At 35.1% G+C, this 72,089-nt stretch overlaps 1 protein-coding gene and 1 long non-coding RNA gene across 2 annotated transcripts; both read right to left on the bottom strand.

Annotated features, from left to right (window-relative positions):
- Nucleotides 1-22,521: 22,521 nt before the first annotated feature.
- LOC148788664 (uncharacterized) lies at nt 22,522-25,973 on the bottom strand. Its single transcript, XM_088878082.1, has 4 exons — nt 25,211-25,973; nt 23,680-24,554; nt 23,233-23,307; nt 22,522-23,151 (listed from the first exon to the last, which is right to left on the bottom strand). Exons 1-4 carry the CDS (start codon nt 25,971-25,973, stop codon nt 22,522-22,524), a joined length of 2,343 nt encoding a protein of 780 aa, XP_088734208.1.
- Nucleotides 25,974-26,198: 225 nt separating this feature from the next.
- On the bottom strand, nt 26,199-27,826 carry LOC148788665 (uncharacterized). Its single transcript, XR_016064957.1, has 3 exons — nt 27,785-27,826; nt 27,209-27,275; nt 26,199-26,415 (listed from the first exon to the last, which is right to left on the bottom strand). It is a non-coding gene; the product is annotated as an uncharacterized LOC148788665 (long non-coding RNA).
- Nucleotides 27,827-72,089: the final 44,263 nt, after the last annotated feature.

The raw sequence follows: 72,089 nt of genomic DNA on the forward strand, positions 1-72,089 counted from the left end.
AACCAGCCTAATTTAGCATTAAAAGATCTCAAATTGAACACTCTAAAAGAAATATTTTGTGTTTCCTTCAAGTGTTTTTGTTGATTCGTCAAATGTTTACTATGTGAATTAATTTGTTACATCAAGAAGAAACATGAAAATTTCTAGTTTATTATAAAAACATAAACGTTCTTTTATTTTTTTTTATGTCACTAAAGTGTATACTAATATTACTTATTATGTACATAAATTAATTAATTGTGTCATATAAATTTAAAATTTTGATGTTTGATATATTACTTTGAGTTAATAAAATTACTCTGAGATCAAATTACCTAAATTTTATTATCCAGTAATATGGATTGGCATACTTGTAATCCATTCTGATAATAATTGGATTCTATGTAATGCTTTTCAGTGAATAAAATAAGTATTCTCTATTGACATTTCATTTATTATGTTCATTACATATATGTTTGCATTTCTTTTGAGTGTCAAATTCATTTTGACCCCCTGTGATATATGAAAATATAAAAAACCCCCTATAAAAATTTTAATATAAAAAACCACCCCTGTGTTATGAATAAATTATCACACTGCCCCCTGGTCAATGGTTTTCGTCCCATGGATTTTATAAAATTTTGCACATTTAGTCTTTATTCACCTCTAATTGGGTGCTAATCCCTAGCCGTGAAAAATGGTATCAGAGCCTAGGTTTATTACATTTTGATATTCTTTATCCACTAATGGAGGAGGCTCTTCAAGAGAAAATGAAACCGAAAGAAAGTTCGAGTTATTCTGAAAATAGGGAATATTTCTAGATTCTGGAAATACAAAGAAGAGAATTTCTCATGGAAATTCTTGACAAGTGTGACAATGGTCCCAAGAGGATTGATCTAAAACTTCTCACACCGGAAGAAGAACAAGAATGGCTGAGAAATTTTGAGTTTCGATAAGTACTACTAGGGAATGCAGTAAGACGTTTACACTCCATTGAAGTCCATGGTAGAATCCCAGCCAAGAGAAGCAGAATGGGTAAATTCCTACATAATTTCAGTTCTAAAAATTATGACTGACTGGAAGGAACTCGAGCCGGATACATCGAAAATCTCCCAAGATCTGAGGGAGATACAATAGACAGTTCAAGACTATAGACATAGGTTAATCCATATACCTATGAAAATAGAATTTTTGAGCCAAAAGGTTGAGGAGATCCTTAAGGTCCTTGCCGATCTACACAAGGATCTTACAGACTTGAAAGCAGAAATTACAGATCTAAAAATAAATCAAGGGCAGAGCCCTAAGACATCCAGATCCAGACAAGAGCGAATTCGGGACGCCCTTGGAACAGTACCTCTTCTACACCAGAAGGGAAAGGCCACGGGGGTTCCGAAGCCAAAGACGAGAGAAGATCTGATCATCACATCTATCAGATCTATAAAATAATGGAGGTAACGAAGCAGATCTTTCAGATTTACAAGAATTGACGGAATCCTTTTCCCAACTCGAGATCGTGGATTTAGTCAATATCCAAACAAATGAGATCACTCCAGCACTACTACTGCCGGACGGAAGTACATGTTCTAATGATCCTCCACAGGATCAACCGATGAGAGAAAGTGCAGATTTCCACACTAATGCCACTCCAACATTTGTGGGAACCAGATTAAAGGAAAATCTAGGGAGAAATCCGAGAAGTGTGCCGAAGACTACACCATGGGCAAGAACCATGCTCAAGCCCTTACATCCATATGGCGCTATACTGAACCTGGATATTATCGATTTCTGAAATACCGAGGAATTGATAGACGAATAGGTTGCAGCAATTAAGATAGCAGCAACTACCCTACAGCTCGACAAATAAAACTTCATAAAGCTTGCGGAGTTGAGCTTGGAGGAATCTGTGAAGATCGGATGGGATAATAACCAAGAAGCCAGCATCCCCGCCGGAGATTCGAAAGGCGCGATACGAGACCGGCTAGGAAGGCTTATCAAGATGCACTTCATCGGAGATGGATACTTCAAAGGAAGTAGAGTAGAAAAGGATAGAGAATATGCACAAGCTCTCTTCAGCCTTGAACATAGGAGTATTTGCGCAGTAGATGAATACATCTATTAGTTTTGTAAGTATTTCTTCCAGAGTGGAGTAGCAACGGAAGTAGCAGCTCCAATGTTCTTCGCAAAGATATGCAGTGCATGGAGGAAAATGCTGATTCACTTATACAAAGTACCTCAAGGACAACTAGATTCAGTGGCGCGAAAAATGTCTTTTCTTAAAGACAAACCGAAGGATTGGTGTTATCAAGCATCCATCTAGAAGAATATGAAAAGACTGAGAGGTAAAATCCAAATAACTCCTATCCGTTGTGAAATAATAATTTTGCGACTATTATAGGAGAATCAAGCAAGCCGAGGAAAAGAAAGAAGCGAAATAGTGACTCCTACCCCAAGAGTTCCAAAAGAAGTCCAAAGCCAGAACATACAAATCTGGACAGAGAACAGGACCAACAAGGGCTTCATCCCAAGGATCTAGACGAACAGATGCAAGATCCACCGGAAGAACCCCTACAAGAAGAGCTTTCACACGGGCCCATACCCGAACCAATGAAATTTTCAAATACTGCAATTGCTGGACTTGCGGAGCAAAAGGACATATATCTCTTGACTACTCGCAGAAATGTGGAATTGAGAAAATTTGAAGCCGCATATGATATCCTAGATGCAGTTTACTATGACGAATTGGTACCCATCTACCAATTCGAAGATCTTCCTTCAGATGAAAGCGTCTATGAGGAGGAAATAGAGACTGATTCGGATGGATCTTCAATAAGTCAGAATCATGGAAGATCAGCTACAAACTTCCGAAAGCCTATTAGGATTCTTTTCCCGGATGACGGTGTCAAACAAAACCATGGAAAGAATCATGCGACAGGATTCCAACCTCAGCCCATACAATGAATTTAGGATTGGAGGCATTGGGAAAGTCCTGAACCAGATAGGACTAAACCAAAGGAAGCATCACATAATCTGCAAAGTAAGTTCAGGTGAGTTCGCTATACCTATGGAACTTACTAGTAATGTGATGGAAATACAATTAACTCCTAAAGAAGAAATTCTTGAAGAATTAAGTATGCTTAGAGAAGAAGTAGATGTTACTATCAAGTGGATCCACATAGAAAATATTGAAGTAGTAATAAAAGCAACTTTTAAGGAAGGAATGGATTCAAAAATGCATTTATCGATAATGGATAGAAGAATCATTAACTTAAGAGATGGCTGTCTTGGAACAATGATAGGTAATTTGTATGCAGGAAAATTGATGTTTGATATTCATCCTAGGATTGCATACAACTTAGCAAACTAAGATTTCAATAGAGTCTTAACCCTTCATCAAGATTTTAACAGAAAAGATCTAATGAAAGAAGGTAACAGACCATATTCTATAACTTATAGAATAGCTTATGCCCTTTCCAATACTCATCATTCAGATTTGTTCCTTAGGAAGTAGTATATTGAGATTCCTAAAATTTTCAAGGAATTCGCAAAGATAATGACACCAAATCCTATTAGGATACCTAAAATAGGTGGTGTCGATATTATCATAAAAGATCACCCAGTTTTAGATCGAACATTAAGCTCTAGAACTGAGTTTAGTAGTCAGTTGTCCTTTTCGGAAGATAGGATTACAGGCTACAGAGGTAAGGAGAAAAAATTATTAAAAGTTTTAACTCCTCAAGAGATTAGGGTAGATAACGTAAAACTTAGATGCCCTAAAGGATGGAAAGAAATACAAGTTATATTTGACATCACTAAGAAAGAAATTTTTTTCCCCTGTGATGACTTATATCATTTGCAGCAACTTATTGTTGGAAAATATGAAGGCATGCTAGAAATAGCAGGCCATGAAATTTTAGCCACAGGTGTTGCAGGACGAGAAAATGGGAGTATGACTTTGGGGTTAAGTTTCCTCGAATATCATAAACCATGGGGAAGAAAAGGTAACGGAATGGAATTCAGTCTTGATGGTGTTACCATAAGGATTAAATGATGAGTCCCTTTTCTATATACATATCTGTAGGTATGTTGTATGATCAATATAAGACAAAGTATTTTGCAGCTTATATTGATTCAGGATCAAGAATTTGCACGGCAAAATCTGAAGCAAGGAAAATCTTACCCGTTATTGCAGGAAGTGATTTTTCACAAAATATCCTAATACTCAATAAAGGAATACGAGAAGCCAAGATTATGATCGGAGGAGCATTCGAATCACCCTGGTTTAGGATAAAAACACCTCTTATTTATTTTCATGATACAGGTGCTGATATCTTGCTAGGTAATAATTTTATTCAAACATTTCCAAGATATATGCAAGATAACCAGAGGAATCTGCTAATCTTTACTACTAACTGTGGTAATGAGATACAGGTGTTGCAAAGAGAAAAGGCACTTAACAGGATAATGCCAATAAATTGTTGCAGCAAACGTGGTGATTTTGATGCCAGATTAACTCATCCACAAATGCTGGATAAGAAGAAATTTGGTAAGGTCCTTTTGTCTTTCAGGCAGCAGGGACTCATAGACAATGATAACTTCTATAAGGAATCCGACAAGAAAATTCTCAACCTTAAAGAAGCAGTACTGAAATAAAATCGCTAGACATCCGCGAAGAAAACAGGCTTTCTTTTCAGAATGTTAAGAGGCTCATCTAGAGGAACTTCAGTGAAAATCCTCTGGCTTGGTGGGATAGGAATAAGATCGAAGCTACTCTGAAAGTTAAAGATGAATGCAAATACGAGTATGTTCAATACAACCTATCCAGATGAACATGGAGGATAAGAAGGGTATGCAGATAATAATCAAAGAGCATATCAGTCTTGGACTCATTGAACTTGGAGTGTCTACCTACAGTAGCTCTGGATTTCTAGTGAGAAACCATGGTGAGATTAAGAGAGGTAAACCTAGGTTGGTTATTAACTATCAAGGCATTAATAAGATATTCGAGTTTGATAGTTATTACATTCGTAGTAGAGAACACTTAATTGATTGCATTAAAGGGGCAAAAGTGTTTTCTAAATTCGATTGCAAATCTGGTTTTTATCAGATTAAGATGGAGAATGAATCAAAGAGATTTACTGCATTCTCCACACTACAGGGACAATATATCTGGAATGTGCTTCTAATGGGTTTAGCTAATGCACCCATATATTTTAAAGAAAAATGGATAATCTTTTTAATGATTATTTTGAGTTCATGTTTGTTTATATTGACGACATACTAATTGCATCCAAAAATATGAAAGAACATATTAAACATCTTGAAATATTTTTTGATTCATGTCAAAAAGAAGGTTTAGTACTTTCTGAAAAAAAAGCCACTATAGCTGTCAATAAAATTGAATTTTTAGGAATTCTTATTGATGAAACAAGGATTGAGTTACAGGAGCATAATGTGTAGAAAATCCATAATTTTCCAGACGTGCTCAAAAACAAGAAGCATTTGCAAAGCTTCTTGGGAGTTGTTAATTTTGCAGGTATCTTCATTAAGGATCTTGCAAGATACAGAAAGGATTTTCGACCACTTTTGAATGAAACAGAGAGTTCAAAGTGGAAATGAAAAGAAATCCACACAAAAGTGGTTTGTGAGCTGAAACAGGTTTGCAGTAACCTGCCAAAGCTTGCAATACCGCAGGACGAGGATGAATTGGTAGTCTATAAGACACCAATGATTACAGATGGGCAGCAGTGCTCATGGGGGTTTCCCCAACGAGTCAAGTCCTCTACACCATGAGGCTAAACAATTGTCTCCTCCAACGGAGGAATAATATCTATATAATATTTTCTATATTTCTTCAATAAAGTAAGGCTCTGTTTAACTTGTTTGTCCAAGATTCTATTAAGTGCGTACATTGGAGTCATTTTACTCCCTAAGGTAGGAAATGAAATAGGGTTGTGCTGTTTTGTTACTAAAGGAGCCAAGTACCTATGAATCATCTACTACGGTAGTCTGAGGGGAAAAAGTCCATAAAATCGAGAACTTGGAATACCCGGAAGCAAGGTGGTCAAACTAAGGTATGAATTCATGGGGTCTTAATTTATTTTGGAAGAATGTTGGGCCAATTTTTTAGCATTAGCGGTTGATTATTTGAGATAAGCAAGAAGATATGAATAACAAACCAAATACTGCTGAAATTCTAGAAAACTTTTGGGACCATAGGTCTACTTTCATAGCCTTAGAGGTTTGGCCAGTATGACTCGAATTTTGGCTCCGATAGTGCAGGAGTAGTCCTCAAACTTGTGAAATCACGGCAGTCACGTGCATAGGATGACTATATCTTGGGTCTGTGCGATAGGTGACTATGTCACAGACACGATCATCAGACGCGATCATCATAAGTCTTAACCAGTGCAGTTGGAGTATGTAGCGAGGACGGCGAATTCTAAGAAAAGGATCTGTCCTTTGTTAGTATATGACAGAGATATCGTCTATGCACTTGGAGATGTGTTCACGCTCTATAAACCTGTGGCCACACTCATTGGTCGAATAGTAAAAAGGGTTCCTATGTTGAGCAATTTCGCTCAACACGATCTCAAGTATTAAGTATAAACACATAGTCAAGAATGGGAGCATACATCTAATTCCATGCCCTAGACTAATGATGGGAGAGGGTAGACAGAAGGACCACACCCATGTGGACTCGAGAGTATAGAAGTTACACATGGATATTCGCCTAATCTCTAATGCCATGGACTGTTGCAAGACGGCCACCCATGGTGACGGGCTTTCTTGATCAACGGTTGATCGAGAATTATTAATTAAATTACATGTAATTAATAATAGTGTTTGACACTAGCCAAGCTTAGCTGAAAGATGAACCTAAAGAGTTACACACAAATCACCGAGAAGGAACGAGGAATTAATTAAGAATTAATTCAATAACTAATTGGATTACTTACAAATAAGAGAGATCCATTAGATGTAGCCAAAGAATAAATTAATAGGATTCATTTATATTAGGCTTGCCCTTATTATTTAATAAGTTAGACTTTTTAATTAATAAAGGCTTATTGGGCTTATGTATTTAATTGGGTTGAATATATGATGAACTTAATTAGGTAGATTTTAATTAAATTGGATTTAAATAAAATTAGTTGGGCCTTGTATTTTTATCTTAATAAAATCGGACTAATAATTATCACTTTTGGAAACTGCTATGTTAGCCATTCTTTATTTGGAATAAAAAATATAATACCTTTTGGATTGTAGAATGAACCTTGACACATTTTGGTACATTCATACAAGGTATATATATTAGTTATTTTGAATAACTAATAAGCTAACACAACACAAAGATTAATTTCCTACCCTAGATCTCCAAATCGGCCCCTCCCTTCTTCTACACACTTGGTGTGATCTTTTCTCCCTTATTCTTTTCTAGCAAATTGAATTAGGGGATCTCATATTCCGGTGTGGTGTGGAGCTTTAGAAGATAATGAAACTTGGAGTGTCACTAAACTCCCTAAAGGAAAAAGGGCCACAGGCAGCAAGTGGATTTACAAATTGAAACTGAAATCTGATGGTAGTACAGAGAGGTATAAGGCAAGACTTGTTGCCAAGTGGTACAATCAAATTGAAGGGGTAGATTACATGGACATTTTCTCTCTAGTAGCAAAGGCTGTCACTATTAGTATCTTATTGGCAGTTGCTTGTAAACAGCATTGGTTTTTGCATCAGTTAGATATTAACAATGCTTTTTTGCATGCTTATATAGAGGAGGAAATTTATATGCATCCTCCTCAGGGATACAAGGTTCCTAAGGGACATCTATGCAAGCTTAAGAGGTCCTGTTGTGGCCTCAAATAGGCACCCAGGGAATGGAACCTGGAATTCACTAAAAGTTGATCACTGTTTGTTTACTATAACTACAGAAATTGGATTTTTTTGTCTACTTGTATACGTGGATGGTGTTCGTCTTGCAGGGCCATGTGAGAAAACAATTACACAGTTTAAAACTAAATTACATAACCTGTTCACTATTAAGAATTTGGGAAAAGCCAGATTCTTCCTTGGTCTTGAAATTTGCAGGTCTGAAACAGGGATGATCATTACACAAAGTAAGTATGTCAAGGACATCCTAACTGATACAGGTATGACACAATCCAAAGCCACTAACACAACACTTCCAGTTCAACTGGACTCAAGAGCAGGATCAAGAGAACAACTTCAAAAACCGAAACCTGCAGAAGACTGTTGGTTAGTGCTGTATCTGGGCTTTACAAGACCAGATATATGTCATGCTACTCAACAGTTAAGTCAATATATGCAACAGCCTTGCAAGGATCATTGGGATGCAACATTGCATTTAGTGAGATACTTGAAGGGGACAGTCAACAGAGGTTTGCATTTCAACTCTACAGATAGTTTTGACTTGGAAGCCTTCTGTGATGCAGATTGGGCCACCTGCAAAGAGACTAGAAGATCACTAACAGGTACTGCATATTCTTGGGAAGAAGCTTAGTGTCTTGGAAAACAAAGAAGCATACGACAGTGTCAAGATCCTCAGCAGAAGTTGAGTATAGAAGCATGGCTTCAACTACTTGTGAATTGGTGTGGATTCACAGTCTCCTTAAGGACCTAAGGATCAATGTCCCTACACCTATTCCATTTTGTTGTGATAATCAAGCCGCTCTCTATATAACGACAAATCCAGTCTTCCATGAGAGAACAAAACATATAGAAATTGATTTCCATTTGGTGTGTGACAAATACAAGGAAGGATTCATTAATACTAAACACAGTGCTTCCAAAGATGAACCAGCAGACATCTTTACCAAGATACTGCTAGGTCCAAAACTTATGTTATTAGTCTCCAAGTTGAACCTCATCAACGTTCAAACAAATTCAACTTGAGGAGGGAGTGTAAAAGTAGCAGATTGATCATTGTTGTTGCTGTAACAAGTTCATCAGTTTGAACAGGGAAGAAGAGGGAACTCGTAATCGATGGAAATAGGAACGCGTCTTCATTATTCAAAATGCGAGTTTATTAGTTCTGGTTTTGCTCTTTTATCGCGTTTATATAAACGTTGAGTTATTTTCTTATTTCACGCTTCTTTTAGTGAAGAACGACTTTGTTGACGGTTGTAAGAGGAAGGCTATTAAAGACACCTTAGCCTTTGTCTTCATAACAGCAGAAATAACAGAAATACAAATTTCTTGCTTCAGATAAAGAGAAACAGCTCTGCTCCTCTGTTTACAAGTTTTGATTCAAGAAACTCTCTTATTACTATGTGCTTCCGCTCTGAAAATTTGCAATTTATTAATAATTATGCGAATTACAATTTACTATGAAATTTTAAAATTTATCACGATATTGTTAATGTTCTTCATTAACTTCTCAAAATGTAAAATATAGCATATTTTTAATTTGATTTCTTAATTTATTAAGTTATTTGTAATGTTAAATTATTATTTTTTGAACATTTTTAGGAACTTCGATAGCCAAAATCCTTGTATTATTCAAAAATTGTAATTTAATATCCTAAATTACCATCTTCGAAATTGGATTTCCTTATAATGCAATCCCCCTAAATTACTTAAAGGCATATATATAAATATATATATATATATAAACCAAGCATTATATTTATGAAATCACCATACACACATATATATCCCAATATTTACACAAACACACACATTATCTCCGAAAGACGAGACTAAGGTAAGAAATTTAATTTTAATTTATTGATTAATATATATTATTATATTATTTTATTAATTAATACATTTATTAAATGAAATCCATACTATTCGATTTAATTATTCATACATTTATTAGCCAACTATACAAATTTCAGTATATTTCACAAAGGAGACGAGGACTCCTTTCATATTATATTGGACAGAGATAAGAGGGGAAGTTTTGGGTGGCTTTACAAAAGCCATTGGCTTGGCTTTGGAGATATCAGTGAGTGAATGAGAGAGAGCAGACGGCAGAAGATAGAAGAAGAGAGGGAGAGAAATGATAGATTTAGGTTAGGGTTGGGTATAAACATGAGGTAACCTTGGTCGGGTTAGAGTAGTGGGTCGGACCGGGTCAAAGGCCTCCATGTGGGATTTGTTTCGGTTGATTGGGCAACCGAGTGGGTTTGGGTTTTGGGCCACAAAATTCCAACATACCCCACCTTGGGCCAAATACCCAAGGGGTAGGTCCGGAGTTTAATTTTGGATCTGGTCATTTCGTCATCGCCATAAAATACTCTGTTGATGTACCTACAGACAGAAAAATTTTGAAAAAGGAATTTGGTTAGTTAGAAAATATACTGAGAATCTTTAAACACTTACTGAACTTTCCTATGGGCAAAGACTTAGTGCCCATATCTGCAGGATTCTCGTCAGAACTGATCTTTTCCAGTTTTATCACATCCTTTCCCATGATGTCTGGAATGAAATGGTACCTAACGTCTATATGCTTCATTCTATCATGAAAAACGGGGTTCTTGCATAATTGAATGGAGGATTGGTTATCAGAATTACCACAAGTTTTTCTTTTGAAAAATCAATATCTTTTATAAAACAATCTAGCCATATGGCTTCTTTGAAAGCTTCAGTGGTAGCAATGTTCAGTTGTATATAACGCAACAATGTGTTGGAGTTGAGATTTTCAACTAATGCATGAGCCACAAAGAGTAAACACATAAGATGTGGTGGATTTACGACTATCTCTATCGTTTGCATAATTGGAGTCGACGTAACCAACAAGTTGAGTGTGTTCAGAATATTTAGAGAAAGTAATGCCAATATTATTAAAGCAACGCAAATATCTAAGCAACCATTTCAAAGCTTCTCAGTGAGGGGGACCGGGGTTAGACATCAGGTCTTGTGCATACCATAAGAAGCATAATAGACCCAATCACATTTGAATAAGGAACCTTTTCTATCTTTTGTTTATCATTTTTCATTTTAGGACATTGATCTTTACATAACTGAAAGTGAGCAGACAAGGGCACAGAAGTGGGTTTTGCATTTTCCATGGAAAACTTTTTAAGAATAGAGAAAATATACGATTTTTTGATTTAGAAGAATGGAAGAGTTTTTCCTATCCCTAAAAATATATATTCCAAGAATTTGTTTGGCATTGCCAAGATCTTTCATTTCATAAGCTTTGCATAAATCCTTTTGTAAAACTTTTATATGTTGTGAATTAGGACTAGCATCAACATGTCATCAACATATAATACGAGAAAAATAGGAGAGTTATCCACATTCTTGAAATAAAGACAATGAGCATAATGACTCCTTATGAAATTTAAGGACTGCATAAATAAGTCGAATTTTTTGTTCCATTGTCAAGAAGATTGCTTCAGTCCATAAAAGGATTTTTTCAATAAACACACATAGTCAGGTTTAGACATACTAGTAACACCAATGGGTTGACACAGATAAATGTTCTCATCCAAATCACGATGACAAAATGCAGTTTTAACATCCATTTGCTTCAATTCCCAGTCGTAGTGTGCAGTGAGAGCAAGTATGATGCGAACAGTAGTGTACTTAACAACTGGAGAGAAAATTTCATTGTAGTTTATGCCTTCTTTTTGTGTGAATCCCTTAGCCACTAATCTTGCCTTAAATTTTATAGGATTTTCCTATTTTATCTTGAAAATCCACTTGCAATCAACGATTGAGGCATTTTTTGGCTTAGGAAATAGGACCCAAGTTTTGTTATCTTTAGGGATTTCATTTTCTCTTTCATAGCACTTAGCCATTTTTCAGATTGCATAGCCTCATTAACACTATAGTGTTCAACTAATTCAGTATTAAGGCTTGTGTGAAAATCCCTAAGCTTAGAAGGTATCCTAGTTTGTCTTCTATTCCTATCTCTGCCAAGTTGGTAGTTTTCTAAGGGATTTGTTGTTTCTATATTTTCAGTATTTTCTGCTTTTTGTTCCACTAATTCCTCCGCTTCTTGGTTATCCTCTAGATCTACTTTGTTCAAGGTGGATTCTATGGGCCGAGTCTTTTCTAAACAAGGCATCTCATTTTCGTTAAATGTAACGTCTCTGCTAATTAGGACTTTGAACCCTGGTTGACTCCTACCCACAACCTATAACCTTTTACCCCTTCAGGATAAACAATTAAAACACATTTTAGGGAACTCGGTTCAAGTTTATCAGAGTTTTGGTGAACAAAAATAGAACATCCAAACACACGTAATGAAGATAAATTAGGCAATTTTTCATTCCACAAAGATACAGGAGTTTACCAGATAATTTGTTTTATGTCTTTTTATCCCAAACTTATCACACATATTAGAAAGTTTTGGTTGTAGAACTCAAGACCATTATCGGTTCTAAGGGATTTCAACTTCTTACCAGTTTGGTTTTCAACAAGGATTTTCCACTTTTCAAACTTTTCAAAAACTTCTGACTTATGCTTTATTAAGAAAACAAACACTTTACGAAAAAAGTTGTCAATGATTGATAGAAAATAATGATTTCCACCATGAGTAGGCACATTTGATGGAGCCCAAACATCAGCATGAACATAATCTAAAATACATGTAGATACAGATGGATTTGGGGATGGGGATGCAGGAAATTGTACTCTGTGATGCTTACCCATAACACATTCGTCACAAAATTCCAATTTATCAATCTTGTCATTCAATATCCCATCTTTATTTAAAAACTCAAGTCCTTTTAGACTAATATGTCCAAGCCTTTTATGCCATAAAGTAGTTTTATCACATTTAGAGACAGAGGCAGCAATATTATCATACATAACAGTGCACATGTAAAGGTTTCATTTTCGTTTAGCTTTAAAAACAATCAAAGAGCCTTTCATAATTTTCATAATGCCCTTACCCCACCTTCCTTCTAACCTTTCTTCTTCCACACCTTCCTTCTAACCTTTCTTCTTCCAATACAGCACATGAAATCAAGTTATGGCTTAAATCAGGAACATATCTTACGTTTTTCAGGGTTAACCGATAACCTTCATTAAAACAATATGAAATGTCACCAAGACCTTTGATTTCACACTTTTTCTCATTAGCCATAGATACATAACCAGAATGTTCATTTCTAAAATTTGAAAAAATTTCTTTAAAAGGACTCATGTGAAAGGTACACCCAGAATCAATCAACCATTCATGCTTATTAAAGGAATGCACAGAGTTTGCTTCAGAAACAATAAAGATTTCACCATTGGATTCATCAGAAACATTATTGGCTTTTTCTTTTTCTTCATAGTATCTATCTCTATTTTCACATCTAGGTTTTCTGCAATCTTTTATATAGTGACCTTTTATACCGCAATTATAACAACGTCTCTCTTTTGTTTTATCCTCTTTATAAGTGTTCTCCCTAGGTCTAGATTTGCTTATGCTTTTTTTACTCCTACTTCTGCTTCTGCTGTTATATCCAGAGTTTAAATTTCTAAACTTAGTCCTTCCTCTGACAGAATTAACCTCATGTTGGTTTTGGTTAGGTTTATAGCCTTAAGGTCCATTTCCTTACTCTTTAATCCATTAACAACAGTTTCAATGTTAACACTATCCTTACCGTATTTAATAGCAGCTTTCACATCAGAGTATGTTTCAAGTATAGCATTAAGCAAAAAAATGGGAGAATACTCATCAATATTTTTATCACCTGTGAGTTTAATGTCCTGGATCAGTTTAGTAAAATCATCAAGGTTTTCATCAATGTTTTTAGACAAATCTAGTTTATACCTAAAAAATTTTTCTAACAAAAACAACTTACTAGGTAGAGAGGTTTCGGTATAATGCTCTTCCAGTTTATACCATAAATCTTTTGAAGAATTTTGTTTACCAACTTTTCGTAAAACAGTGTGAGACAAGTTTAGAATAACAGAGGAATAGGCAAATTCACCATTTTCTTGTTTCTTTTCTTCTGAAATATTTTCCAAATATTTGCCATCAATGGCTTTAAAGACGTTTTGTTGAATAAGGATTCCTTTCAACTTTTCTTGCCTATATAGAAAAATCACTTTAGGATAACCGACCATAGTGGTTTAAAAGAAAAACTTTCGGGTTTTAAGAAAAAATTAAAAAAAACTGATTTTAAGGTTTTTAATCACAAAATGAGTGCTTCATAAAGTCCACAAAATATCACACAGATTTAAAAAACAGATTTACAGAAACAGATCAGGTTTTAGAAAATATCACACGATCAAGAAATCAACAAGAACAATAGATAGATTATAAAGATATATCACAAAGATATTAACAGATTTCAGAATATCACGAAACATGAACAGATCAGGCAAAATGAGAACAGAGATAAAATACCAATCACACAGATTTATCGCAATAGAGTATAAGAATAAGAGATAATGAGTCCGAGGCTTATCTAGCCTTAGTCCCTTCCAAATACCCGACAACCTTAATGCTCCAGCCAAGAGGGATATAATGGGGATTATAACTGCGAGAAAAAGTTGCAGAAATAATAAATCAACAGATGATAACAGTGGTAAATTCCAGTACAAAAATTTCAGAGATAATAAGAGAGGAGAGGATTAAGGATTAGCACCACCAAGGTGCAGCATGGATCATAACGCAAGCTCTGATACCACTGGAATGTATAATCCCTCACTGATATCTCTTTCCACAAAGGACCTAATAAACTATTAAAGAGGATTTGGAGTACGAAATTCTTTATAAAATATAGACCAAGAATAAATTATTGATCTAATGAATATTAACAGGAAAAATAAAGAGCAAAACAAATAAAAGAACTTTGTTTGAAAATGGCTCAGGATAATGCCAGATCCAAATATATAGGGACACGGTCACAAAGATATCAAACCCAAAAATCAACCGAAACCACATAGCCCACGGTTGCACGTCAACTCACAACAGAGCCTCAAATCACAGAGATCACTTTAGTCACGCACTACTCACATTCACTTAGAACTCAGGGATTAGGAGAAGAAAACAAATGTCACTGTATTTCACAAAGCAAACGAGGACTCGTTTTATAGTATATTGGACAGAGATAAGAGGGGAAGTTTTGGGTGGCTTTCCAAAAGCCATTGGCTTGGCTTTGGAAAGCCACCATAATCACCGGTGGCTAAAAGGAGAAGAGATAGCCATTAGAGATATCAGTGAGTGAAAGAGAGAGCAGACGGTGGAAGATAGAAGAAAAGAGGGAGAGAAATGATAGATTTTGCTTGGGGTTAGGTATAAATATGAGGTAACCTGGGTCAGGTCAGAGTAGTGGGTCGGACCAGGTCAAAGGTCCTCCAAGTGGGCTTTGTTTCGGTTGATTGAGCCACTGAGTAGGTATGGGTTTTGGGCCACAAAATTCCAACATACCGTTCAACTCCCCAGCTCAAGATGAACAAAATCCCTCAATCAATTTAATGTTGCGATCACCACAAAGACTAGGCTTTCACCTTCACCGCCGCAGCCTCTTCGCGTCGATTGGCCGCGATTCATACGTACGGCGGTCGCAGACCACAACAGTTCGACTTGCCTCTTCCTTGCTACTCTAACAAGACAAGTCCCAGCCATTTTCTTCAACGTGATGCGGAGATCCAAGAATTTGGAGTTCACGGCCACCGTTCGGCGGACTGGATATTTTTTCGGCGAAAAAAGTCTCAAAATTGAGCAATTAAAATACATAGAGGACCAAATCCAAACGCTAACAAGTTAAAGGACTAAAATAGGATTTGACTATAATTAGAGGACCAAAATTGCATTTAATCTCATATATATATATATATATATCCCAATATTTACACAAATACACACACTATCTCCGAAAGACGAGACTAAGGTAAGAAATTTAGTTTTAATTTATTGATTAATATATTATTTTATTAATTAATACATTTATTAAATGAAATTCATACTATTCGAATTAGTATTTAATCAAAAATTTTTATGACTTTAATTATTTATATATTAGTAAGTGATAAATTATCGTATTTGCTTGATTTATTAGATTTAATCATTGTTATAATTGATTTACTCAATTTCATCGGGTTTATTAACCAAATACTTAATTATGTGTGCTGGAATTTAATTAATAACTATAATGGTGAGCAATTGACGAAAATTAATAGAAATATTAGAAAGTTATATTTACGAAGAGGAACAAAAAATTTTGTCCTATAATTTTGGTCAGAATTCATTTTGATAAGAGATTCAAAAATCTAGACTCTTAGACCATTTTAGGAGAGCATTAGTTAAGAGATTCAAAATGAATGGATATGTATATACGGATTAAAATTGTTCTTCAAAAGTTGTGTAGAGGTGAAATTGTTCGAAATTAGCTAAATCACCAAAATTAAACAATTTTAAAAATTAACGAACTAAAATTAAAACGAGTAATTTTAAAGGACTAAAATTAATAACAGTCAAACTTAAAATACTATACAAAATTTTTTTCCTTTAAGTAGTATTAGAAAATCTGATTTGAGAAATATTATATTTGTTATAAAAGAATATGTGATCTTTTTAGATAATTTAATAAATGGATGTAATAGAGAATGATAGTTATAAAAATATGAGGGACTTTGCAAAATAAACTGTCATGAGTTAATTGATAAATTAGTGTATACCTACAAAGCTAGAATGTCTAGTTATTCAGAAGAAAATGGAACGGATGTTTGAGTTCTAAGATAAATAGAATATTAAAGATTGGTGGAAAATGTTGAATATTATTAAGTATAATTAGAATTTACAATATTCTCAATATATTGAATATATGTACTATAATTTATAATAGGACACGAATATAAAGTAGAAGGTTGACTAGCTTCTTTTAAGTTATCAAATAGGTCATTTCTTTTGGCATAGGATGTGAATTTTCGTCTTGAAAAGCCGCCAACATGAATGTGTTGGCTCCGACATTTTGTAAAGCAAGAAAGCTGCTTGTTTTGTGATTTGTTTAACCATATTCCAAACATTGTGGATTTATGTACATGATGTGCTCTACTTTGGCAGAAGTCAAGCTAGAAAACGTTTGTGGGAATTCTAGTTCTATATATCAATGAAGTTGGCACTTATATTTATCCATTTTGTGTACTTAAATCTGTTGTTGTATTTGGTAAAAATTTCTACAAAAAGATAGCACTCCATCCATATAAAATAGACTGATAACTTATATATGCATCTTGAGTTGATCTTATTCCGCCATGCCGTTCGACCACGTGATGCTCTACAACAAGTCTCCAACTGTCTCATAATTGCATTATAAAGACTATTGAAACCACACTCATAAAACCACATAAACGAAACATATTGGTTCATGCAACGTTAGAAGATTTTGCTGGTGTATATGTATATTTTATGAGCTTGGAATGGATACAAGAATCAACCTTAGTCTTCTTCAATACTGCTTGAATAACATAATTCCCAAACTGATTTCGAGCAAGTCCAAGAGGTGCTCTCCGACAGTCTAATATCTCCATAGCCACAGTGATAATCCCATCGTCCGAAGCTTCCATGCATTTCTCTTTCTGAAGGCATCCTCCTTTTCTCACCGCCAATCCCATAAACTGATTTTGTAGGTGACGGTTTATTTTCTTTGTAATGTCCATGTTTTTAAGGCCTATGAGATTTTGTACGACGTAGTTCATTGAAACAATTAGCCCCATCAAAAATTTAGCGTTATGAGTTAAAAATGACAAGAAATTAAAACTACAATGCACTTGGTTGTTACCTGTGTGGATCGTACGAAAGATAATCTGATACGTCTTCTATCTTATTGATAAATTTAACTCTTTGATCTCCACGGATGAAGTTGAGGATTGTTATCTAAAATTTATATATATATATATATATATATAAATAATTGTGTCAAATATATAAATATTAGTGATATGTGTGTTGGGACACCCAGCCAAAAATGATATGGGTGCTTAGGATAGCCCAAGCACACAGATTGACCAGACAAGTCCAGATAGCACAAGGAGCCCAGGAAGAAGGAAGGTGAGACCTAAGACCTCCCATGGCCTGGACCATAATTAAGGCCCAATATGATTTTCGGCTTAAATATACATTTGGCAGCCCACACTCCAACAAGGCCCTAAGCTAACCTAAACATTAGCAGCAACCTTGAATCATATCAGCTCAAGGAGGACCAAGTGAGCAAGAAGGGACTCCCTTACAGGAAAGACACCTGGCAGATGTGGTTTCTCCCTAGGTGAAGGAGACTCCTGCAAAACACATTCACTTGCAAATAAGGAGGGTTTATCCCTTATCCAACCAACCTACGCGAATTTCTTAGAACAAATTAGACCCACTTCAAAGGGAGCAAACCCCCTAATAAACACAAGTTTAGTCCCTCCAGACGGGGGGCTGTTCTCTCACTCTCTAAGCAATTCTTCAAGTATTTTACAATCACACTACTACTTGTTCTTGCATTCTTTATCAATCTCATTCACTATAGCTCAATTTCACTCGAATTTATTTATTATTTTGAATTTATTTTATCACAAATGAAATAATAACTTGGGCATTAGAGTGCTAACATCTTTTTTGCAGGTTCTCTCCTCAGAGCCCTCATACGGTTTGCCCCAAATTCCGAACGATAGTCCATATTTATGGGACCCGTGTTGTTTTCGCACGCATCATGTAGCATTAAAAGTAAGGCAAGATTACAAAATTAATATGGTAAATATGGGGGTGGCAAATTAATCTGGTAACTACTAAACTGGCAGTTTTAGTCCTATACATTGTAATTTAGTGGCAATCCTGGTCCTTCAGGCAAAAATTATCTAAAAATTAGCCGAACAAATTGGGGTTTAGGGTTTCGGTTGCCAAGTGGTCTTAACTTGAACACGTGGCATCATACGTTGCTGATGACTGGTAGTTTTGATTGGAAGAACCAAAATTGCCACTAAATTAAAACATATAAGGCTAAAACTGCCATTAAATTAGAACATATAAGAGAAGTCAATTGATGGTGTCGTTGACAGAAATTGAATGGAAGGATACGTGCACCATGGGGAGGCGAACACAGGAGTATTGGTCTGCCTACGAGATGATCACTGGTGGAGGAGATATGACGAAAAAACTAGTTGTGGGTGCGGCAAAAGAAGTGGTGGAATATAAATAGAGAGAACAGGACAGATTGTGGACGAAAATGGATGGGCCTGGGTGTAGCACCTTCTTCGCTACAAGAGCTATATCTACCCTAAACGTCATAGTTATAGTAATCCCTGTGTTCATATATATACATTTGCACATAATCATCTAATCAATTTGTATACGTAATCCCAACACGTCATAATAGGTATTATCAACCCACAACATTATATATATACATGTCAAACATCACAAGTAATCTCCATGCTTACGTTCCCTGTATACAACAAAATATGATCTGTACTCTAACTGACAACAAGGAGAAAACAGCATACTGGCCCAACCTGCCTGAGTATAGCGCGTAGACCTAATCTTCAACAGTCAAACACCTCAATGTCTACTCCTCAAAGAAAATATCAACAGAGGAATGAGCCTGCCACTCAGTAAGTAAATAATCAGCCCTATATAATATGTATATCAAACACAGCCCAAACAGGACAAGTAGGCAACATGCATGGATTACAGTCCATTTAACTCCAATATAATCAATTGTAGTACACCACATAGCTATCTCACAATAAAATAATCAATTAAACTTCATTTTTCCTGGTTTGCTTACCAGAAGGTGATATCGTGTTTTTCCCGTCAACTCAATCTCACCGTATATAAATTTAAGTAAATCCCCTTAACAGCCGGCTCATCAATCTCATTTCGCATCATAGCTCTTTCAATTCGCATCATAACTCTTTTCACATCACATCTTTTTCATATCGCATCAAAGCTCTTTTCATTTCATTTCTTTCTCATATCGCATCAAAGCTCTTTTCATTTGATTTCGCTTTATAGGCTTTTCAACACGTCGAGGGGTATTCACGCCACAATATAAATTCAATTTCCACCACTCCATCATTTTCACATATCACCATTCTTGTAAGCAACTAGTAACGTAAACAGTATATCCATATATTCTCATTTTCAGACATCCACAACACATCAAACAACAAACATAATATTTCAACGCATTTCCTCATTCTACGTACACAATATCATCAATCAATCAAATTATTTCATCACTCATATATTTTCAGATAAATCAACGTCAGCATGAACTACAAATTTATATAACAGTAAAGCCACAAATAAAGGGGACATATATAGATAATACTAATTATTCACTTACCTCAACTTCACAATGTTTTTATCTACTCAATCGCTAATTGTCAATCCTTCCACCTTAGCATCGTATCCTATAATGAGTTATACCACATTCAATTAATATATAAAAAATATCGTAATTTCTTTTAAATACAATATTAAATATTATTGCGTACAATTTCTAATAATTCTTTAATATTCTATTTCTATCGAAGTACAAATCTTCGTTTTCCTCTTTATTAACATACCATTTATTAAATATAATTTTTAAAATATTTCTATGAATTTTCTATCAATTTCTCGCTACTATACAATTTAATTAAACAATAATACATACAATTGCGTGTTTGGTTAATAATTCCAATGGAATTGTATAAATGGGCTATAACAATATTCAAATCTAATGAATTTAATAATCTAATTAACCAACGATATCATTTTTATATTAAATTTGATATTTAAACTCGTAAAATATTCCAGTTAAATAGTACATCGCTCAATATAAATAATATTTAATAAACGAGCTAATTAAATATTATAATTATATAAATTAATGAAAATTATAATTATAATTCGTACCTCTGTTCCTTTCTCTTTCTTCTTGCTGAAAGTGTGTGTATGTTTGTGTGTGTGTTGTGTGTTGTGTGTTATGTACCAAGACAAAGAAAAATAAAGAGAATGAGAGAGTGAGGCGGTGGGAGGTGGCCCCCACTTCCCACTGTCAATTCTCTCACTCTCTTTTCTTTATATATATATATATATATTATTTACTAAATATGTACATTATTTACTAAGCTATATATACATATAATAATATATGTATATATAATTTACTAATATTTATACATAATACTATTATTATATATTATTATTATTTGTTTTTATTAGACTTTTAGCAAAATACCCATCACGTCCCTCCTAAATTTTCTTAATTAATATAAGTTGTCCCCAAATATTATAACGAACTCCAATTGAATTCGTTTAAGTTTTATTATATTCCAATTATGACCCATAATTTAGTGGCTAATTAACTAAATTTCACGAAAATTTACCAATTAATCCTACAATTATGTATTATAATATTTGGGGCGTCACAATTCTCCCCTCCTAATTAAAATTTCGTCCTCGAAATTTAATTAACTTATCGGCTCAAGGAATAAATATGGATATTTTTCTCTCATGTTCTCCTCAACTTCCCAAGTGGCTTCCCTTGGAGAGTGATGACTCCACTTGACCTTCACCATTGGTATTTCTTTATTCCTCAATTTCTTTATACTCCGGTCCAAAATTTCTGTTGGCTCTTCTACATATGTCAATCCCTCTGATATCTCTATCACTAGCTCATGAAAAATATGACGAGGATCGGATCGGTATCGCTGTAGCATAGAAACGTGAAACACGTCATGTATCTGCGATAATTCTGTCGGTAATGCTAACCGATAGGCTAGTGGTCCAACTCCCTCCAGAATTTTATGTGGCCCAGTATATCTTGGACTCAACTTTCTCTGCTTCAAGAATCTCAAGATTCCTCTCAATGGTGATACTTTTAGAAAAACTTTTTCCCCCACCTGGTATTCCATATCTCTCCGATGCTTATCAACATAACTTTTCTGCCGATTCTGTGCTGCCTTCAAACACTTTTTAACTGTTTTTATCTTGTCCACTGTTTCTTGCACTAACTCCGGCCCTTCAAGCTGTCTCAATCCCTCAATATCCCAACAGATTGGACTTCGGCATTTCTTCCATACAAAGCTTCATATGGAGCCATACCAATACTGGAATGAAAACTATTATTATAAGAAAATTCCATCAGTGGTAGATCATCATCCCAATTTCGTCAGAATCAATTCCGTAGGCTCTCGTCATATCTTCTAATGTCTGAATCGTTTTTTCTGACTGTCCATCGGTCTAAGGGTGAAACGCTATACTAAAATGCAATTTTGTACCTAGCGCCGTTTGCAAGCTTCCCCAGAAATGAGAAGTAAATCGAGGATCTCTATCAGAAACTATAGAGGTATGAATACCATGTAATCTCACAATCTCTGAAACATATAATTCGGCGAGCTTATCCAAGGAATCATTTTGACGGATTGGCAGGAAATGTGCAGATTTAGTCAATCTGTCAACAATCACTCAAATAGCATCATGTCTTCTGAACGTACATGGTAACCCAATGACACCATAGTAATGTTTTCCCACTTCCATTCAGGTATAGTCAAAGGATGAAGTTTACCAGCTGGTGCTTGGTGTTCTGCTTTTACCTGCTGACAAACTAAACATTTCGCTACAAACTCTACCGCATTTTTCTTCATTGTTGGCCACCAGTATTAAGGTCTCAAATCCCGATACATATTGGTACTACCAGGATACATAGCATACAGTGCGTAGTGCGCGTCGTGCATAATTTCCATTCTCAACTCCTCTACGTTCGGCACGCATATACGTTTTCCATTGAACAATGTACCATCTTCTTGGATTATAAATTGATCGCTCTTTCCTTTTTGCACCTTAGCTTTCATCCTCAGTAAATATGGATCTCTAGCTTGTGCATCTTTAATTTTATCCTTGCGGGAGGGCTTCACTTGTATCGTAGCCAGTAGAATATCACCACCAATGCTAAAGTGTACATCCATAGCTCTGAGAGCAGTCAAATACTCTATGTTATAGCAGATCATACCCGCAAGTTGGTCCATCGTCTTTCTACTCCAAGCATCTGCTACAATGTTCGCCTTTCCAGGATGATAGTCAATGGTACAGTCATAATCCTTCAAAAGCTCCATCCACCTTCTTTGTCTCAAATTCAACTCTTTTTGTGTTTGGATATACTTTAGACTTTTGGGATCTGTAAATATTTGAAACGTCTCCCCGTATAAGTAATGCCTCCAGATCTTCAATGCATGTACTATGGCTGCTAACTCCAGATCAAGGGTCGAATAGTTTATCTCATGTGGCCTCAACTGCCTCGAAGCATAAGCTATAAGTCTCCCATGTTGCATCAAAACACACCCAAGTCCTTGTCATGAAGCGTCAGTAAATACCACATATCCTCCATTCTCAGACGGCAAAGCAAGGATAGGTGCTGAAGTGAGCCTCTTCTTCAACTCCTCAAAACTCTAAGCACATTTGTCATTCCAATTAAATGGTGCATTCTTCTTCAACAAGTTCGTCAGAGGTTTTGTGATTATAGAGAAGTCCTTTACAAATCTTCTATAATAACCAGCCAATCCTAGAAAACTCCGGATCTCCGACACATTTTTAGGTGGTACCCATTCTAAAATAGCCTTAACTTTTGCTAGATCAGGTTGTACCCCTTCTTTAGAAACAACGTGCCCCAAAAAAGCAATTTTTTCCATCCAAAACTCACATTTGCTGAATTTACCGTACAACTATTTTTCTCTCAGGATCTGTAAAATTGTCCGTAAATGTTGTTCATGTTCCTCGGGACTACTCGAATATATCAAAATATCATCAATAAACACAATCACAAATTGATCATGGAATGGTTGTAACGTCTTGTTCATTAGATCCATGAAAGCTGCAGGGGCATTCGTCAATCCAAATGGCATAATGACAAATTCATAGTGACCATACCTGGTCCTGAAAGCTGTCTTTGGAATCGAATTTTCCTCAATCTGTAGTTGCCAATATCCTGACCTCAAATCAATTTTAGAGAAAACAGTGGCACCCTTTAGCTGATCAAGCAGATTGTCAATCCATGGCAGAAGATACTTGTTCTTGATTGTGATTCGGTTCAGCTGTCTATAATCGACACATAATCTGATACTTCCATCCTTTTTCTTTACAAATAATACTGGTGCTCCCCATGGTGAAATACTAAGTTGGATGAACCCTTTATCCAATAGGTCTTCGAACTGCTTCTTTAATTCTTTCAATTCTGATGGAGCCATTCTATGCGGTGCAATTGAAATAGGTGCCGCCCTATGAATAGTATCTATTTCAAAGTCTACTTCTCGATGAGGTGGTAGTCTAGGTAATTCATCAGGAAAAACATCAGGAAATTCCCTTACCACTGGAACGTCTAATACACCCGGACTAACTTTCATGGTATCGTGCACACTGGCTAAATACGCCTCACACCCTTCTTTAATTAGATTAAAGGCGGTCACAGCAGAAATTAAGCATTTGGGTATCACTCTTCTTTCCCCCACTATAACTGTCTTCATCTGCCCATTAATTTCATCCATCACCTCTTTTGCTTGACAATCCACTAAAGCATGATTACTAGCTAACCAGTCCATCTCCAAAATGATATCAAACTCCCTAAGGTCTATTACAACCAGATTTGCATATAAAGTAACACCCTCCACCACCATTGGACAAGATCTCACCACTGTATTCACTAATACAAACCCACCAGCAGGCATATAAATCATGTCCAAATGGTTCTATTTTAGCATGTACATGAGATGCAAAATTACGTGATATAAATGAACAAGTAGATCTTAGATCAATCAATACATGTGCACTACAATCGCAAATAGAGAAGGAACCAGTCATAACCTCGGGTGCCGTAGGCATACACCCTAGCTTGTGGTTGAGACTGACTACTTTGTCCTGTTGACGTCATGGAAAGATTCCCGCTACCTCGACCACCTCTACCTCGTCCACTGCTCGTACCTGCCCGTTGTGAGTTTTACCCCACACTGCTAAACTCTGAAGTCTGAGATCCTCTGGAATTATCCCTCCATGTAGGACAATCCCTTATAATGTGTCCTGGTTGATGGCAACAATAACATACAATTGGTTAAGCTCCCCAACATTCACCAATATGTCTCCTACCGCAATTAGCACAAGAGGGAATAGATCTTCCACTGAACGATCTGGCTGGACCTGGTCTTGCTCCAGATCTAACCAAAGTAGGCCCGCCTCTACTCAAAAATACTAAAGAAGACTTGCTAGTTTGACCTACTCCTCTGCCTCTAAACCAACCTCTCTGCGGACGAGAGCCCCTAAAAGAAAATGCACGACTTTGTCCCACTGTAGGATTTAGGTTACCTGTTAATTTCTTTCGTTTAGCTTCAGTTGAACTCCTTTCAATGGATGTCTCTTCTGCCCTCAGTGCCGCTTCTAGCAGCACACCATAACTTGGAGATTTGATTGCTATTTTCTCCCGAATCTCAAGTCTCAACCCCCTTTCAAATCTGTCTCTTCTCAATTCATTGGTGCTCACTTCTTCTGGGGCATATTGTGACAATCTCACAAATTGTAGTTCATATTCAGCAACAGATAACTCATTCTGCTTTAGTTCCAAGAATTCAACTATTTCACGGTTTCTGTAGACTGGTGGAGTATATTTGTCAGCAAATTCTTTCAAAAAGTCATTCCACATCAAAGTGGCTGGTCGGTTCCTGCTCCCTGGGACTGTTTCCCACCAATCTAAGGCATCTTTCTCCAGTAAGGACACTGCATACCTCAACTTTTGCTCAGAAGTACACTCGATTTTGTCCAACACCCTTTCCGTGTTTCTCAGCCATTCCTCTGCTTCAGCAGGATCAGTTGTACTGGCAAATACCTTTGCCCCCTGTGTCCTTATTATTTCGTAATTCTTGTAAATAACTACATCCTGTGACTGTGATGGTGGCCGTGGAGCCATCCTCTGCATCATTTTTAGGTACTGTTGCATAAAGAGATTTATTTTTGGTTGTGGAACATTTCTATTTTGGGATTCTAACCCCTGATGTTCTGATCCTAAATCATGACCCTGCACAGACTCTAATGACTCAGTTGGGCCAGCAGTATTTTTCTTTGACTCTTCCATCCTATATGAAATGCACACATGTGAGTAGTTTTCTAGTATATACATATTATGTATAATATTATATTTCATCTACTATCCCTAGGGAATCTAATCCCTGCTCTGATACCACCTAATGTAGCAGCCCCTTCGTTCAAGAGCTATATCTACCCTAAACGTCATAGTTATAGTAATCCCTGTGTTCATATATATACATTTGCACATGATCATCTAATCAATTTCCATACGTAATCCCAACACGTCGTAATAGGTATTATCAACTCACGACATTATATATATACATATCAAACACCACAAGTAATCTCCATGCTTACATTCCCTGTATACAACAAAATATGATCTGTACTCTAACTGACAACGAGGAGAAAACAGCATACTGGCCCGACCTGCCTGAGTATAGCGCGCAGACCTAATCTTCAACAGTCAAACACCTCAAAGTCTACTCCTGAAAGAAAATATCAATAGAGGGATGAGCCTGCCACTCAGTAAGTAAATAATCAGCCCTATCTATATATGTATCTCAAACACAGACCAAACAGGACAAGTAGGCAACATGCATGGATTACAGTCAATTTAACTCCAACATAATCAATTGTAGTACACCACATAGCTATGTCACAATAAACTAATCAGTTAAACTTTCTTTTTCCTGGTTTGCTTACCAGAAGGTGATATCGTGTTTTTCCCGTCAACTCAATCTCACCATTATATAAATTTAAGTGAATCCCCTTGACAGTCGGCTCATTAATCTCATTTCGCATCATAGCTCTTTCAATTCGCATCGTAGCTCTTTTATTTCACATCATAGCTCTTTTCACATCACATCTTTTTCATATCGCATCAAAGCTCTTTTCATTTTATTTCTTTCTCATATCACATCAAAGCTCTTTTCATTTTATTTCGCCTTATAGGCTTTTTAACACGTCAAGTGGTATTCACGCCACAATATAAATTCAATTTCCACCACTCCTTCATTTTCACATATCACCATTCTTGTAAGCAACTAGTAACGTAAAACAGTATATCCATATATTCTCATTTTCAGACATCCACAACACATCAAACAACAAACATAATATTTCAACGCATTTCCTCATTCTATGTACATAATATCGTCAATCAATCAAATCATTTCATCACTCATATACTTCAAGATAAATCAACGTCAGCATGAACCACAAATTTATATAATAGTAAAGCCACAAATAAAGGGGACATATATAGATAATACTACTTACCTCAACTTCACAACGTTTTTATCTACTCAATCGCTAATTGTCAATCCTTCCACCTTACCACCGTATCCTATAATGAGTTATACCACATACAATTAATATATCGAGAATATCGTAATTTCTTTTAAATACAATATTAAATATTATTGCGTACAATTTCTAATAATTCTTTAATATTCCATTTCTATCGAAGTACAAATCTTCGTTTTCCTCTTTATTAACATACCATTTATTAAATATAATTTTCGGAATATTTTTATGAATTTTCTATCAATTTCTCGCTACTATACAATTTAATAACAATAATATATACAATTGCGTGTTTGGTTAATAATTCTGATGGAATTGTATAAATTGGCTATAACAATATTCAAATCTAATAAATTTAATAATCTAATTAACCGACGATATTATTTTTATATTAAATTTGATATTTAATTCCACACTATTTTAAATAATCAAACTCGTAAAATATTCCGATTAAATAGTACATCGCTCAATATAAATAACATTTAATAAACGAGCTAATTAAATACTATAATTATATAAATTAATGAAAATTATAGTTATAAGTCGTACCTCTGTTCCTCTCTCTTTCTTCTTGCTGAAAGAGGGTGTGTGTTGTGTGTTATGTACCAAGACAAAGAAAAATAAAGAGAATGAGAGAGTGAGGCGGTGGGAGGTGGCCCCCACTTCCCACTCTCAATTCTCTCGCTCTCTTTTCTTTTTATATATATATATATATTATTATTTACTAAATAAGTACATTATTTACTAAGATATATATACATATACTAATATATGCATATCTAATTTACTAATAGTTATACATGATACTATTATTATATATTATTATTATTTTTTTTCATTAGACTTTTAGCAAAATACACATCACGTCCCTCCTAAATTTTCTTAATTAATATAAGTTGTCCCCAAATATTATAACGAACTCCAAATAAATTTGTTTAAGTTTTATTATATTTCAATTATGACCCATAACTTAGTGGCTAATTAAATAAATTTTATGAAAATTAATTAATCGTACAATTATGTATTATAATATTTGGGGCGTCACACTAGGTGCAATCAACTCGCCGGAGGATGGGTAGTTGATTGGTGATGGTATCGAACAGTGGGTAAATCAAACGACGGCGAATTTTGATGAGAAAGAAAATAAATCTAGATTTTAGGACAAGACTATTAGCAACTGGGGGCACATTCGAACTCCAACTAAAAAGCATGCAGTAGGGTTAGAATCATTGTTAGACAACTAGTTTAGTGATCGTGCGAGTGGCTGAAGACTTGTCGCAAAAACAATTCTGGCGACCGACTGTGATATGGTGGTATTTGTGTTAGTTGACCATTCTTTGCCACGTTATGTCCATTTGTCGCCAAAACCCTAAGCCCTAATTTGATTTGATAATTTTCGATCACTTTTGACCGGAAGGACCAAAATTGCTATAAATTTCAATCATAAAGGACCAATATTGACATTCTTACAGTTACTAGACAAATTTTGCCACCCCCAATACGTACCGGACTAATTTTACAATTTGGCGTTAAAAATAATACATTATTGTCTAAAATATATAGATATATTTTTCTTCTAACACATCTATTAATTTCGTAAAGGTTTATAAATAATTCAAAACTTACTATATGTAAAAATAAATTTATAAAATAAATAATTATATAAAATATATAAATTTTAGGATTAAAAAGTAATACATTATTTTTTAAAATACATAATATATATTGTTTGCTAACATATTTATTAATTTAATACAGATTTATAAATATTTTTAAGCATACAATAAGAAATAATAAATTTATAAAATAAGAATAATAATATAAATAGTATATAAATATTAGCAATAAAAACTATCAAAGTACAAAAATATATTTTTTCTGCTAGAATCTCGATATTTTTAGGTATAACGTTTTAACAAAAAAAATAATACAACATATTAGTTGTCTATAAATATTTAATATATTGTAACATTATTATCAATTTATATTGAAATACATCTACATATATCGGTTTTATATATAGAATGGTTGAGCTTACAAAATACAAGTTGGTTGTTGGCTTATAGATAAGTGGTAAAGAAATTAAATTTTATTTAAATTGACTAGGGTTCGAACCCATGAGCAACAAAAGTTTTCAATAATTAAGTGCATGCCACATCATCAATTTCATTACCTGTGTGGAAATCCCAAAGGATACGTCGCAAACTCCCGCAAAAATTATCGGAAAATTGAGTAAGAACCCTAAATCCAACTAAATTTACTACTTGTTGTAAATTAATGGTAAAAAATTAATAATGACAATACTTAGTGGACCAAAATCAATCGAGGACAAAATTAAAGGACCAAAATTTTGGTTTCCTTTTATATATTATTTTGAAGCTATTCATTTTAAATTTTGTTGTACCCTAGTAAATTAATATTTTTTAATTTTTTTAATAAATTAATTAAGTAGAAATATTATTTGCTTATACATTGATTTTTTTTTTAGTTGGATACACTTTATAATTGTCCAAGTAGTTTAGAGGTATTACAACTCTTAAATAGTCTTCTTTTGATAGATAATTTTATTCTTTTACAACTAATATTGATTTATTGTTAGAAAGATTAGTCGTACAAGGATATGATTGTCTTTTCACAATGAAAACAAACACATGAGATATTCAAACTTTTATTTAGAGTATAGATATAGATAGATTTGTTATTAATACATTTGGCTAAATTGCATTTTTTGTTGGGCACATTAGGGGTGGCATTATCATAACACTCAATTTCAAAGGTGGCAATTTTGGACATTAATTAAGATTTAACTGTTATATAATTTATGAGTCCCCCAAATTAATCGAAAACTGATGATGTGGAATGTTTTAGGGTTTCAAGGTTGGGGCTTTTGCTAATTAAACTCCAAAAAATTTAAATTCTTACCACATAAGAGGTTTAAGTGGATAAAACCCCAATATAGGAGGGTGACATGGATAAAATCTCCCAACAATTCTATAAGGGCTCTTTCCAATGGATAAACCCCACGAGATAAGAGCGTTACATGGATAAAATCCGCCAACAATTCGGTAAAGGATGGCCACATCATAATGGTATTCGGAGGATTCCATGCTCTTAAGCCTCCTGTGTATAGGATTTAATTTTTTTGGGACTTGGTCAACAAATTTAGCCAAATTCTAAAACTATAAAGAATGCCACATCATCATTTTCAATGATTTTGGAAGACTTTGATAGCCAAAGTCCTCAAATTTTTCAAAATTAAAATTTAATATTCTAAATGGCCATCTTCAAAATTGATGTGCTTATACAACAATTTTTCTAAATTACTTAAAGGTATATATATATATATATATATATATATATATATATATATATATAAAAGGGGAAAAATGCAAAGACTCCCTGTGATAATAGGAATGTTCAAAAAACCTTATATAAAAATTAAAGTATCAAATAGCCCCCCATGATATAAAATTTTGTTAAAAAATCCCTCCGTAAAAAATTTTGAGTCACACGCGCTTTGACTGCGATATTTCTATCAAAGTACATTTTTTTTGACATTTTTTCCCTTCTCTCATATTTAATATATAATATTATATATATTTATTAATAATAAAATATTATCTTTATAAAAAGTTTTAAAAATATTATTTTTATAATAATAATTTAATTAAAATATTATATATTTTAATTAACAATAAAATATTATTTTATTATTTAATAAAATAATAATTAAATATTATTTAAATTAAATTATAAAAAAGTTTGCAGTGGCGGCGGCGGAGGAAGAGGGCTCCGAGCCCACCTCACCCCTGGGCGATGGTCGTCGCCCTTTTATCGCCCAAGAAGGGCGGTGGGAGAGAGAAGCGGGGGTTGGAGGTGAGAGGGGGGGGGGGGGAAGAAGAGGGTGGGGGAAGAATGGGGAAGACGACGGGGTGGTGGGTGGGGGGAAGGCGGGAGGGTGTGGGGGTAGGGGTGGGGTTTATAATTATTATTTTAATTTATTTTATAAATTATAATTATATATATTATAAATATATTTTAATAGTATGAAATCATATATATTATAAATTAAAATGAGGCAATATTGCAGTTTTCATCTTATATGTATAGGGGTATGACAAATTTGGTCCTCTAACTTTTACGGTGGCAATTTTGGTCCTGTATTTTTCAAATGTTCGCAATTTTGGTCCTTCAGCCCATTTTAGGACCATTTTTCCCTTCTAGCGAAAAATTAACCCTAGCCCCTTTCATGCTCCAAGTTTGGCCCAACATGCTTCTAAAATAATTTAAGCCCACATGAATTCATACTTGTTTTTGGACCGCCTTGTTCCCGGGTATTCCAAGTCCTCGATTTTATGAATTTTTTCCAACCACACTACCGCAACAGATGGTTCACAGGTACTTCGCTTATTCAGCAATAAACAACACAATCCTATTTCGTTTCCTACCTTAGGGCGTGATAGGGACTCTAATATGGGGACTTAATAGAATTTTGGATAAAAAAGTTGAATAGAAGCCTAACTTTTTATTGAAGAAATATAGAAAATATTACATAGATATTATTCCTCCATTGGAGAAGACAACTCTTTAGCCTCTCATATGATAGAGTACTTGACTTGTTGGGGAAACTCCCATATACTGAGAGATTAAAATACTACAAAAGCTTGAGATTAAAATACTGAGAGATTAAAAATTCTAAATTTTTTTGTAGGTGTCCGCTAACTTCAAATTCAGACTCCAAACTTGTTTTCTGATGAGTTCATTGCATTTGTCATAATGGCTTGTCAGCCATGTGACTTCCAGCTGGCTTTCTTGCTTTGTTGACTATTGGCCCTTGTCGTTTTCTACTGACAGTTTTATCCTTGCTTTTTTACATTTTCTAATTTTTACTTCTCTTTGTAAAAAATTTTTCTTTTCCCTTATCCTGGTCTGGTTCGGATTTATTTTGTGTGACTCGAATTTATGTTCTGAACAGGGGCTTCTCTTATTTTTCACAGAAAGAGCATATATGGTTATGCCATTTTTCAACATGTAACATGTTGCACTTCTTCATCCTTGTTGCTTCGGTTACCGACAACTTATTATTGCCTGATTAACATCCGCTTCTTTTCAAATGAGCTTTCTGCGAACTCGGTGCTTTTTTCTGTCATGGAATTTAATAGAAACGATCCATTAACTTTGTTTAAGAAAATCTTGAACGGATACTTGACTTTGTCCATCTGGTAGAGATACTATCTTCACTAATGGTTGATACTAGGGGAGCTTCTCCTGAGGCAACTTTAATTTTATTGAAAGCCATCATATCTGGTCTCTGCAACTTCATGAAATGAAATACTAGATGAGACCCTTTTCTCGCTGTTTCTGGAGCAACTGATCGAATTTTATCTCCAGAACATCGCGTCTTTTTAGGTGGGGGTTTTTTTCCATGAATCAAAGGCCGCCCCACTAATCCATTCCACAAGTTTTGAGATTTTCGGAAAACTTGGTGACATAGTATGAACTGAAGCAAGAGCTCCAAAATCATGCCATTCTTGAACATCTTTTAGTTTTGACCCTTCTAACATCCAGACCCCATTATATTTTTTCCGGAATTTTCAATAATGGTCTTGCCTGGGTTTACTCTGAGAAAAATTAATTTTTCCAACATACGCTGGTAGTCCTACCAAGCAGAAAAAGATATCAACTTGTTAGTACTAACCTGAGAAGTGCCCTTCATCGGCCTAAGGTTAATCTCTCCCTCTTTAACCCCTGAGGTGTTAGGTTGACTTGAATCAACAAGAGTTTGCATTCCTGTTACTGAATTGTTGCCGTTGCACTAGAGACTGGTGATGGCCTTATGCAATCGGTACTTGAATCTGACGCTACAGGTCTAGATCCTTGTACTCTAAAGATATGTTTTGGGTCATGCTCCCTCAACTTGTGAGTCATCCTCGAAGGTGATGCCTTCCGAATCGATTCTCGTAAATCATTCCATAGCAATGTGGATGATAATAAGTAATTTCTTATTGCGACCTGGACAGTGTCTAGATCAGCCCTTTGGATTTGTCCGGCAACATGGGTATTAATCTCTAGCTGTCTGAACTTTCTATCAAGCTCCTCAAGGTTTTTTCCCAGGTGCATAAGTCTCAACATGATGGAGTTTGGTTCAAATGCCTCCATCTCTCGTCAGGAAATCTGCAAGAATATTTTCATGATATTTTATAACGACAATATTATAACAATAATATTAGCATTCAGCTTGCCATCTATAATACAAGGTTTCTCTATTTTCGACTCTAGTTTATTTTTTAAGAAAGACTTCAGATTTGTATTATTAACTTTTAAAGTAAATTCTTTAGCAAGTAAAAATAAACGCCATTTCAAATCGCAAAGAATTCTTTCTTGTTGATGTGTCAAACTTTGGCTTGTTGTTCTAAGAACAACCCTTCTGTATATCTACAAGGTTTTTTCCTGTAGTTGTTTTTTTCATGAGCACTGTTGCCCATCTATAATCATTGGCGTCTGTGTAGACTACCAATTCATCCCCGTCTTGTGGTATAGCAAGTTTTGGTAGGTTACTGCAAATCTATTTCAGCTCACAAACCCTTTTTGTGTGGATTTTCTTCCCATTTCCACTTTGAACTCTCTGTTTCTTTCAAAAGTAGTAGGAAATTCTTTCTGTATCTTGCAAGATCCTTAATGAAGATTCCTACAAAATTAACAACTCCAAAGAAGCTCTGCAAATGCTTCTTGTCTTTGAGCAAATCTAGAAAATTTCGGATTTTCTCCACACTATGGTCCTGTAACTCAATTCCTGTTTCGTCATTAAGAATCCATAAAAATTCAATCTTATTGACAGTAATAGTAGCTTTCTTTAAAAAAGTACTGAACCTTCTCTATATCAAGCATCAAAAAATATCTCAAGATGTTTAATATGTTCTTTCATGTTTTTTGATGCAATCAATATATCGTCAATATAGACAAATACGAATTAGAAGTAATCTTTATAAAGATTATCCATTTTTCTTTGAAATATCTAGGTTGCGTTAGCTAAACCCGTTGGAAGCGCATTCCAAATATATTGTCCCTGCGTTGTGGAGAATGCAGTAAATTTCTTTTATTCAATCTCCATCTTAATCTGATACAAATCAGATTTGCAATCGAATTTAGAAAACACTTTTGCTCCTTTAATGCAATCAATTAAGGGTCCTCTACTACGAATGTAATAACCATCAAACTCTAATATATTATTAATGCCTTGATAGTTAATTACTAATCTGGGTTTACCTCTCTTAATCTCACTATGGTTTCTTACCAGAAATCCAGGGCTGCTGTAGGTAGAGATTCCAAGCTCGATGAGTCCAAGGCCGATATGCTCTTTGATAATTATCTGCATATGTTTTTTGTCTTCCATGTTCATCTGGTTAGGTTTGTATCGAACGTACTCGTACTTGCATTCTTCCTTGAGCTTTAGAGTAGCTTCGATCTTGTTCCTATCCCACCATGCCAGAGGATTTTCACTGAAGTTCATTTAGATGAGCCTCTTGACATTCTTAAGGGAAAGCCTACTTTCCTTGCTGATATCTAGCGATTTCATTTCCAGTAGTGCTTCTTTAAGGTTCATAATTTCCTCCTCGGATTCCTTATGTATTGTTGCCTAAAAGACAAAAGAAGTATACCAAATTTCCTCTTATCCTGTATTTTTGGATGAGTTAATCTAGCATCAAAATCACCATGTTTGCTGCGAAAATTTATTGGCATTATCCTGTTAAATGCATTTTCTCTTCGCAAGATTAACAGTTAGTGGTAAAGATTAACAGATTCTTTTGATTATCCTGCATATATCTCGCAAATATTTGGACAAGATTTTTACCTAGCAAGATATCGGCACCTGTATCATGAAAGTACATAGGAGGTGTTTTTATCCTTAACTAGGGCGATATGAATGCTCCTTCGACCGTGATCTTGACTTCTCGTATTTTCTTATTAAGTATCAGGATTTTTTGTGAAAAATCCCTTCTTGCAATAATGGGTAAGGTTTTCCTTGCTTCTTTAGGGAAAACTCCAGGCTTTGCCGTGAAAATTCCTGATCCTGAATCAATATAAGCTGAGAAATATTATTTCTTATATAGATCATACGACATACCAACATATATGTCTATAAAAAAGGGACTTGTCATTCAATCTTTATGGTGACACCATCAAGACTGAATTCCATTCCGTTACCTTTTGTTCCCCATGGTTTATGGTCTTCTAGAAAACTTAACCCCAAAGTCATACACCCATTTTCTCGTCCCGCAACACCTGCAACTAGAATTTCATGGCCTGCTATTTTGTAACATGCCTTCATATTTTCCAACAAAAGGTTGCTGTAAATGAGAAGCGAAAAAATTTTCTTTCTTAGTGATGTCAAATATTACTTGTATTTCTTTCCATCCTTCAGGGTATCTAAATTTTACGTTATCTACCCTAATCTCTTAACGAGTTAAAGCCTTTATTAACTCTTTCTCCTTTCCATTGTAGCCTGTAATCCTATCTTCCGAAAAGGACATCAGACTACTAAACTCAATTCTAGAGCTAAGTGTTCTATCTAGAATTGGATGATCTTTTATGATGATATCAACACCACCTATTCTAGATATCCTGATAGGATCTGGTGTCATTACCTTGGCGAAATCCTTGAAAATTCTAGGAATCTTAATATACTCTTTCCTAAGAAACAAATATGAATGATGCGTATTGGAAAGGACATAATGCAATTCTATATGTTATAGAATACAGTCTATTCCTTTTTTCATTAGATCTTTTCTTTTAAAATCTTGATGAAGGGTTAAGACTCAACTGAAATCTTAGTTTGCAAGGTTGTATGCAATCCTAGGATGAATGTCAAACATTAATTTTCCTGCATACAAATTACCTATCATTGTTCAAAGACAATCATCCCTTAGGTTATTAATTTTTCTATCCATTATAGATAAATGTATTTCTGAATCAATTTCTTCTTTAGAAGTTGCTTTTATTACTACTTCAATAGTTCCTATGTGGATGTATTTCATAGTAAAAGCTACTTCTTCTCTAAGCTTACTTAATTCTTCAAGAATCTCTTCTTTAGGAATTAATTGCATCTCCATCACATTACCAATAAGTTCCATAGGTATAGCAAACTCACTTGAACTTACTTTGTAAATTATGTGAAACTTTCTTTGGTTCAGTCCTATCTGGTTCAGGACTTTCCCAATTCCTTCAATTCTAAATCCATCATATGGGCTGAGGTTGAAATCTTATCTCATTATTCTTTCCATAGTTTGTTGAACATCGTCATTCTGGAAAAGAATCCTGATAGGCTTTAGGAAGTTTGAAGCCTATCTCCTTCGTTGTAATTATTATGACTGGATGAAGATCCAACCGAATCAGTTTCTATCTCTTCTTCATAGACGCTTTCGTCTGACAGAAGATCTTCTAATTGGTAAATGAGTACCAAATCTCCATAGTAGACTGCATCCAAGATGTCATCCATGGCTTCAAATATTCGTCATACACCACGTTTCTGCGGGCAGTCGGGGGATATATGTCATTTTGCTCCGCAGGACCAGCAATTGCAATCTTTGAAACTTTCATTGACTCGGGTATGGGCTCGTCCGAAAGTTCTTTTTGTAGGGGTTCTTTCGGTGGATCTTGCATCTGTTCGTCTAGATCCTTAGGATGAAGCCTTTGTTGGTGTTATTCTCTGTCCATATTTGTATGTTCTAGCTTTGGACTTGGACCACCATGTTCTCCGCTGGGAAAAGGATCTTCTGGAACTCCTGCGGTAGGAGTCACTACTTTGCTTCCTCCTTCTCCTTGGCTCATTTGATTCTCCTATAATAGTTGCTAAATCATTGTTCACAATAGAGAGGAGTTTGTTTGATTTACCTCTCAGTCTTTTCATGTTCTTCTGGATGAATGCTTGATAACACCAATCCTTCAGTTTGTCTTTAAGGAAAGATAGTATTCGCGCCACTGAATCTAGTTGTCCTTCAGGTACTTTGTATGATCAGCATTTCCCTCCATAGACTGCATATCTTTGCGAAGTATATTGGAGCTGCTACTTCTGTTGCTACTCCACTCTGGAAAAAATACTTGCGGAACTAATAGATATGTTTATCTACTGCGTAGATACTTCTTAATTCAAGGTTGAAGAGAACCTGTACATATTCTCTAGCTTTTTCTGCTCTACTTCCTTCGAAGTATCCATATCCGATAAAGTAGAAGGTTGACCAGCTTCTTTTAAGTTATCAAATAGGTCATTTCTTTTGGCATAGGATGTGAATTTTCGTCTTGAATAGCCGCCAACATGAATGTGTTGGCTCCGACATTTTGTAAAGTAAGAGAGCTGCTTGTTTTATGATTTGTTTAACCAAATTACAAACATTGTGGATTTATGTACATGATGTGCTCTACTTTGGCAGAAGTCAAACTAGAAAACTTGTGGACAAGAACTTTTGTGGGAATTCTAGTTCTAAATATCAATGAAGTTGGTACTTATATTTAGCAATTTTGTGTACATAAATATGTTGTTCTATTTGGTAAAAATTTGTACAAAAAGATAACACTCCATCCATATAAAATAGACTGATCACTTATATATACATCTTGAGTTGATCTTATTCCGCCCTGTAGTTCGACCAAGTGATGCTCAACAACAAGGCTCCAACCGTCTCATAATTGCATTATAAAGATTATTGAAACCACGCTCCTAAAACCACATAAACTAAACATATTAGTTCCTGCAACGGTCAGAAGTTTTTTTATGTTTATTCGTAATATAGAGATGATTTTTTATATTAAAAATTTCATAGGGGGATTTTTGATATTTTTGTATATCACAGGGGGTCAAAATGGATTTAACCCAGAATAAAAGTTAAGTATTTTACTTAAGAAATCACTATGCACACAGAAGCACACATACGTATCCCATTAGTTACACAAACACACTCCCTCGGAAAGATAAGACTGAGGTACGGAATTTGATATTAATTTATTAATTAATCTATACAATTATATTATGTGGTTAGTACATTTATTAAATATACTTTATATATCTGATTTAATGTTTAATTAGAAAGTTTAAAAATTTTATTTGTAAATTAGTAAGTGAATAAATATCATGAGAAAATTATTTTTTCGTCCAATTTTTACCCTCTATTAGATTTTGTTTTGTAAGTATGGTCATTAACTAATTAGTACTGTAAGTTTATGAATTTCTTTATTGGACATAATGTTTGCTGCAACTCATGTTTTTCCCTTCATGAACCAAGGGAAAACATCGTTGGAGTCATATGGAATTTCTGGAGAATTAGTTCGGTTCTATATATATGCTACAAAAATTTGTTGTTTTTTCGTACAAAGTTGTGTATCTCATCCATATTTTCCTCGGCAGCTGAAGGATTTTCCAAAGGTTTAGCGCAACCCATTTTGAGGAAAGATCATACTAGATGAATACAGAATGGAGTATTTATAGTCGAATCACATATTTCAACATAAAAAGAGTATTCATGTTGAATCAAACGATCATTATTATTGAAAACAAAAGAATTATCAACTTTATTAACAGAGCGATACACACACTGTCATTGTTCTACGAAAAAACATAACATTTGTTCCATTTACACAAAATAGATTGATTGACAGTTGAGTTGATCTTATCACTCATCAGCTTCGACAAAACTTGTAAGTTATTGCAATAGAAGACTTAGGTGGTGTATATATCTAGAAACTTCAATACAAAGAATCAACCTTAGTCTTCTTTAATGCTGCTTGAATCACATAATTTCCAAACTGAGCAAGTCAAAAAGCTGCTCTCGGGAAGTTTACTATCTCTGCAGCCACTCTGATAATCCCATTGTTCGAAGCTTCTATGCATTTCTCTATCACAAGGCTTCCTTCTTTTCTCACCACCAGTCGTATAAATTAATTTTGCAGGGAATCCATTATTTTATTTGTAATGTCCCCATTTCTGAGGCTTAGGACATTTTGTACAACATAGTTCCTAAAAATAATTAGCCCCATCAGATATATATCATTAATTATGATTTAAAAATGAAAAATCCCAGGAAACTAAATCTACAATATGCACTTAATTATTACCTGAATGGATCATACAAAAGAAAGTCCGATACATCAGCTATGTGATTGAGAAGCTTAACTCTTTGATCTCCACCGATGTGGGCTATGCAGTCATTCAATGATGTGCATCCAACTTTGTGTACGGCCAAATCTTGGAAATGCAATATTGCTTTTTGATAAAGCACCTGTGACCTTGCTCGAATTTTGCGTCCTCAAGGGTTGACCTCTCGGTTAAATGCTAACTCCACCAAGATCGAGTATTGGGTTCTTGTGAATTAAATACGAACGTGAAGCTCGTCGAGTGTGTCCCGAGCAACGACCCGCCAACGCTCAAGTTAGTGGTGATCGAGGTAAAAATGTGCGATTAGAAGAAAATAGGTCAAAAAAGTAATGTTTCAGCTACCTCGAAATACGGCATCTTGGGTTATTTATAGGACCCATGTGGATACTGTTATACGGGCCACATATCAGCATCCTATTATCAATCACCCTTGATCGGATGGCTCTCATGCCAGCATCGTCGTATCGAGTCCGGATCTAGGTCGGGGGTTATCCGACCCGTTTCTAAGAGTGCGCGGGTCTAATCTGACGCAATGACTGAATTACCCTTCATTAAGTGTATTTTTGTATTCCGCATAAAAAGTGGGTTTCACCCATCATTACTCCCCCACTTATTCAAAGTTTAATTTATTGCTCTTTGAAGAAGTAGAACAGTTGCATCCGCTGATCATGTCAGAGCCACCTCCACGTGTTTTCATCTTGGCCCCCCGTAGGCGGCACGCCTTTCCAAGTCATGCTCCATATATATACTCAAGTTATTCAAGTTTCAGTCTTACCTACTCTTAAGCGTTCGACCTGGCTGTCAAGAGCTTGATCTCGACCAACAGTTTCTCGAGCCATATCGTTCTCAAGATACGATGTCTTCCAACTTTAGCTCAAATTTCGGTTCGAGTTCTAACTCTGGCTCGGGTTCTTCGGCAACTTCCCCAAGGTTTGATGACCCCAATATACCTGTAGTTGCACCTAGTTCTCCCATAGAAGACAAGAAACCCTCTAAATCTAAGATATCCCAAAAAATCAAAACATATCTCGTGTGATCCTGTTGGTCCTTCGACCTTTGAAAATTTTCAGAATAGAATGAAAAAAATTCTTGGGAGGCAATAGTTAGTGTTGTCAAACTTCCTGCCCATAAGATAAGAGAATGATACTTCATACCCCACGATTACGAGATTATAGTTCCTAGGTCTTTCGACCGAATGCATCGACCTCCATTGGGTTTTTGTGCTTTTTCCCTTTAGCATTTCGACGCGGGTCTGCGACTTCCTTTAGCTCCTCCGGTAGCCTCCATTCTTCACCAATTACTCCTTAGTCCTATGCAATTGTCTCCTAACTATTTTATCCACATAATCTTTTCATCATATTAATGAAGGTTTTATGCCTCGCACCCAGTTTTGACAATTTCTGATCGCGGTATGCATTTACTAACTTCTAAAAGATCGAGAGATAGAGGTTTCTATCATTTATCTACTAAGAAAGACTGTAGATACCTTGAAACCTTGAAATCTAATCTTGGGCCTTGGCGAAGAAATATATTTTTATTCCTCCTTCCCCTGGTCAAGTATGGCCTTTTTGTTTAGAGTGGAGTACGTACAAACCTGTACCAAAACTGAGTGGAGGGGGGCTGGAAGGCGACCAAATTAATAGCCATACCGCCTATCGGTACGATCCGATGAGACTTCTAATAGAAGAGGTGCTATGGCTCGCTCATCTTTCTTCAGCACCCCTCCACGTCAAGGATTCCTTAGGTGATCTTCCTACCCTTCTGAGTAGCATATTCCATTCTCATCTTACTCGTAACTTTGTTCACATTTTACTCTTTCTTGCAAACGAAATAGTTATGAATTCAAGGAGCACATTGCGAATTCAAGCCTTGTAGAATAAACCTGAGGCTCAGCGGGTCGCTCCCCCTACAAATACGTCAACGACCCCATCACCTGCTCGTGGATCACACTCAATGAGCCCCAGCCATCCCGAGCCCACTGTAGTTGATAGTGAAGAGACCCTCCCTTCACCCATTCCTAACGAGCAGAACTCTCCCTCAAGGGCATCCGAGGATTTCGGGACCAATAAATTCTTTCATGTTTTTTGCGAGGTTGATCCCATAAGGCTTGATTAGAACTTGTTTTTTGAGATTTAAACTTCTCCTTTTGCCGTCACTGAACTCTATTTTTGTAGTGTATTTCTTCGTTTGATGTGAATCTATACTGTGATGAAATCTCCAATGAAATAGAAAAATGCATCACTTTCAGGTCGCAAGAGATGACGCCTCCTTTTCAGATGACATTAAAAGAAATATGTCTTTTTCAGATCGCACGATATGGTGCATCTTTTTCAGATTGCATAAATTGGATCCTTGTTCATTAGAATTAAAGTAAAAGTTGAAGCAAGATCGAGGTCGTCTCTGGAACTAAATGATCGGCCTTTCTCAGGCACAAAATTATCCTTTCGTGAATCTTACATACAAACATGGCCTTTTTCAGGCTCAAAAGAAACAATCTTTTTTAGATCCCATATACAAGTTGATACCTTTTTCAGGCACAAAAGAAATGATCTTTTTCAAATCCCATGTACAAGTTGATGCCCTTTTTCAAGCACAAAAGAAATGATCCTTTTCAGATCCTATGTACAAGTTGACGGCTTTTTTCAAGCACCAGGGATATCATCGTGCATCAGGCGTAGAATTTCTTCAAGTTTTGAACATTCCATGGTCGCGGTAAGTTCTATTCATGCGAATCTTGCAGCTTGTAGGTTCCTTTCTTTTGATCTCGACCACTTTATATGGTCCTTCACATGATGGATCAAGTGTTCCGACATGACGAGACGCTTCAACCTTCTTGGGCACTAAATCACCTACCTGTAACTGCCTCGGTCTCACTTTTCGATCATTATTTCTCATCATCATCCCCTTGTGATGTAAGATTCTCGCGTATGCTGTCTCTCTCTTCTCTTCAATTGTAGTCAGATCGAAGCTTCTTTCGCTTTGATTGGATTTCGGGTCGTACATCATGATCCGTTGAGACTCCTCCCCTGTTTTGGTAGGAATAATGGCGTCAGTTCCATAAACCAAACAAAATGGGGTCTCACCTGTTGCAGTTCGCGGGGTGGTGTGATAGGCCTAGAGAACTCTTGGTAAATCTTCGACCCACGATCCTTTAGCTTCGAGCCGCGTCTTCAAGTATTGCAAGATGGTCCTGTTAGTGACTTCCGTTTGCCCATTTGCTTGTGGATTGGCCACGGCTATGAAATGCTGCTTGATCTTCAACTTCTTACACCATTCTGTGATCTTTTTTCCTTAGAACTGAGTACCGTTATCTGAGATCAATATTCGTGATATTCCGAACCTGCAAATAATGTTATTCCATATAAAGTTGATCGTCTCTTTCTCCATAATCTTGGCCACAGCTTCAGCTTCTACCCACTTCGAAAAATATTCCACTGCTACAATGATGAATTTTTTCTGAGCTTGAGCTGGGGGAAATGGTCCCTCTTCGAGATACTTTACGATCTTGTCCTTCCAAGGCTTGGATTCAGATACCACTTCAACATTTAGCCCCTCTGTAATCGTCGTCTTCTCTCGTACTATCGCTGTGAATTTTATGCCTGACATCGCTGCTCCAAATTTAGACAGTACATTTTCCTTATCATTTTCAGTGCATGGGACTTATTGAATTGCACAACTATCAAACTTATCCATCCACGTTTTTGTGATCTCCCTGTATGAGGTCATTGTTCTATCTCGCGTCTCGTACGTTCCTTCCATCTGCAGTGCGACCAGTTGTGAGTGTATAAAGACTTCCAATTTTCTAGCTCCTGCTTCATGCGCTAACTCCAATCCTAAAATCAGGGCCTCATATTCGGCTTCATTATTGGTGACAGGGAAGGATAATCTTGCTGCCACTTCGATCTCAACCCCCTCAGGCCCCTAAATCCAAATTCCCGCCCCTCAATTGTTAGCATTGGAGGAGCCATCCACATGCAGCATCAACTTATGATTCTGTTATCCATCTAATTCGATCATGAAGTCTGCCAAAATCTGTACCTTTTGCGCGGCTCTTATCTGGTAATCAATTTCGTACTCCTCTAATTCTACGACCCATTTTATCAATTTTCCTGATGCCTCAAGTAGTGACATTACATGCTTCAACGGATGATTCGTAAGCACAATTATTCTATGGGACTGAAAATAAGGGAACGGTTTTCTCGCTTTCACGACCAACGCTAGTGCCAATTTTTCCATTTCAAAGTACCTCATCTCGACCCCCTGCAACTTTTTGCTAACATAATCGATAGGATTCTAGTTTCCTTCCTCTTCGCATACCAATACTGAACTGACCGCGCTCTTCGAGACGGCCAAATATAAGAAGAGAACTTCGCCCTCTTTGGGGTTGGCCAACAATGGGGGCTTCGTCAGATAATTTTTGAGATCCTGCAAAGCTCTTTCACATTTTTCGTTGCACTCAAAGTTTTTAGTCTTCCTAAATACTTTAAAAAATAGCATATTTCTATCAGCAAATCTAGAAATAAAGCAGTTTAAGGATGCGATCTTACTTGTCAGTTTCGGCAACTCCTTGACCATGGTCGGCGATTGCAAGTTCATGATGGCCTCAATCATTTCTGGGTTACTTCGATTCCGCGTTCACTGACCATATATCTTAGAAATTTTCTGCCTCTTACTCGAGATGTGCATTTATCTGGGTTCAACTTCATACCGTAGGATCTCATTGTTGTGAATGCCTGCTTAAGATGTTCGAGGTGACTGTCCGATCTCTTGCTCTTCACCAGCATATCGTCCGTGTAGATTTTCATCGTTTTGTCTATGAGGTCGTGGGACATCTTGTTTACCAATCACTGATAATCAGCCCCTGCATTTTTCAAACTAAAGGGTATCACATTATAACAGTAAATGCCACCATCAGAAATAGAAGAAGTTTTATCGCAAACTTCTTTTGCCATGTAGATCTGGTGGTACCCCTGATAAGCGTCCATCATCGAAAATATTTCATATCCAGCCGTAGAGTCGACTATTATGTCAATCCTAGATAAAGGATAAGGGTCCTTAGGGCATGCTTCATTATATCCGTAAAATCCGTGCACATACACCATTTTTCCAATGCTTTTGGAACGACTACAACATTCGAGAGCCCATCTATGTATTAAATCTCGGATACATACCCTGCCTTCAGCAGTTTGCTCACCTCCTGCTCAATAGTCCGATATTTTTTCCGTCACAAATGACCTCTTTTTCTACTGCATCAGTCGCACTGTCGGATCCACATTAAGCCTATGCACGATTAACTCCGGGTTGATACCTCTAAAATGCAAGGGACTCCAAGCAAACATATCCACATTCTCTCTCAAGAGTTCGATCATTGAAGTCTCCAATCCTCCCATACATGACCCTATTCGCGTGGTCCTACTAGGATCTCCTTCAACGAGCTCTACCAACTTGTACTCCTCATTGGGCTTCATATGATCAACTTCATAAGGTCGAGACTCGGGACTCTCCTCAGCCTTCCTCTTCTTCCCCTCTGATCCCCGTTTCACTGTGAGATTGTAGCATTTCCTTGCTTCCTTTTTGTTGCATGACACTTCACCCACCCCATTTTCCGTCGGACACTTCATCTTCATGTGATATGTTGATACGACTGCTTGAAAAGAATTCAATCCCGGTCTTCCCAATATCACATTATAAGTAAATGGGGTATCCACCACCAAGAATTTAACCATCAGAGTCCGACGTCGAGGCTCGACCCCTATGGAGACGGGCAATTCTATCATGCCCAATGATGCGACCTTGCTGCCCCCGAATCCCACAAGTGGGGTCCTTACAGTCTCAAGTTTAGCATTTCCAAGCCCCATCTTATCTATCACATCCTTGAAGATAATGTCCGCTGAGCTCACGCTATCTACCAGTACTTTGTGCACAGTGAAATTTGCTATATCCATCTTAATGACCATTGGATCGTTCGGCGATCCTACGTCCTGAGGCTTATCCTTACTGCTGAAGGCGATTTCCTCTTCCACCTTTACATTCAATACAAACTCACACCTCGTATTCGACCCTGTGGCCCTCTCATATCTCTTTCTTGCTCGTTAGGAATCACCTGCACTCGAGCCTCATGCTATTGTGTAAATTACCCCTTTAGTCGAAGCGTTATCCCTGTTTGTCGGTCCTTTCGCTGCCCTCGCGGAACTTGGATTGCGATCTGGGCTCCTCGATCTGCTCCTTCTCGGATCGTCTTTCCTCATCTTACAATCATTCAATAATCGATCTCTGAAATAACCCTGCCTTACTAACCTCTCAATTTCGTCTTTCAATTGAAAGCACTTCTCTGTGTTATGTCCCCTTTCTCGATGGAACCTGCAGAATTTGTTAGAGAACTTTTTCGACGGTGTATACTTGGTATTTTAGTGATTATTTTTGAAACAATAGGTTCAAATTAACCAGGGGACGGTATGATTATTATACTTTTGTATATCACAGGGGGTCAAAATGAATTTAACCTTATATAAAAGCTAAATATTTTATTTAAGAAATCACCATACACGCAAGGACACATACATATCCCTTAACTTACACAAACACACTCTCAGAAAGATAAGACTGAAGTATGAAATTTGATTTTAATTTATTAAATAATCTACACAATTATATTATTTGGTTAGTACATTTATTAAATATACTTTATAATATCTGATTTAATGTTTAATTAGAAAGTTAATAAATTTGATTATTTGTTAATTAGTAAGTGAATAAATATCATGAGAAAATTATTTTTTTCATCCTTTAATTTTACCCTCTATTAGATTTAATTTTGTAAGTATGTTCATTATCTAATTAGTCCAGTAAATTTATGAATTTCTTTATTGTACATAATGTTTGTTGCAACTTATGTTTTCCCTTCATGAACCAAGGGAAAACATTGTTGGAGTCATATGAAATTTCTGGAGAATTAGTTTGGTTCTATTTATATGCTACAAAATTTTTTTATTTTTTTGTATAGAGTTGTGTATCTCATTCATACTTTCCTCGGCAATTGAAGGATTTTCCAGAGGTTTAGCGCAACCCATTTTGAGGAAAGATCATACTAGCTGAATACAGAATGGAGTATTTATAGTCGAATCACATACTTCAAGAATCGCATCAAAAAGAGTATTTCTATTCACAATGTTGAATGAAATGACCATTATTAAGAAAATACAGAAAAGAAAAAAAGAAAAAATGAAGACAATTATCAACAATATTAACAGAGTGATACACACACTCTCATTATTCTACGAAAACATAACATTTGTTCCATTTACAAAATATAGATTGATTGCAAGTTGAGTTGATCTTATCACTCATCAGCTTCCACAATACTCAACACATTCATTCCACCTGCAATTCGACGAAGTGCTCTGTGGTGAGGCTCCAAACGTCTCACAATAGCGTCATAAAAGCTTTTGAAACCACGTAGCTAAAATCAGATAAATCAAACTTGTAAGTTATTGCAACAGAAGACTTAGGTGGTGTATATATCTAGAAACTTAGATACAAAGAATCAACCTTAGTCTTCTTTAATGCTGCTTGAATCACATAATTTCCAAACTGATTTCGAGCAAGTCGAAAGCTACTCCCGGACAGTTTATTATCCCTGCAGATACTCTGATAATCCCAATGTTCGAAGGTTCCATGCAGTGGTATAAATGGATTTTGCAGGCAATCCATTATTTTATTTGTAATGTCCCAGTTTCCAAGGCCTAGGATATTTTGTACAACGTAGTTCCTAAAAACAATTAGCCCCATCAAATATATATCATTCATTATGAATTAAAAATGAAAAATCCGAGGAAATTAAAACAACAATATGCACTTAATTATTACCCGAATGGATCATACGAAAGAAATCCGATTCATCAGCTATGTGATGGAGAAGTCCAACTCTTTGATCTCCACTGATGTGGGCGATGCAGTCGTTGAATGATGTGCATCCAACTTCGTGTACGATCAAATCTTGGAAATGCAATATAACTTTTTCATAAAGCACCTGAAATATCAGAACAAGATCAAGTTATTCATACCATTTCAATTGCAGAACTAGGAATTAAAGGTAGTACAAAATGAAGAATCTGAGAGATGGAATACCTCATTAGGCTGGATTGGAAAGAGGAGTAGGCATTGCAGATGACATCCCTGGCAGTAGGATGAGTCATTATATCCATGAATCTGGTGGACAAAACTCTTGTCATAGCCATGGCATGAGGCGACGACTTCTTCACCATTCTGATGAGTTCGACGATTGAACTAGCTCTGTCCAAACCATACATGATCATTAGTTTTTATGTTTAACTAATTAGCACATCCTACATAGCTACAATTAGTAAAAGAATGTTTGAATTATAATTACCCTTGTTGGTCGAATGTTGCATGTAGAAAGTATTTGCCCTGCGATAGGACCCTTACAATGAGCGAATCCAATTGTTGGCCTTCGCACACATCAACGAGCATGCAATAGATACAATACAACCGTCTATTCAACATCAGCATGAAAATCGAGTGTAGAAGTATAGACACCAAACTCTCCTTCTGCTCTCTATCATCCCTTTCCATAATTTCTTCCAAGTGGTTTACGTCAAGACATCTGGCTTGCAGGAAGGGCAGCCTCCCGCCTTGATAACTCGGGCGAATAGGAATCCTCGGACCGTACTTAATTGGATATCGAAACTTGTGTAGGATCATAGGCCTAAACCTTGGATCAACATATGGGACAGGCAGTAGCCTGCTTCTGAAGTGGTGGACCAAGTGATTACATTTATGTTGATGATCCATGAGATTCTAATGATTACTCACGTCCTTCTCTCCTAGAATAAAATTGCCAAACAATTGGATAAAAAATGGGGATCATCACGTCCTCTATAAAGTTCTGTTTCTACTGTTTTCCAATACCGATTCCAATATGAAACGGGCTTTGGAACAGTCTCCTGATATATCCCAAATCCCACTTTTTTTTTGTAATTTATGTTATTTAAATTGTTGCAACACTGTAAATATTGCAAATTTGGGCACAATTTCATGTGTCATAAATACGCTCATATTCCCTATTAAAGTTAGGTTTAGTGGTTGTTGATGTTGAATTTTATTTTTTGTTCTGCTTTAAATACATCATCATATTCACACTTTATGTCATAAACACGGGCAAACAATGAAGGATTTTTACAAAGAAAAAAAACAGTATCTAACTGTATCTAGAATTGTGTAATGTAGAGCAATTTTGCTCAAAGTTTTAAGATGCAAGGAATAATTTGAATATATTTTGGAGATATTGGAGGTTGCTTTAATTTCTTCTTCTATTTATTAAATTGTACTTTGTCGATATCCCCTAAGTAAATCATGAAAGAAACAATCCTGATAAAAAATAGAGGACCTTGCACTCATATTGCACATTTAATTTGAATTCAGAGAAAAAGATTTTATAAGTTAAATCTTATAAGTTTAGGAACAAAATTTAGCTTATAAGTTAAATTCTAATTCAAGCGAATGGATTTTATCAATGTAAAACATTCACAAATTTGGTATTTTTATCATTGGCTAATTATTAACTAAAGTAGAAATTTAAATTTGTGAAATATATATATGTTGTTTTTTGGATTTTTTCAATATATGACGACTCAAAAAATTTCTTTTTAGTGCAAAGTTCACCAAAGATGGAAGATTTACTTATATTGTAACTTATTGGATGGTATTTTAGTTCTGTAATTTTTATTCTGCACGAAATTAATTTATAAGAATAAAATTACAACTTAATTTGGTTTCATGCAAATCACGTACAATTTTAGATCAAATTAGCAGAAGAAAAACTAAAATTGCTAAATTATATGACCAAATTAAAAAAAATCAATTTGTACAAGATAAAAAATATCAACTCCTAAATTGCAAAACTAAGATTGTAATTTTCTCAATTAATTATGTGCATTCGTACGCAGCGATAATTGCATGCCCGTATTGAAGATTACGTACGTAACGGAAGAGCATATTAACTATATATAAATGTACAAACATATTAGTGATTCATATACTTCTAATAATTAATAGAACCTCTACAGGCGAGGGCTAATCGACAAGTACCTAAGAATGGTATACGAGGTCTTCTTCCGGTTAGGATTTCGCTCTCTGGTCAGCTTGTACCTAGCTCCTTCACAAAACTTGCAGTAGTCCAAATCAATGTCGTCCTTCTGATACAATATACTATCATTCTTACACGCATCAATTCTCAACAGGTAAATCCAAATATCTTATCAACTTCTTCGTACTATAGTAATCCATGGAGAGAGTGTAATCGCGGGCCAATATCTGAGCAGCCTTCTGGGATATTCTGTCATATATATGCTGAGAAATATGGTCCTTGATCTTAATATTCACCAACTCAGCAACAATCTAATTGAGATTGGATGCAGCCGCTCCAGAACTGTTGATTGGCACCATGCACTACATTGTGAAATCGATCTGCCAGCCCAAGACATAATTATAACGGTCCCCACTATAATATAAACTAGGCATTTGCATTAGTAGGACACGACCTCGTACCGTCATCAGGCACAACATCCTAGTTATAATTAGATGACCAGAAGTCGGCCTGGTGGCCGAAAATCATAAGAGGAATGAAAGAAGATAGTGAAATTAAATGGAAAGAGGAACACATATATATATATATAGAAAAACATGGAACGGCCACTAGAACACATATTTAGCCGTTAAAAAGTAGCCATTATTTTACAATTTGAAATGGTCATTGCACCGGAATTAGGAATGATTTTTTGAACGTTAAATTATAACTGTTGTACTTTATTTGGAACTGTCTTAGGAATACAATATTAATAAAACAATAAAATCATTCCAACTTGCACTAGTTGTTGGGACGGTCATTGTAACACATTCCATTTTAAGTACAACTCATAATTATGAACGTTTTTTCGCTTAATTGCTTAGGTGCGGACTCAAAATCGTTCCAAATTGTACCTCATTATGGAATACATTTATTAATTGTCATTTTTTGGACATCAATTGTCTCACATATAGGAACGTTCAATGCAAGACTGAACCTAATTCTAATAATGTGTTCCAAACAGAGTTCCAATCATTTACCATTACTACATTCGAACTATTTTCGGAACAACTATTTATTTGTAACACATCTTCACGCGATTTGATAGTTTCAATAATATAATCCATAATAAATGGGGATCATGACGTGATCTATCAGGTTCTATTCCAATACCCATCCCAATATGAAATGGGCTTTGGAACGGTCTGCTGATACATGCCAAATCCCGCCATTTTTTGTAGTGTATTTTATTTAAATTGTTGCAACACTGTAGATATTCCGACTTTGGACACAATTTCATATGTCATAAATATACTCATATTCCAATTAAAGTTGTGTTTAATTGTCGTCGATGTTGAATTTTATTTTTTCTTCTGCTTTAAAAATACATTCATTATATTCACTCTTTATGTATCTACAAACTCATACTCACACACTCACATACATGATAAATCACTCAACGATTGCTTACACACCCTCTTGTCTTTGTATCCTCCATTTTTTATCATCTGTTCGTGTCTCCCCCCTTCCTTCACATACTCCAAAGAATTCTTTGTGCACACAAGAGAAGATTGAGCAGAGCTCAAATGAAGGGAGAAATGTAGATCTTTATTCAACGATTCAACTTCATTCACCTTTTCATTCTGTTTTATAGTTTTTTAGAAAATTTAACATATATTTAATTTCACCTTGTAGATGAAAACCATACTTGAGAGAGATAACTTTTACGGTTGTTGGAGAGTTAATGGTGTGCTCTTTCCGAAGCCACTTAATTTCAATTTTCCGGCACCACCTTCGCCTTCCCGTTAAATTCTTCATGGTAGATATTAAGTGGTAATTCCAGACAAGCTGCAAATATATAATACTTAATTAATTTTGGGTTTTAAAAAAAAGGGAGAAAGGTCAATTTGGTCCTTTAAGTTTTCATACGATTAATTTTAGTCCTTTAAGTTGCGCATTTTCAATTTTATCCTGTAATTTTCAAAATGGCTTAAATCGGAACCACAGACGAATTTTCAGACAATTTTACCCTCAAACAATTTTTAAAGAGCTATTTTAGTCCATTTACACCAAAATTTTAATTTTTCACCCATGCTCGCCTAAATCGTATTAGAGCCTAGGTTTATTGAAGAAAATATATGATTATATTACATTTTGATATTATTTATCCACTAATGGAGGAGACTTTTGAGAAAATGGAACCGAACGAAAGTTCGAGTTACTGTGAAAACAGGGAATATTTCCAGATTCTGAAAATACAAAGAAGATATTTTCTCATGGAAATTCTTGACAAATGTGACAACGGTCCCAAGAGGATTGATCCAAAACTTCTCACGCCGGAAGACAAACACGAATGGCTGAGAAAATTTTGAGATTCGACAAGTACTACCAAGAAATGTAGTGACACGTCTACACTCCACTGAAGTCCATGGTAGAATCCCAGCCAGGAGAAATGGAACGGGTAAATTCCTACATAATTTCAGTTCAAAAAATTATGACTGATTGGAAAGAACTCGAGCCGGATACGTCAAAGATCTCCCAAGATCTGAGGGAGATACAAAAGACGGTTTAAGACTATGGACATAGGTTAATACATATACCTATGAAAATAGAATCTTTGAGCCAAAAGGTGGACGAGGTCCTTAATATCCTTCCCGATCTACACAAGGGTCTTACAGATCTGAAGGCAGAAATTACAACTCTGAAGAGAAACCAACGAGAGAGCCCTAAGACATCTAGATCCAGACAAGAGCGAATCAGGGATGCCCTTCGAATAGTACCTCTTCTACACCAGAAGGGGAAGGCCACAGAGATTCCAAAACCAAAGTTAAGAGAAGATCTGATTATTGCTTCTGTTAGATCTATAAAATAATGAAAGTAACAAGAGCGGATCTATCAGATCTACAAGAATTGGCGGAATCCTTTTCCCAACTCGGGATCGTGGATTTAGTCAATATCCAAACAAATGAGATCACTCCAGCACTACCACCGCCGGAGGGAAGTACATGCTCTAATGGTCCTCCACAGGATCAACCGATGAGAGAAAGTGCTGATTTCCACACTAATGTCACGCCAACGTTTGTGGTAACTAGGCTAAAAGAAAATCCAGGAAGAAATCCAAAAAGAGTGCCGGAGAATACACCTTGGGCGAGGACCATGCTCCAGTCCTTACATCCATATGGCGCTATACTGAACCTGGATATTATTGATTTTCGAAATACCGAGAAATTGATAGACGAATGGGTTACGGCAATCAATAGAGCAACAACTACCCTAGAGCTCGACAAAGAAAACTTCATAAAACTTGTGGAGTTGAGCTTAGAGAGATCTATAAAGATCGGATGGGATAATACCCCAGAAGATACCAAAGCCAGTATCCTTGGCGGAGACTCAAAAGGTGCGATAGCAGACCGGCTAGGAAGACTTATCAAGATACAATTCATCGGAGATGGATATTTCGAAGGAAGTAGAGTAGAAAAGGCTAGAGAATATGCACAGGCTCTCTTCAGCCTTGAACTTAGAAGTATTTGCGCAGTATATGAATACATCTATTGGTTTCGCAAGTACTTTTTCCAGAGTGGAGTAGCAACGGAAGTAGCAGCTCCAATGTTCTTCGCAAAGATATGCAGTCCATGGAGGAAAATGTTGATACAGTCATACAAAGTACTTGAAGGACAGCTAGATTCAGTGGCGCGAAGAATGTCTTTCCTTAAAGACAAACTGAAGGATTGGTGTTATCAAGCATTCATCCAGAAGAATATAAAAAGACTGAGAGGTAAAATCAAACGAACCCCTCTCTGTTGTGATAACAATGATTTTTCAACTATTATATGAGAATCAAGTGAGCCAAGGAAAAGGAGGAAGCAAAATAGTGACTCCTACCCTAGGAGTTTCAGAAGAACCTTTTCCCGATGGAGGTCATGGTGGTCCAAGTCCAAAGCCACAACATACAAATCTGGACAGAGAACAGGACCAACAAGGGTTTCATCCCAAGGATCTAGACGAACAGATGCAAGATCCACTGGAAGAACCCCTACAAGAAGAACTTTCAGACGGGCCCATACCCGAGCCAATGAAAGTTTCAAAGACTGCAATTGCTGGACTTGCGGAGCAAAAGGATATATATCTCCTGATTGCCCGCAGAAACGTGGTAGATTGAGAAAATTTGAAGCCACGGATGATATCCTAGATGCAGTTTACTATGGCAATTTGGTACCTATATACCAATTCGAAGATCTTCCTTCAGACGAAAGTGTCTACGAAGAGGAAATAGAGTCTGATTCGGATGGATCTTCAACCGAGTCAGAATAATCACAACGAGGGAGATAGCTTCAAACTTCTGAAAGCCTATCAGGATTCTTTTCCAGAATGACGGTGTCGAACAAAACCATGGAAAGAATCATGCGGCAAGATTCCAACCTCAACCCATACGATGGATTTAGGATTGGAGGAATTGGGAAAGTCCAAAAGCAGATAGGACTGAACCAAAGAAAGCATCACATAATCTACAAAGTAAGTTCAGGTGAGTTTGCTATACCTATGGAACTTACTAGTAATGTGATGGAAATGCAGTTAATTCTTAAAGAAGAAATTCTTGAAGAATTGAGTAAACTTAGAGAAGAAGTAGCTATTACTATGAAATGGATCCATATAGGGACTACTGAAGTAGTAATAAAAGCAACTTTTAAAGAAGGAATTGATTCAGAAATACATTTATCGATAATGGATAGAAGAATCAATAACTTAAGAGATGGTTGTCTTGGAACAATGATAGGAAATTTGTATGCAGGAAAATTGATGTTTGACATTCATCCTAGGATTGCATACAACCTAGCAGACCAAGATTTCAGTAGTGTCTTAACCCTTCATCAAGACTTTAAAAGAAAAGATCTAATGAAAGAAGGAAATAGACCTTATTCTATAACCTATAGAATTGCATATGCCCTTTCCAATACCCATCATTCAGATTTGTTTCTTAGGAAAGAGTATATTGAGATTCCTAGAATTTTCAAGGAATTCGCTAAGGTAATGACACTAGACCCTATCAGGATACCTAAAATAGGTGGTGTTGATATTATTATAAAAGATCACCCAGTTTTAGATCGGACACATAGCTCTAGGACTGAGTTTTTAGTTGGATGTCCTTTTCAGAAGATAGGATTATAGGCTACAAAGGAAACGAGAAAGAGTTATTAAAAGCTTTAACTCCTCAAGAGATTAGGATAGATAACTTAAAACTTAGATGACCTAAAGGATGGAAAGAAATACAAGTTATATTCGACATCACTAAGAAAGAGAATTATTTTCCTTGTGATGACTTATATCATTTGCAGCAACCTGTTGTTGGAAAATATGAGAGCATGTTAGAAATAGCAGGCCATGAAATTTTAGTTGTAGGTGTTGCAGGACGAAAAAATGGGAGTATGACTTTGGGGTTAAGTTTCCTCGAAGATCATAAACCATGGGGAAGAAAAGGTAACGGAATGGAATTCAGTCTTGATGGTGTTACCATAAGAAATGAATGACAAGTCCCTTTTCCATATACATATCTGTTGGTATGTTATATGATCAATATAAGACAAAATATTTTGCAGTTTATATTGATTCAGGATTAGGAATTTGCACGGCAAAGCCTGGAGTTTTCCCTAAGGAAGCAAGGGAAACCTTACCCGTTATTGCAGGAAGGGATTTTTCACAAAAAATCCTGATACTCAATAAGGGAATACGAGAAGCCAAGATCATGATTGGAGGAGCATTTGGATCACCCTGGTTTAGGGTAAAAACACCTCCTATTTACTTTCATGATACAGGAGCCGATATCCTGCTAGGTAACAATTTTATTCAAACATTTGCAAGATATATGCAGGATAATCAAAGGAATCTGTTAATCTTTACTACTAATTGTGGTAGTGAGATATAAGTGTTGCAAAGAGAAAAGGCATTTAACAGGATAATGCCAATAAATTTTCGCAACAAACGTGGTGATTTTGATGCCAGATTAACTCATCCAAAAATGCAGGATAAGAGGAAATTTGGTAAGGTCCTTTTGTCTTTCAGGCAGAAGGGACTCATAGACAGCGATAGCTTCTATAAGAAATTCGAGAAGGAAATTCTGAACCTTAAAGAAGCACTATTGGAAATGAAATTGCTATATATTAGCGAAGAAAACAAGCTTTCTCTTGAGAATGTCAAGAGGCTCATCCAGAGGAATTTCAATGAAAATACTCTAGCTTGGTGGGATAGGAACAAGATCGAAGCTACTCTGAAGGTCAAAGATAAATGCAAATATGAGTATGTTCGATACAAACCTATTCAGATGAACATGGAGGATAAGAAGGATATGCAGATGATAATCAAAGAGCATATCAGTCTTGGACTCATTAAACCCAGAGTCTCTACCTACAGTAGCCTTGGATTTCTGGTAAGAAACCATGGTGAAATAAAGAGAGGTAAACCTAGGTTGGTTATTAACTATCAAGGTATTAATAAGATATTAGAATTTGATGGTTATTACATTCCTAGTAGAGAACATTTAATTGATTGCATTAAAGGAGCAAAAGGGTTTTCTAAATTCGATTGCAAGTCTGGTTTTTATCAGATTAAAATAGAGAATGAATCAAAAAAATTTACTGCATTTTCCACACCACAGGGACAATATATCTGGAATGCTTCCAATGGGTTTAGCTAACGCACCCCAGATATTCCAAAGAAAAATGGATAATCTTTTTAAAGATTACTTTGAATTCATGTTTGTCTATATTGACAACATATTGATTGCATCAAAAAATATGAAGGAACATATTAAACATCTTGAAATATTTTCTGATGCATGTTATAGGGAAGGATTAGTACTTTCTGAAAAGAAAGCTACTATTGCAGTCAATAAGATTGAATTTTTAGGAATCCGTATTGACGAAACAGAAATTGAGTTGCAGGACCATATTGTGAAGAAAATCCGCAATTTTCCAGATGTACTAGAAGACAAGAAGCAATTGCAAAGCTTCTTGGGAGTTGTTAATTTTGCAGGAATTTTCATTAAGGATCTTGCAAGATACAGAAAGGATTTCCGACCACTTCTAAAAGAAACGGAGAATTCAAAGTGGAAATGGGAAGAAATCCACATGAAAAAGGGTTCGTGAGCTGAAACAAGTTTGCAGTAACCTTCCAAAGCTTGCTATACCGCAAGATGGAGATGAATTGGTAGTCGCCACAGACGCCAATGACTACAGATGGGCGGCGGTGCTCATGAAGAAGACAACCACAGGGGAAGAACCCTGCAGATATACCGGAGGGTTGTTCTCAGAACAACAAGCCAAAGTTTGGCACATAAACGAGAAAGAATTCTTTGCGGTTTGGAAGGCTTTCAAGAAATGGCCTTTATTTTTACTTGCTAAAGAATTTACTTTAAAAGTTGATAATACTAATGTTAAGGCTTTCTTAAAAAATAAATTAGAATAAAAAATAGAGAAAGCTCGTATTATCAGATGGCAAGCTGGATGCCAATATTATTGCTATAATATTGTCTCATGAAAACGTTTTTGCATATTTCCTAACGAGAGATGGAGGCATCTGAAGCAAACTCCATCATGTTGAGACTCAGGCGCCTTAGGGAAAACCTCGAGGAGCTTGACAGAAAGTTCGGACAGCTAGCGGTGAACGCCCAAGTTGCCGAACAAATTCAAAGAGCTGATCTAGACACTGTCCAGGTCGCAATACGGAGTTCTTTATTAGCATCCACTTCGCTATGGAATCTACCATCCGGATCAATTCCCCCTATTCAGCCCATAGAAAATTCAGAAATTGACCAAATAACTCGACATCAGGATGGATACGTAGGAATAAAATTTTGTAGACAAAATTCATTAAAAACAAATAGAACTTCCTTCTCTCATCCTATCTACCCTTCTAGACACTCAACTTCATAAATAATTAGACCTACCTCTTCAAAATTTCAAGGAATAAGAATAGATCAAAACCTTGCACAACCAATATATCAAGATTATGAGGAAACAAGATCCCCAATTCTGCACTATCACAAATTCTTACAATTGCCAAAGAATTTTTAATAGATAAAGAATTTATTAATAAAGACTTTCTTTCTGAACAAAATATTTTCAATAGAAAATGGTTCATGAGTAATTTCTCTGAACCCCAAAGAGCAAACATCATATCTGAATGGTATGAGTACATTTCACACACTAAAAAAAATATTCCTTTTTTCTCCTATTTATTTCAAACATATGGAGATGATAAATTAGCAATCATCCAAAAAAATCTCAAAAAATGAACAAAGCTTGATGAGTCAATAATCTCCAGCGAACATCCACCTTTAGAGGAATCCGGTATCTCCATAAAAGGCGAAATCATCAAATGTCTTCCAGTAAGTGAACCATCTACTAATGAGGTAAGCACTGTTCAGATTAAACAAAATAATTTTTCAAATTTAATCCTCCATTCCATAGGAAAACAATTAGATCGAATAGAAAACTAAATTGAAGAAACTTTAGAAAAGAAAGAGCCTTCATCATTTTGTCTAATAACGTTTAAAGATCAAACTCTTCACATCACTACTAATAATCTTCATTTTCAAATTTCTGATCATATACCAAAATTAAATTCAGAAAAATCTATTCTCTTAGGTATTCAAGAGAGATTAAGAGATATAGGTAAAGAAAAAGTCATTAATACAATAAAACAAAATCATGAAGATTCTGATAATGAGCAAAATTTTTCTGTTAACCCTGTCCAGCATTTATCACCTTATAAAAATTATTATAAACCAACTTCCCCTGATCTAAAAATAGAAGAAGTCCAAAACTTCAGGTCTTTTAATGGAAATTCAATATATGAATGGAACCTAGATACACTGTCTGAATATCAAATTCCTAACTTATGTAAACAAATGGTTATGGTATCAAATATTTACAAAGAAAGGGCAGGATTAACAGATGAAGATGCTGCCAAAAATCTTATATTAGGATTCAATAGTCAATTAAAAGGTTGGTGGGATAATACTATAACTGTTGAAGCCAAAACTCAAATTCTTTCAAGTGTTAATGATAGGATCGCATTTTGGGCTTATTTCATATAATATTTTGGCCTATTTTGTGACCAAATGCTCCTAATTAAATATTATTTTGCAGCATTAGTACAAATAAAATGGAAAATGAAGAAAAACACCAAAATGGAAATTCATACAAGACTCCAACTCAATTTTTCGCAAGAGTTTGGAGCTGCTTGGACTACCTTTGATGAAGGAGGAGTTTAACTAGTATCATATTCTATTTCTATAAATCTTTTAGTTCAATTAGGAATCTACTTGTAATCCTAGTAGAATTAGGTATCTAGCTATTATATATAAGTGATGTAATTCACTTTAAGGGACAACTTTTGAACTCTTCTATTTCTCTAGTTTTAATAATATTTTCGTACTTTACTTTTCATGTGTTCTTCTATTAACATGTCAGGCTAAATTCCTTATTTTTTGGTTAAGGTATGGTGATTGCTTAATTCGTAATATATTGTGAGATCTAATATGCTCCTTTTACACTTGTTAAATGAATATTCATGCTATTTTCTATGCTTTTATTACAAACGTCTGATTTATGAATGATTCGGCCGGTTATTCATTATCAAGAAGGTTTGCTTAGCTAATGGGACTTTATAAATTCGTGTATTTGTTTATTTAGTTCAATGCTTAGTAGCAACGTAGCATGATTAATTATGTCATATTAATTAGTTGTGTTATGGGGAATGTATGATCTAGTTTAAACGAATTATCCTCGTAGGAGTTTGTTAATTAGAATCCGACCTTCTAATTCATAATGTTGTTAATAGATTAAATCTTGTGGACGTTCCCATGGTTGTCTATTAATTAGGGATCTAGTCAACGGTCATACCTTGGCTGATGAAATGGTAAGGAAAGGTAAGTTGTTAGGTTGTACCAACACTATAACTGATTTATTTATTTATACATGTGTTATTCTTGCATCAATGATCAATTCACAAGAATCAAGCATGATCTAACTTCAACCGAAGAATCTCACTCTCATATTTTCGTCAGGTAGTTTCAATTGTTTTCTAGTTTATTTAGTTTTAATTATTTCTTTTTATCATCAAATCTCCCCTCTTTTATTTTCTTTTTTCTCAAAGAAATCAACTTAAAGCCAGTCTCTGTGGAATCGACCCTACTCTCACTTTCACAAGTGTTGTAGGAATTATTTTTTGTGGTCTCTACACCCATCTGTTAAAAAAGATCAAGAAGGAAGTATTATTAATAATGATGAAGGAAGACCTATTTCTAATGCAATATCTTCTCTAATATATACAATTATTATTCATCTTATAGGAAATCCTCAAATATATCAAGAAAGAAATTAAAAATTTAAAGTGTAGAAAACTCCATGATTTTAGATGGTATAAAGATGTCTTTTTATCCAAAATCTGTTAAAGAAATGATGCAGATAGTTATTTTTGGAAAGAAAAAATTATTTCAGGATTACCAAAATCGTTTGCAGAAAAAGTCCGTGAAAATATTCAAGAAAAATATGAAAATACTGCATCCCTTTCTTATGAAAAAATTTAAATCATGTTAATTTTGTAGGATTACAATTGTGCAATGAATTTTACCTTAAAAGCCCAATTAAAGAATCAAAATATTACTATAAGAAAAGAATTAGGAAGTTGGTGTAAACAATTTGGATTTTAAAAAATAAGGTCACCATCATCATCATCAAAGTCAAAACACTATAACAATCATAGACATAGATCATCAAAAAAAACTTATTTTAAATCCTCTAATAAACCATTTTCTAAACCAAATTTCCAAAGAAAAAATTTGTCAAAGAAAAAGTATTCTAGTGTCCCTAACTCCATTACATGTTATAAATGCCAAAAATTAGGTCATTATGCCAGTATTTGTAGAATGCGAAAGAAAATTTATGAATTAAGTCTAGGAGAAGAATTAACAAACCAATTATTAAGAATTTTAGATGAAGAAGATTTAAAAGTATTTGAAATTGAAATATCTAACTTAGAAGAACAACTAGATCAAATCCAAACAGATGAAGGATATTTCTCCTCAGAAGAAGAATCCCAAAACTCTAATTCAGAAAATAATAATAAATGTAATAGTTGTAATTATAGTCTTTGTAATAAACAAATAGCTTCCTTAACTAACCAATTTTCCTTAATCTTAGATCTTATTGATAAAATCCAAAATCCTGAAGATAAAGAAATTTACCTCCATAAACTTCAAGAATTAATTTCAAATGAAAATCCTTCAGGCAAATTTTATAATGCAAAAATATTTTCTAATTTGATATGAAATCTGGATTCTGGCAAATTGAAATCGATGAAAAACATAACTATAAAATAGCTTTTACTCTCTCATTTGGTCAATTTGAGTGGAATGTTATGCCATTTGGGTTAAAAAATGGTCCTTCAGAATTTCAAAAAATTATGAATGATTATTTTCACTCCATATACTTCATTCACCATTGTTTATATTGATGATGTTTTAGTCTTCACTGAAAATATAGAAAAACACTAGAAACATTTACAAATATTTCTTAAAACCATGAAAGATAATGGCTTAGTTGTATAGGCCCCTAAAATAAAACTCTTCCAAACTAATATCAGATTTTTAGGACATCAAATTCATTAGGGAACTATTGTCCCAATTCAAAGATCTCTAACTTTTGGGAAAAAATTTCCAGAACAAATTTTAGACAAAACTCTACTGCAAAGATTCTTAGGAAGCCTAAATTATGTTTCAGATTTTTATCCAAATCTTAGACAAACATGTAAACCATTATATGAAAGATTAAAAACTCCACCACCACCTTGGACCCAAATTCATACAGATTTAGTGAAAAACATAAAAATAGAAATTAAAGAAATTCCTTATCCAAGTATATGCCGTCCAACTGCACCAAAAACTGTACAAACAGATGCATCCGAACTAGGATATGGAGGGATTCTTAGTTAAATTATTAATAATAAAGAAACAATAGTATAATATTATTCTGGAGCTTGGAAAACTACACCTCAGAAAAATTATCCTACAATAAAAAAGGAAATATTATCTATTGTATTGTGCATTTCTAAATTCAAAGATGATTTGTTAAATAAAAAAATTCTCTTAAAAATTGATTGTCGAGCTACAAAAGATGTACTTACAAAAGATGTTAAAAATTTAGTTTCAATTTTTGGAAGATGGCAAACTTTATTATTTGTATTTGATTTTGATATTGAATATATTAAAGGAGCCCCACAATCGCATTCTTGACTATTTGACAAGAGAGTTCTTGCGGGGATGTCAAAATTAGGTGAAGATTCAAAGCTAAAGGTAAGCCCTTTAACAAAGCCAACAACCCAAATCCTCAAATTAGAATACACTTCTCTAATAACAGAGAAGACCCAATTGAAACCCCAAAATCTTCAAATTTTAAAGCGACAACTTTCGCAGAATCCAAAACCATTTGGTCTTACCCCTATCTCTCCAACCAAAAATACAAAGTCTTACCCAAACAACCTCAAACACACCATCATTACCACAAACTCCCATCCAAATTACCAACAGATTTACCCCTTTGGGGAAACCAATTCCTTTTGCCCCTTCCAAACTCACTTAAACTGATAAAGACATAGCAAGAACCTCTACTGCTAGGCCTACCGGTTCCCAATCCAATTCACCAATCTCGCCATATTTTGGGAAAACAAATTTTCACCTTGATTGTGTAATTGAGGATGAATGGATAAATGAACAAACTCAATATAATCCTGTTTTAATGGCAACAATGGTTCTTGATGAAACCATAACAGGATTTATGGAGATCCTCAAAAGACCCAACAGTTCTATGAAGAGATTCTTGTCTCAACAAGATCTATTTTTATTCAAAATATGCCCCCTAAAGGAGCCCCAGCCAACTCCTCACAAATTGGCTATAGAAAAATTTTAATAAATTCCATTCTTTCTTTGTCCGACTGGGGAAAAAGTCCCTATGAGCTCAAAAGTTATCAAATAAAAAATATCCTTTGATATCCTATTGGGACTATATCAAAGCCTTTCAGCATTTTCTTCTTAAACAAAATGAAAAAAATACCATGTCTTTCTATTTTCTTTTTGTCACTAAAATTTCTCCAGAGAAAATTCCAAATTGGTTCGTCAGATGGTGGTATTATTTTGGTCCGGTACCACAAATTCTTCCAAAGATGGTCCAAGAGGCATTCAAATTCTTCATAGAAAATCTCAAGATCAATATGTTTCCAGGATAACATCTCCCCAATTTACTTAAATTCTACATTCAATTTAATTTGACTTGGATTTTGAAAATCGAACCTCAATTCAAACCCATCCAAACTGATGAAGATACAGTTATATTTTCCTTATGGAAGAAATGCTTTATAAAATGGTGGGACAAAATGAATACAGAAACATTTGAACAAACAATAATTTTGGATTGGTTCAAGCAAAATCCCACAATGTGCAAAATATCAATAATTCTTGGCAAAGAAATCAATTCAGAGCAAGAACAATTTCTGTTGAGGAAAAGTAATTTGTCAGCAAGAATTGCCAAAGAAACAACTACTAGAGAAATGCATAAAATTTTTGAAGAAATACAAAGTGACAAAGAAGATTCACCATCACCAATTCATCTCGGAGATGAAAATGAAGATGATTGCTTTGGTATTTTTAGTCCAATTCCATGAATGTTAAGTTTGATGTAACAAATTTCTTTGTTGTAACAAATTTCATACAAATTGAAGATGATGTAATAATGATAAAAAAAATAAAAAATCCAAAAATTCATTTCAGCTTTTGCAGCCCACTTGCTGCATTATGGAGGCTTGATTGACAGCCACAACTAGCAAATAATTCAAGTGCATGATGAAGATCAACCATTTCTATAAATAGAGGCTTTGTAGGAGGGAAAAACACAACTTATTTTTAAGAGCTTTTCTCACACACTCTCTAGCATTTGCTTCGTCCAAGTTCTTTCTCTTGCACTTTGTCCATTTCCTCTTCATTCACTTCTTCTTACAGAAATAGGATGTCTTGGATAACTAATATCTTTGTACATCTAATTTTTCTGTAAAATCTTTGTATACAAATTCGGATACTCAAGTAAGTTTTCTTCTACTCATAATTGTCTTTAATTTCTGCTTCATAAATTTATTTGGTTGTTATATTTATTGTAATATGATTTATTGCATTATATAATTTATTTTTATTGTTATTGTTGTATTCATTTTTAGATCTTTATATTTCCTTACATGATTTCAAATATGGTTGTTATATATATATATATATATATATATATTTATTGGTCTTCTATGGTTAAAGAGATAGAACAACAACAAAACTAAAACCCCTCTTCGTGAAATACTTTGAGAGAATATTTGCTGAGTGTCAAAGAAAACTTCTTAGTGGATTCAGAGTGATTCTAAATGAAGCCCAAGTGCTCTCTTTGTGGGTTTTTGTGTCTTGGTGGCTTTGTGGGTTTTTTTGCCACCATGAGCATTGACGGCGGGTGGTGGCGCTTAGGCATTCGGTTGCCAGATCCGGCTCCTGAGCCAGTTAATTTACTGCTTTCCATATTGCTATTTTTCTGTTACTCTTTCATTATTTATTGATCTAAAATTATTGTATAAGGGTTTTCAAATCACCATTATCTCCGGATCTGGCTCCTGAGCCAATTACTTTACTACTTTCCATATTGCTATTTTTTTGTTATTCTTCCTTTATTCATTGATATGAAATTATTGTATAAGGGTTTTCAAATCCACCATTATCTCTGTAGTTATTGTTTCATTTGGGTTCATCACTTTCTGGATAAATTCCCAACAGATCTTATCATATTATCTTCCATGATTCTTTGAAATTCCTCGCTCTTTCTATTTCTCCCTCTCTTGTTCCTTGTTTCTCGTTATCTTAGTGTGATGCCGATGTTTGTGTGCTTTATTGTTCTGTGACTTCTCTTTTATTTTCTCTCTTTCCATTTCTCTTCCTTCAAATGGTCCCTTTTATCACATATTCGATGTTGTGCCTCATATTGACTATTGTGTACTTTAATTGTCTCAACAAAGCATAATCAATTACTTTCCTAGCCCGTATTATTTGTTTGACTACAAAAGGTTTTACCTATTGAAGTATTTTGTTATTTGATGCTATTATTTGCTTAAAAATATACAAAATATAAAATTTGTACATTGTCACCTCCGAGAAACAATGAATCATATCGGAGTATAATATTTTCAAGTGATCTTGTCATATTATCTTCGACGATTCTTTAAAATTTTTGCTCTTTCTCTTGCACCTGGTCTTGATTCCCATTATCTTAGTGTGCATGTAAGGGTGCATACCTGGACACTATTAGTTACTCAATGCACCCAATTTATAACATCTATTTCCTTTCAGTTACCCTAAAATAATGGTTGTAAGTCCAAAAGTATTCTTTTTCCCAGTAACTACCTTATTGTTAAAGCAATGATGTGATGCTTCTAACTTTCATCTAATATATCCTGACCCTTTTGGTTGTTCTTCTGTAGGTTATCCACTTTTGCTCCTTGGAAAACCCTAAAAAGGATGAATTTTGTTTACAACTGTGAGTTCAATAGAAGACAGACTTTTAATTCTAGAGTGTAATTTCCTATGTTATGAATGGTATATTAATCCACTTAACGTTGCTATTCAAATTCCACTAATTGTGAAGGTCAAAGCTTGATTCATATGATGAAGTTGTTAAAAAAGTAGCAAACCAACTCGGAGTCAATGATCCGTCCAAACTACGGCTTACATCACACAATATCTACTCTCAACGACCAAAAGCTCATCCTATAAGATATCGTGGAGTAGAAAACTTGTTAGAGATGCTGCTGCATTATGACCAAGTATGCATTCATACAACTCTAAGTCGGGGTTCATTTGATGAGGGTGTAAAACTCACAAAGTGCATACATATGCAAGATTTGCCAATTTATTATATATTTAGCAAACATTAAATATCTTATTTGTTTTCCATATATAGTTGGAAACTCACAGTATTAGGCTGCCAAAAGAAAGCACTGTTGGTGATGTGCTTGAGCATCTCAACGAGAAGGTAATATAGCTGACAAGTTATTACCGGGAGTGTGCGTTACTGTGTTCCTAGAATTCTAAGATTTGTCGCATAACATAGCTTTATATGATTTTTAACTGTTGCAATGTTTACATTAAATAGGTGAAACTTTCTCATGCAAATGCAGAGCTCAGGTTGCTGGAAGTATTCTCGCATAAGATCTATAAGGTCCTCAATTATTGCATTTTCTTTTTGTTTCATTCATTAGTTTCGTAATATTAATATCAAAATAATATGATTCTAAACTTTTACCTAATAATCCAAGTAAAATAGTTAAATTCAATTTATTTTACACTGAAAAATCTTGTATGGGTTGACTACACACAAATTGCACGTGTCGGAGATATGCACTCTGACTTGGAAGTTGAGTCTCAGTACTTCCTAGGTTTTTGTATTTTGCCCATGTGGTCTTCAATTAGTAAATTGTATGTTGTGTTTCCAAATGGATGTTAGAAATTCCTTTTGTCTAGCCTTCTATGCTTATTTTTTCAAGTTGCTGAAACTTGAAGTTCCTACAGATATATTCTAATAGTGATAAGAATGCAGCAATAAATGACAATCGCTGGACTTTACGAGCAGAGGAGGTCAGTTTCTATCTCTATACATATTTTTGTCTATGTATATAAATGCTTGTATTTTTCAAGTGATACACATAACAAAAAATATCTTGCTAATTGCTTTCCATGTTAGTACTGTGTATTTGATAGGCTACGACACTTTTTCATTTAAAATTGGCTACCCCATATGTTCATCTTTAATATCAACAATTTCTCCACATCAATAATTTCTCATTACAGATTCAAGAGGAAAAGAAATATCTTGGCCCAAGTAAATGTTTGATTCATGTGTGTCACCTCATGCATGAGGATGCTCAAAACCAGATGGTATGAAAATGATAATGATGGTATGATGCTTATGTGGTTAGGCATGCTGCAACTTCTACTTTCTGCTTGAATCTTCTCCATTTTATGCAGTGGAGATGTGCTTTTATGTCGCATAGTCATGCAAAATACTTGGAGGACTCAGATACTTTGTTCGACCATTTCCAGGTCTCACTCACTATCTCACACAGACACAGTCTGTGACAATATTTATATGCAGATGCGCTTAAATTTCATAATATGTTTTGACTCTACAGAGAAGCAGTATTTTGTGTTTCTTGGGAGCAATATCTTGGACAGGAACACATTAACAATACACCTAGAAGGCCTCCTATAGCAACTCAGGTAATCTATACCTTTATATATTTTCATATTTTTTTTTAATAAATTTGATTTTGTTGCTCGATGTTGATAATCTTGCCGAAAGTTTAAAACTATGTTTTGTTTCATTTTTATTTGTTTTTATGTATTTTTTGTGGACATAGAGAGAGAAAAACAAAGATAAATAACTATGTATTAGAGATAGTGTGTATGTTTGGATTTACTTTTGGAGATAATATGGAGGGAAAAAGATTCGAATAGTCCTCTATTTATATTCCAAAATTATTTTTGTCCTTTAACTTTGAAAATATTAGTTTACTCCTGTATCTTTTCATTTTGCTTAGATTCGGTCCTTCAGTCAATTTTATGATCATTTTGTCATTTTTGGTAATAAAGCCTAATAGTCCATTTTTAATGCTCTAAAAACGGCCTAACATGCTTTCAAAATAAATTAAGCCCTCATAAATTCGTAACTTCTTCTGACCGTCTTTTTTTGGGGATTCCAAGTCCTCGATTTTACGGACTCCTTCCAACCACACTACCGAAATAGATGGTTCACAGGTACATGGCTTTTTCAACAATGAACAACAACCCTATTTCATTCCTACATTAGGACCTAGAAGACACTCCAATATAGGGACTTAATAGAATTTTGGACAACAAATTGGTCAAAAGCCTTACTTTTATTGAAGAAATATATAGAATATTACATACATATTATTCCTCCATTGGAGGAAATAACTGTTTAGCCTCTGATAGATGGAAGACTTTACTTATTGGGGAAACACCATAAACTAGGAAATCTAAAAATACAAAGACTCAGAATTCGAAAATATTATGCTTTGAAGAGTTGGAGAGAATTTTTCTGACGATTCCCATCTGCTTCATTGCACCCTTATTTATAGGCGTCCGCGGACAAAAATTATAGAAAAACATTATAGTTTAGAGATATATTTTAATTTAGAAAAATATATATTAATTTCCAGAAAATATATTAAATGAAAGTAATTTCAAAAATTATATTTTAATTTTATAAAAATATATTTTAAATAATTTTAAAAAACTATATTTTAATTTTGAAAAAACTATATTTTTAATTTCATGTGCTATATATTTTCAGAAAATTTTGTAATTTCAAAAAAATATATTTTAATTTCAAAACATTATATTTTAATTTCAAAAGAATATGATATATTTTCAAAAATAATTTCTGAAACTAATTTTTAAGAATCTGTTTATGAAAATATTTTCGAAAAAATTTTCGCAAATTTGTAACCAAATTTTTTTTTCAGAAATATATAAAAAAAAAAGAAAGGGCAAAGAAAATCTAAAGAAGAAAACTCACCAGAAGGCTTTTGGTGCTTGGGCATAGATTTATTGAATTGAATTAAATGAATATATGGATTTAGTATTAGGGAAAGAACGCACGTTGCTGTTCATCTAAACAAACAAAAGGTAAAGTTTCACTTTATATTTTTGTGCCTTTTGTTTCATCCTCTAGCTGCGTCTAGCATGCTTATATAATTATTATTATGCTTTTGACAAACACTGAACAATCGAGAATTTCAAACAGAACGCCCTTTTGAATCGTTTTAATTCTTTTTATTTCAATTTCTGCTGCGTTTCCGTGTCATACCGATTCTTCCACAGAACTCATGAATAATCCCTCTGGGAGATTGTACGGTCTAAGCATAACAAGCCAACATGAGTACGTATGAATGTATTGCCCATGCGGTGCGAACCCATCCATGCACGGAACACAATCTAACATTATGAGGCTCTGCTGCAAATTCGGGACATGTCCGTCAGAATGCCTCCATGCCTCTGAAGCACACAACCTCTGCAGGTGAGAGGTAATCGACAGGTACTAAGAATGGCATACGAGGTATTCTTGCAGTTAGGATATCACTCTCTGGTCGACTTGTACCTCGCTTCTCCACAAAACTTGCAGTAGTTCAGATCAATGTCGTCGTTCCAATACAATATGCAATTATTCTTACACGCACCAATCTTCTTAACAGGTAAAACCTAAGTCTCTTATCAACTTTTTCGTACTATAGTAATCCATGCGGAGAGTGTAATAGCAAGGCAATATATGAGCGAACAACTGGGATACTCGACCATATATATGCTGAGAAATATGGCCCTCGATCTTGATGTTAAGTTGTGAAGATTGATTTGAAGAAGAAAATGATAACCTGATTCAACTTAGAATTCCCAAGTTGAGTTGGAGAAGGATAACCCGATTCAAAGTTGAGTTGGAGAAGGATAACCCCATTCAACTTAGAAATCCCAAGTTGAGTTGGAAAAAGGATAAGTCATGGCTATATATACTACTCTTATTAGCATTGTTTTATAGAGCAAAGTAGAATAGAGTAGAGAGAAAAGAAAGAGTTGAGACGAGGGTGAGTGTTGTCTTTCACGTGTGGTGAAGACTTGCATACAAGTGTGTGTGTGTTGTACTCCTCAATTTTCCTCCTCTTTGAGTGTTTTCTCCTGGCTTGGTATCGCCCCCAGACGTAGGATTTATATCCAAACTGGGTTAACAAATTCGTGTGTCTTTTATCGCCTTCATATTCCACCTGTTATCCATCTTAACCCGATCCATTTCCTAACACTTGATATTCACGAACTCATCAACAACCCCCAATTGAGATTGGGTGCAACCGCTCCACAACGGTTGCTTGGCAACATGCACAAACACATAGGTGAAACCGATCTGCCAGCCTAAACACATAATCATAAGGTGCCCCAACGTAATATAAACTAGGCACTGCATAAATAGGACATGACCTCGTACCATCATTAGGCACAACATCCTGGTTACAATAGAAGACCAGAAGCAGGCTTGGTGGCCGAAAACCATCCCTGCGCTCAATCCATCTGCTCAATCCTACAAAGGGGCTGTGCTGACGGCCTCAAGATACTCTTACACCCTTCCCCCCCCCCCCCCCAAGAGAAGTGTAATTATAATATTGCGGCATAAAATCTTTCATATACAAGTTAAAATTTACGTCGTATGTGGTCTTCAAAACTTCATTTTTGCACTTCTGACAAGGAACGTTCAACGCAAGAGAGTCCCTAATACTAATAATGTCTTCCAAATAGAGTTCTAACCATTTACCATTACTGCATTCGAACTGTCTTTGGAATGAATTTTGCAACTATTTATTTGGAACATATTTTGGCACAGTTTGACAGTTTAAAAAATATAATCCATAAAAAATGGGGATCATGACGTCATCTATCAGATTCTATTCCTACTGTGTTCCAATACCCATTCAAATATGAAACGGGCTTTGGAACGGTCTGCTGATACGTGACAAATCCCGCATTTTTTATAGTGTATTTTATTTAAATTGTGGCAACACTGTAAATATTCCAAATTTGGACACAATTTCATGTGTCATAAATACACTCATATTCCCTATTAAAGTTGTGTTTAGTTGTTGATGTTGAATTTTATTTTTTGTTCTGCTTTAAATACATTCATCATATTCACTCTTTATGTATTTACACACATACACTCACACTAATTATCAAGATTCAATTTTTGTAGAAGAGAACACGGTCAAGCAATGAAAGATTTTCACAAAGAAAAAAAATAGTATCTAATTGTATCTATATTTGTGTAATGTAGAGCAATTTTGCTCAAAGTTTTAAGATGTGAGGAATAATTTGAATATATTTTGGAGATATTGGAGGTTGCTTTAATTTCTTATTCTTGTTATTAAGTTGTACTTCATTGATATCCACTAGGTAAATAATGAAAGAAACAATCTTGATAAAAAATAGAGTATCTTGCACTTATATTGCACATTTAACTTGAATTTAAAGAAAAATATTTTATAAGTTAAATCTTACAAGTTTAGGAATAAAATTTGACTTATAAGTTAAATTCTAATTAAAGCGAAAGGATTTTATTAACGTAAAAATTTCACAAATTTGGTGTTTTTATCATGGGTTAGTTATTAACTAAAGTAGAAATTTAAATTTGTGATAGATATGTTCTTTTTGGATTTTTCCAATATATGATGACTCAAAAAAATTCTTTTTAGTGCAAAGTTCAAAAAAGATGGAAGATTTACATATACTGTAACTTATTGGGATGGAAATTATTTCTGTAGCACAAGGTGTTGGTAATTTTGATTCTGCATAAAATTAATTTATAATAATAAAATTACAACTTAATTGGGTTATGTGCAAATCACGTAGAATTTTAGATCAAATTAGCAGAAGAAATACTAAAATTGCTAAATTATATGACCAAATTAAAAAAATCAGTTCGTACAAGATAAAAAATATCAACTCCTAAATTGCAAAACTAAGATTGTAATTTTCTCAATTAATTATGTGCATCCGTACACAACGAAAATTGCATGCCCGTACTGAAGATAGCGTATGTAACGAAAGAGCATACTAACTAACTATGAACGTACAAACATATTAGTGATTCATATATTTCTAATAATTAATACAACCTCTACAGGCAAGAGTAATCGACAAGTACCTAAGAATGGCATACGAGGTCTTCTTGCGATTAGGATTTCGCTCTCCTGTCGGCTTGTACCTAGCTTCTCCAAAAAACTTGCAGTTGTCCAAATCAACGTCGTCCTTCCGATAAAATATGCTATCATTCTTACACGCTGATCTTCTCACCAAGTAAACCCAAATCTCTCATGAACTTCTTAGTACTATAGTAATGGGGAGAGTGTAATCGCGGGCCAACTTATAAGCAACCTTCTGGGATATACGATCATATATATGCTGAGAAATATGTCTCTCGATCTTGATATTCACCAACTCAGCAACAAACCCAATTGAGATTGGGTGCAACCGCTCCAGAACGGCTGCTTTGCAACATGCACTACATTTTGAAACCAATCTGCCAGCCCAAACACATAATCATAAAGGTCCCCACCATAATATAAACGAGGCACTACCTTAGTAGGACAGAACCTCGTATCATTATCACGCACAACATCCTAGTTATCATTAGCAGACCTGAAGTCGGCCTGGTGGCCGAAAATCATCCGCTGCGCTGCATCATCCCAGTGCGCCACCTCATGAGAAACAGAAGTTTGCTCCTTCTGCAAAGGGGCCTTGATGACAGCCTCAAAATACTCGTGCACCCTCTCCTCGCCATGAGAAGTGCAATTAGAATACTCTAGCGTAAAACCTTTCATATACAAATCAAAATTTAAGTCGTCTGTGGTTCTAAAAGAATCATTTTTGCACTTCTGATAAGGAAACTTAATTATCTCACCATGAATATATGCACGTTGAGATTTGACCCATTGTA

Source organism: Sesamum indicum, linkage group LG3 (genome assembly GCF_026168435.1).
Source record: "Sesamum indicum cultivar Baizhima isolate 11 linkage group LG3, ASM2616843v1, whole genome shotgun sequence".
Taxonomy (NCBI): Eukaryota; Viridiplantae; Streptophyta; class Magnoliopsida; order Lamiales; family Pedaliaceae; genus Sesamum; species Sesamum indicum.

Excerpts from the sequence above, each read along its gene's own strand:
- LOC148788664 (XM_088878082.1), bottom strand. The coding sequence starts at position 25,973 with ATGGAAGAGTCAAAGAAAAATACTGCTGGCCCAACTGAGTCATTAGAG. Across the intron at positions 24,555-25,210 it reads TAAACGAAAGAAATTAACAG|TGAATACAGTGGTGAGATCT; the intron begins GTAACCTAAATC and ends GGTTTGTATTAG. Across the intron at positions 23,152-23,232 it reads CTGAGAATGGAGGATATGTG|TTGAGGCCACATGAGATAAA; the intron begins GTATTTACTGAC and ends GCTTCGAGGCAG.